The 72089-nt window shown below is 34.9% G+C and overlaps 1 protein-coding gene across 2 annotated transcripts; it reads right to left on the bottom strand.

Moving 5' to 3' along the window:
• Positions 1-19243: 19243 nt before the first annotated feature.
• Positions 19244-67412, bottom strand: LOC145662119 (uncharacterized). Of its 2 annotated transcripts, XM_081727453.1 has the most exons (5): positions 66526-67412; positions 64657-65129; positions 48340-48445; positions 37417-37523; positions 19244-19475 (listed from the first exon to the last, which is right to left on the bottom strand). In XM_081727453.1, exons 3-5 carry the CDS (start codon positions 48441-48443, stop codon positions 19330-19332), a joined length of 357 nt encoding a protein of 118 aa, XP_081583579.1. In that variant the 5' UTR covers positions 48444-48445; positions 64657-65129; positions 66526-67412; the 3' UTR covers positions 19244-19329. The 2 variants fall into 2 exon arrangements, with proteins under 2 accessions (XP_081583579.1, XP_081583580.1); XM_081727454.1 differs by lacking the exon at positions 66526-67412 and having other exon boundaries at positions 64657-65965.
• Positions 67413-72089: the final 4677 nt, after the last annotated feature.

The following is a 72089-nucleotide window of genomic DNA, read 5'->3' as shown; positions in this document are numbered from 1 at the left end:
TATGTTTATTGTCAAAAGATGCTTGGAACTTCCCGACATTCAAAGAAACAGGATATGATAAACAAACAAACAAACAAACAAAAAGAAAAGCAGTATAATCCCGTTCTTCTTTAAGGGCAGTTTTGAGAGCCTGTAGAGTCCGGATTGGTGAATTGCTCTGACCAACTCCTTCTCTGAGAGCATCCTAGGCATGGAATTAAAATATAAGAAATATGTGGCCAATCGATATTGTTGGTGTTCTCATTCTCCAGTGTTTGTGTAACTTGGACAGTTCTGTTTAGGCCCGGGTTGACGTCCATGTAAACAAAGTCAGGACCCACTGCGACCAACATATCCTTTCAGGATCTCAGTAGAATATTGTTCTCCAAGAACTAATTCTGTATCGAAATAGTGTTCTTCCATCTTTCATTATGTTTATCCGTTCTTAGACGACCTTCTTGTAGGAAACCGTTTCCCACATTAAACTTTCTGACAGTCTGCTACGTTGACATTCACGAAGTATTACGGTTAACTAGGTAGAAAACGTTAATATTTGATAAATAGTGATATACACTATTATGTTTAATTTACTAGACAAAATGGAAATTTTCATATAGTAAGACACTGAACTCAAATGTATGAAAGAGCATCAATAAACAAGGCTATACTATTTTATAATAAGCTAATTTTAACATAGGCGAATATTAAATGTGAGGAAAACTTTGCGAGCTACTAGCGGCAAATGCTTTCGGTACTATTTGAGAATTTTTATGGGCTAGAATATAAAAGCAGCTCTCAAAGTTTTCCAGCAAACACTTTTATAATATACTTTAAATCTTAATTATTATTATTATTATTGTAATAGCAATCTGTGATTGCTAAGGTAAGAATTGTGTAACTGTTTTAATTATGCAATGTTTTAAATACTACTATTGTATTGTTTTTGTATCATGTAGTAATATTCTTAAGTGCGTTCTTGTATTCCTTTGTGAATTACTATTTATGTATTTTGTACTTTATTGTATTAGTACATGTTCTCTTACTTATGTATATTACTCTTGTATTATCTAGTTTGTTATATTCCCATAGTTAGTAATAAGTTGTATATCTATTAATACATATTGATGTTCAGTAGATCAAACTCCCATACCTGTCACATTCATGGCTGTGCTGTGGATGATATGCTCCTCGTTCTGTCTATACTATGTGTTTAGAATCACTTGTCATACAGAACAACAATTCATCTAAAACATCACATTGGGGACCAGTCACAATGTTCCCTACACCAGTGTAATCTTCCACGACGATAGGAGATAATGAAACACCTTCATAATGGAACTGTTACGGGCATACAACTCAACACTATTCAGTAGTCATAAAATAGTTCTTGGAGAAACATAACAGTTAGCAGCACCGGCGATCACCTCAGCGATTTGATCAGTTGCACATCAATTCCTTGTTACCAATTGACCTATGTATGGTCCTGTCAAGCTCTTGTACAGCCTCTTCGATCTCCATCATACAATGCAGAGCTATTCCTCGTGTAACAAAGACTTGCCGAAATTGGAAATGACATCCTTTAATACTCCCATTACACGTGCAACCTATGGCCTGTCTCAATTTGACCAACAGTTCTGCCACGATTATAATCACTTAGATGAACATTTCCCGCCATTTTTCAACAGACTATTCACTTTGCGCAACAGCAATGCACTGACAACAGCCTCTACCATATTCGCCTTATTTCATGGGTTCCACCTTCTCACTGAGTGCCACAGTGTTTTCCTGAGAACGACGCTCATAAAGCAGGCTTGCCTCTACTGATTGAACCAACAGTTCACAAGTGCTTTCTTCTTATAACTATTTGTAACAATATACAAATACGGAGCAGTGTGAACAAATATTATGAGTCAATATGTGTTTATATCCTAGCAGTTGTCGAGGATTCTGTAGAAAAGTTTACCACTAAGTCGCTAAGACACGGGAAAGTGGTGGGTATAGTTGTAATTATTCGTAGAAATTTTCGCTTTTATTTATTATTTTTTCCTTTCGGAATAAGAATTATTTATCGCCGTTAAACAACAAGATGCTGTAACAAATAACAAGATTTAAATTTTCACACTTGTCCAAGATTATTACAGTTACAATTAATCCATGTCACTTATAATAAATTAAGCTTGGTTTGCATTATTTAATTGAGAAACAAAAACTACCCTTAATTCAATTGAAATTTCGTAATCTGATCCCAACTCGATACTCAGTTTTGTCCAACATGATACAATCTCCTGAACCTCATGGTTCAACTTCATTCAATCGTCACTGTAATGTAAATTGTAATGATTACTGGTGATGTTCCAAATCACAATGTGTCAAATTTCAAGAGTCCAAATTCATTTATATCACGGTGAGCGGAGAAACTTTTCGTATATCAAGGAATATCTACTATTTTACCCACACATTTCACCAGCGTTTTCATATGTTTTGGGAGTTTTAGGGAGAAAAATCGCGTTTACCAGTAAATTCTTTTTGGCTCTTATATGCTTTTCCGCTTTCAACATTCTTTTATACAATATTTTAACGGAAGATAAACTCAGGACCCACCAGAACATCTTTATTTATGTGGAAATTTAATTAGTTATCAATGTTAGAATTAGGGTGAAACTGTTCAAAATTAGTTGCTATTCCTTTAGTCTACTATCTAATCCTTTAACGCCCTTATTTACTGTTTACTATCATCAAAAAATGTGTTTTATTTCAGATTTCTCATTGTTATCCCGCACCTCTTAGGTGCCTCTCATCGCAAACATATGTGCTTGCACCCTTTCTCAAAACGTTTCAGTATATAATAAATACTTGTTTCGTTACATTTCGTAAGAATTTCACACTATTCACTTCAACTACCTGTCAAATGGCTTTGTTACAACGTACGCACACATACGCACACAATAGATAATTTAAAGATTCAAGTTCTTATTCTTATTTTCAGTACGTGGGTTTACAAGTCAATACGTTTATAAGTTCCCCTGTTTATATTTGGACTACTGTATAAAAGACGAAATAATAATAATAATAATAATAATAATAATAATAATAATAATAATAATAATAATAATAATAATAATAATAATAATAATAATAATAATAATTCGTTATCTTCTGTCTTACTAGATCGTAAAATTTTACGACAATCTGTGTGAAGATTATATATAGTTCACACATGACTCACGCAGCTAAAATAAATAAATAAATAAAATTAAAATAATGACGAGGGTTCTTTAATGCACGACAGAATTTTACACTGAATTTTACACGATTGAATCCTAAAATATTAAATGTAGCTGAGAATTGTAATTTGGGGAGGGAGAGAATGTTAATTGTGCGGTTAGCAGTGGATCATTTGTCCTGCCGTTAGGAGTTCGATTATCCATAAATTTGTTACACTTTTTTTTTTTTTTTAATTCTAATCCTATTACTATTGTCATTCTTAATTTGTTCTTTTTCTTAAATTAATTCGTTATTTAGAACAGTAAAAATTGAAAGAATTGTCACTCCGTGTCACATTTATTATAAAGAAAGGGACAGTCAGATAAACCGTTTATGTAAGAGGGACGTTAAATTCTCAATAATCGGTTCTCTGTAAAAGACCAGGTTTACTTAATATTTATCCCTAAAGAGTTTAGATTGTTTGTATTCCTAGAATACATAAGATGAATTCTCCCATCTGATATTGACTTTGAAAGAAGTATTCAAAAAGACAGTGACAAAGCATCAGGGAGATTATAGGATTAGGGGAGAATAGAATTAGGGAATAATTACGAACAGAAGCGTCTGCCAGTAAGACGCTAAGGCAGCGCAAGGCAGGGGTGAGTGGAGGGCATAGACAGATAGATTAAAAAAAAAAAAATGAATTCTCCCTATGCTAGGTGACATACTTTCTGAGTGAAACTTGTCTGATATCGATCGTAGAAATCCTATATACAGTGGTCGCCCAACTTATGAAACTTTTGAGCTACCGTACAGTTTTTTAATCCTACTGTGAGCTACCAACCAAAAGAACTACCAACTATTAAAAAAATCTTACATTTGTTTATTGCTTATAAACTTACATTTCTAGTAAATTAGCAAATGTCTAATATACACACGAAGAACATAACGTGCACAACCCCACACATATACAATCAACTGTGAGATGAGGCTGCCAATGGCAGTTGCGAGGGAGAAACAAGCAGTAGTCGTCAGCACTCCCTGTCGTTAAGGTCAGCACAGCGGAGGAATCAACGCTAGGCAACCGCAGCGTGAACGCGACCTTCCGAAAATGTCCCCAAGAGCTACTAGTAGCTTGCGACTAGAATATTTCGTAGTTCCACGCACACCTCAGAAACTGGATGTTAAAACAGCTCCTTGACTAACAATATACTTCAAGATAATCAAAGTTTAGACCTGGTCAGAAAAAACATAAATAGAGAGGCTAATGAAATTGGTTGCTCCCTCATTGTACCTTTCTTTGTTTTCGAAAAAAGTAAATGAATTGATTTATAAAATCACTGTACTAGTCATAATAAATATAAATCAAACATAAATTAACATTTTAGACTTGTAGTAATGATGGGAAAACCAGGTTCTAGGAAGATAAACTTTGATTTCTCTGGATTGTGGCTTACAAAATGTAAGTTCATGTCGTGTGCAAAATTAAATAAATCTACTAAATTGTAACAGTATGAAAGAAGAGAATTATTCTTGATTGTGTAAAATGTTACAAAAAAAAAAAAAAAAAAAAAAAAAAAAAAAAAAAAAAAAAAAAAAAACTCGAATCTTTGCTACAATTACAAACTGTAGATCAAATTTCTTTAACTATGAACATAAATTCACAGTAACTATTCCCAAATATGATTATTTAAGGATTTGAACTAATGCGTTTATAATAATTTGTAAATGAATTTTTTATTTACTGCGCCCAATATTTAATGTAATATTCACTGAACTGTTTTTATTTATTGCGTCCAATATTTAATGTAATATTCACTGAACTGTTTTTATTTATTGCGTCCAATATTTAATGTAACATTCACTGAACTGTTTCAGTGTTCTCTGACTCCTTCCTCAGTGGATTTGAGCAACGAATGTGCTCACCTCTTAGAATTTTATCTTACATTATTTCTTGTGCGCAATTGTGGTGAACAAACACCGTGTGCCTGGGTTTTCTCTGGGTTCTCCCGTTTCCTCCCACTTTCTTCATTCCACCATTTCATTCATTTCTAATCATCAGCTTCTCCTTTAGCCTAACTAGCATAATCGTGGGATGTAAAACTCAAAAATTTAATTTCATTTCATTTTCTTGTGCGCGGTAAAGAATGTTGTTATCGAAAAACTTCTTAATATGATAATGTACTTGATATCTTGCGCTTCGATCTTATTCTTCTCGTCATAATGTCGCAAAAATCTTAAACGAAGATTTTTATAAAGACATAATTTTGTTCGAGCTTGTAGAAATTCTGTTTACTGTTAACAGGCACTTTGTGAAGATATTTTTATAATCTTAAATCTACGATTAAACGTTACTTAAATGTAACGTTAATTGTATGTTAAACTTCGATAATTACACATTTCTTTAATTTTGCCGAGGCGAACTTGTTTAGGAGGGGGCTAAAGAAGACAGAAAATACTTTCCGCGGACCATTAAAACTTACTAAAACAAAACAATGACAACCATGCTTTCATTCGTTATATTAGAAATTATTTTACGGGTGGATAGGACTTTCAGAGTTTGCCCATGACTTGTCTAGTAAATACTTCGTCAGCATATTACGGAGTAGCACCGTAACTGTAGTGCTTTGGAATCATAAAAATGTGAATCAATAAATAAAAAGTAAAAAAAAAAAAAAATGTTTACAACGTACTACGTGTCCCGAAATATATTTACTTTCAATTACTTTTGAACAATACTGAGATTTCTGTTGCATTATTTGCTTACTACTGATACTGTGACAGAGGACTTGGAACTAACGTTAGTTCTTTCAGCGAAATGCTGAGTAGTTCCATGTTCTTCCGTAATTTTTGTTTCTTAATGTGGGAAGTTTGCAGTTTTTTTTTTTTTTTTTTTTTAATTTAATTTAATGTAATGATAGTTATTACGAAAAGCCGAATTGATTCTTCTAAACTTAAAGTCTTATGATATCCTTTCGTGAGAATCTCGAAAAGATTTCGTTCTGATCTCACGACAAAACTATCAAAATGACAAAATTACATTACCAAGACGATTAACTAATCTTTCGCTCTCTTTCACTGACTTATAGAGTTGTTTGCTTAAACTTGTATAGTTTATCGATCATAACTCTTCAAATATGAATTGAACTCTTGAAGACATCCATATTTTGAACCCAAACTATGCTTCCGTTGTGTGATATTCTCTCATGAAAACCTTTTAAATTATTTTTAAATAGCACAGTATTATATGTTAAATATTAAAGTATTACTTAGTACGAAGGCTGATCAATAAATAATGATCTTAAATGAATAAAACATAATTACCTGTACTAATCCTCCAAATGTTGATGGTCTTTTTCAAAAGAGTCCCCATTACATGCAATGCACTTGTCCCAACGTTTTTGCCAGTCATCAAAGACATGCTGAAAGTAATTTTTGGACAGATCTTTCAAAATCGCCTTAATACCTTTCACCACTGCACATGTAGATGCGAAACGCCGTCCTCGTAGGTGTTTCTTCAAAGTTGGAAAACGAAAAAAAAAAAAAACACAAGGGGCTAAATCAGGGCTATATGGAGGATGGGGTACACACGGAACTTGATCCTTGCAAGATAGTCAATAACAACATTGGCAATATGGGATCTGGTGATATCATGATGTAGTATCCATCCTGTTTCTTCCAAATGTGGTCGTTTCCGATGAATGTGACCTTGGAAAGTTTTCAATACACCTTTATAATACATTCCCGTGACAGTTGTATGTGGTGAGACATGTTGATACACCATGTCTCGATTATCGAAAAATGAGATGATCATAACTTTGTTAGGAGAAGCAACCACTCTCGTTTTCTTGGGTGCTGGTGGTGAAGGAAACTTTCACACAGAAGTCTGCTGCTTGTACTCAGAGTCATAAAGATGAAACAGAATTTCAATGCACTGTACTGTTCTTCGCGTGTCACTTATATGTTGCCTTATGCGAAACTGAAACTACGTGTGCTTGAACGGCTGCCAAGATCACATTCCTGACGTCATGGCCTTCAAACGTCCTCGATCTATTCGTCACTTCTCCCAATACACAGACGTGTTTCGTTTTCTGTGCCTTGCTGGTGTGTTCACCTTATACACACAGATGATCAGTTTTTATTGATCAGCCTACGTAGATAGTATTTATCTAGTAGGTAGTGTTCTTTAAAAATGTATATGTACTTCAACAGCCATTAACTTTACAACTTTAGGTTATCAAGTTTACACCTTGAAGGAAATAGAACTAACAATGTTTACGAAAAGTAAAGAGCAACAGTTGCTTTAAAAGTATAATTAATTAATTAATTCAACGTTTAATGATATTATTATCAATAAACTAACAAATTATAAAAGACAAAAATGTACACTTCATTATTTGCAGACCAATAAATTAAAAGTTCAAAAATCTCAAAATCCCAAATCATGTTACGTCAGCTTGTAAGTTCACTTGTATGAAAAGTGGCTTCATCGCTGAATTCTATTACATTTAAAATGTCTTCCTGGATATTATGCATTTCAGCTAAAATCTATCATTTCACTCTAAGAAGTTTTTACGTCATCGTTAAAGCTTGGACGACTTTGATGTGATGTGGTTAACTCAACACAAAATTAAATGACTCGTGTTTACCTATTTTATAAAAAATAAATAAATAAATAAATAAATAAATAAATAAATAAATAAATAAATAAATAAATAAATAAATAAATAAATAAATAAAATAAAAATAAAAATAAACTAAAATAAAATAAAAAATAAAATAAATACCTTCTCTTTATATATTTTGCATATTGTTTTTCGTTAAGACAATATCAATCTGCTTTAAACTTCAACAACACATATATACGAAATCTGACGTAAGGATGAACTTCCAAATATGTAAAGAATATGAAATGGCATATTTTCTCTGTCAGGAAACTTGTTTCATCTTGGTCATTTTCTTAACAGTTCTAAATCTAGTATCAGAGAACATGTAATTTAATGAGGTTAACAAATGAAATGCTAAACTTGTAGTGGAATCTAGTTTGAACATAGACATTCAGTTTACGCAAATATTTAATCACTCATCAAGCGAAAGAATTAGTCCATTAATTATTTAATTACAGACTAAGAACTAATCACGTCCCTTCCTTTATAAGCTTCTCGTTTATATTTATACTGCTGCATAAAATACCAAATAATAATAATAATAATAATAATAATAATAATAATAATAATAATAATAATAATAATAATAATAATAATAATAATAATAATAATAATAATTCGTTATCTTCTGTTCTACTAGATCGTAAAATTTTACGACAATCTGTGTGAAGGTTATATATAGTTCACTCATGACTCACGCAGCTAAAAAAAATAAAAATAAAAAATAAAATGAAAATAATGAAGAGGGTGTTTTTAATGGACGACAGAATTTTACACTGAATTTTACACGATCGAACCCTAAAATATTAAATGTACCTGAGAAATATAATTTGGGGAGGGGGAGGAAGTTGATTAGCAGTTAGCAGTGGATCACTTCCTTAGAAGTTTGATTATCTATAAATCTGTTACATTTTTTAAAATTATAATCCTATTGCTATTGTCATTCTTAATTTTTTCTTTACCTTAAGTAACTTTGCTATGTAAAACAGCAAAAAGAGAAAGAATTATCACTCTGTCTAACATTTATTATGAAGAAAGGGACCGTCAGATAAGCCGTTTGTGTAAGAGGGACGTAAAATTCTCAACAATCAATTCTTTGTGAAAGACCAGTTCAGTTTAATACCTATCCCTAAAGAGTTTAGATTCTTTATATTCCTAGGATACATAAGATGAATCTCCCATCCGATATTGACTGGGGAAAAAGTGCAAAAAGGCAGCGACAAAGCATCAGAGAGATTATAAGAGTAAATTAAGGAAGAATTACGAATAGAAGCGTCTGCCAGTAAGACGCTAAGGCAGCGCAAGGCAGGGGGAAGTGGAGGGCATAGATAGATTAAAAAAAAAATCGCAAATAGAGAGTGTGATGAAGTTATTTGCTCCCTCATTGTACCTTTTTTAGAAAAAAGTAAATAAATGGATTCATAAATGAAGCATACATTAACGCTTTAGTCTTGTAGCAATGATTTGAAAACCAGGTTCTATGAAGATAAAATTATCTATATGAGAAGTAAAAAGCAACAGTTGCTTCAAAAGTATAATTAATTAGTTAATTCAAGAATTTTTAATGATATTATTATCAATTAACTAACAAATCATAAAAGACAAAAAATATACACTTCAATATTTGCAGATTAATACAAGAAAAGTTGAAATATCTCAAGAACTTGATAATTATGTGACAAAAAGCAATTTTAAATTCATCGTTTTATACCAGTTAGAACATTCATGCTGTACGTGTAACATGAGCTTCATGTCTCTGTTGATAAAATTATTTGTTGAAAGTAATGTTTCTGCCTTCATTAAATTCTGGGCTTAGTTAAAAAAAAAAAAAAAAAAGTCAGAAAATTATTCATAAAATATAATTGCTGTTACTTTGAATTTATTCTTTTCCCTGAATGACCTTAATATTTAACATAACAAAGTGAAGAAGAATCTGCCTTATACTTTTGGCCAGAATAATGAGTAAATAAAACTACAATATAGAAAAAAACTCGATCGACAAATTGGAGCCGTGGTGGCTCAGTGGTAAAGCGTTTATGTCTGGTGCATGGGGTCCTCGGTTCGATCACAGTTCGCGCCAATTGAGCTTTGTGATGAACAAATACCATGCGCGTGGTTTTTCTCTTATTTCAATTTCTTTGGACGTGGGGAAGGAAGGTGACATCATTCATTTAATTGCCACTTCAAGTTTCTGGGATCTAACTCGTACTTCATCATTGCAGTCAGACGACAAATGAATGTTTCATATATCTTTGTATAGCTTTCCTGGGGAATACGTGTACATTCCAATCTGTGCCACTTTCTGCACGTTGGTAAGTTGATATTACATCCATTTCGCTAATATTTCACACATGTTAACATCTGATATATGGTTGATGGTGAAATGTTTCTAATTTTTAAACCTCAATCAGTGGCCATTTTCCAGCAAAGTGCGTCCATTTGATATGGGTATGTTGTATTAGGAGGGTACCATCCGCAGCGTTGTTTAGCTGCTGGTTTTTTTTTTCACTTTAAAATGCTTTTGTCGATCTAGTGTGGTACGGTGAAACTGGATCATTGCAAGCGTCCAGTAACCCCTTGCGAATTGCATTGTGTACCTTGTAAAAACATAATTTAGGCGATCACACAAACACTATATTTTAATTCATTAATGCAAAGTAATAAACTGCCATCAATATGTAAGCATTATCACATAACTCGTTCGTAACTTGTCACGGAACCACTATACAAGCGCATTCCAACAGTTTTACCACAGAAAGAAGAGCGACCTCATAATTACAGATAGAAACCGAAGAAAGGAGTGAAAAAATAACTTGTGCTTTCGCAGTTATTGTGATGAAAAATTCAGACTTCGAGTCTAGTAGTTAATCCTACTATTTACTCTCTTTGTGATATAGGCGAATGCCGTGCAGGTACCTTTAAATATAATCTCTGCCTAATCTCCTCTCAAAAACTTCTCCCCCATTCCATTGTTAATTTTTCTAGCACATGATGACCTAATACCGATTCTGTTCGCAATTTGTTTAATAATCAAATAACATTTTCATTAAAATTGCAAATTAATTCGTAGCAAATCAATAATATACTGAAATTAAAAGTATTTTTACATATTCAATCATAAATCAGTCAAACATAAAACATTTAATGATAATTTTTGATCTTTAATATTTTACCTTTATTATTATAAATATTATTAACTGATAAATTAATGTGTATACATTTCTTTTAGGAATACTGCAGGAGTGGCCGCAGTACATTTTTAACTTCGCCGTAGCCGGTCCCCAGCCCGGTTGAGAAAGAAGGAGGGAAGATGTACTGCCAAGTAAGGATGTTTCTCGAGGAGGAGGGGAGATGTGCTGCCAAGTAATGATGGTTCTCAAGGAGGAGGGGAGATGTGCTGCCAAGTAAGGATGGTTCTCAAGGAGGAGGGAAGATGTGCTGCCAAGTAAGGATGGTTCTCAAGGAGGGGGGAGATGTACTGCCAAGTAAGGATGGTTCTCAAGGAGGAGGGAAGATGTGCTGCCAAGTAAGGATGGTTCTCGAGGAGGAGGGGAGATGTGCTGCCAAGTAAGGATGGTTCTCAAGGAGGGGGGAGATGTACTGCCAAGTAAGGATGGTTCTCAAGGAGGAGGGAAGATGTGCTGCCAAGTAAGGATGGTTCTCGAGGAGGAGGGGAGATGTGCTGCCAAGTAATGATGTTCTCGAGGAGGAGGGGAGATGTGCTGCCAAGTAGTGATGGTTCTCGAGGAAGTTATCGCTACAGGTTAGACATGAAATCTATTTCAGTATCATATATTTGTACGATCATTAGGTAACATGTCTTGTAATGATAAATTTATTTATTGTCTTTTTTCCGAGGTGATTTCCTTTTCGTCAGGTATTTGAAGTACATGTGACTAGACAGCTATAAGAGAGAATAAGCAATTTTCTTTTCGGAAGGTCTGCATAAACTGAATTTCGTTGATTAGATGAAAAAATATAATAAATAATAAGGATTATACAAAAATATAGCCATCATCTGTTCGATACATCGAAAGTTTGTCCCCCTCTCTCTCTTTTTTTTTTTTTCATTATAAATAAATATCCATGAATAAATTGTGAGAAGAAACTTTCTTAAATTTTCGCCCAGTACTATTAAACTTCATCAGGCAGGGAAAATAGGTACAAAGATAAGAACAAAATGTTTATAAACAAGGATCATACATCATTGTAAAGTGATAAAAACGGGTACCTGAAGAAAAATTGAACAATGTTTCATATCATGGAAAGTATCTGAGTGTGATTCGCAAGGTGCTGTATAAAATAAATAAATAAATAAATAAAATCATATTTGCTATAACACTTCAATGGAGATTGTCTTGAATTTGACATATTCGTTAAAAGTTAAATCCTGACTTCTAGAAATCCGTTCTTTCGACAGATAAATGGAAAACTACATTGTGTTACTATAACTGTGATTATTTAGGTAACTGTAATAATTTTTTTGGAGAGGATGTGAATACGGGTCGAGTTTCTAAGCTGGATTTGAAAGAAAGTTACATAGGAGAAGCAGTCAAAAAATTCTCGGTACGTTGTTGTAGCTCTTTATCACCACAATATAAGTACATACAGGGTGTTTACTAAAATTCCAAAATGAAATTTCGTAACCTTTTCTTTCCCAAACCATAAAATTTAGTAACATTCTCAAGAGCGAATTTGGGTGCGAATAGGGCCGAATTTTCATGCATGGGATACAAGCGTGCTCTGCTTGCGATTTGGTAGCGTCTAAAGCCCGACCATAGACATTTTTGGTGGTGAATTTTGACGTTTTATAGAAAAAAAATCCAGTCTCAGGGTGTCTGCTAAAATTCCAAAATGAAATTTCGTGACTTTTTCGTGACTTTTTTTTATTAACCAAACCATACAATTTTGTAACATTCTCAAGAGTGAATTTAGGTGCGAATTAGGCCGAATTTTCATGCACGCGATAGAAGCGTGCTTTGTTTGCAATTTGGTAGCGTCTAAAGCCCGACCACAGACATTTTTGGTGGTGAATTTTGACGTTTTACACAAAATTTTTCAGTCTGCACTTATATTTGTACAGATTTTGTAAAAAAAAATCGTGATCCAAAAGCTAAATTTCGTGACTTTTTCTTGACTTTCATGACCGTTTTCTGATTTCATGACTTTTTCATGACTCGTGACCGATAGACACCTTGAGTCTATACTTATATTTGTACAGATAAAAAAAATCGTGACTCCAAAGCTAAATTTCGTGACTTTTTCATGACTTTCATGACCGTTTTCTGATTTCGTGTTTTTTTCATGACTTTCGTGACCGATAGACACCCTGAGTCTATACTTATATTTGTACAGATAAAAAAATCGTGACCCAAAAGCTAAATTTCGTGACTTTTTCTTGACTTTCATGACCATTTTCTGATTTCGTGACTTTTTCATGACTTTCGTGACCGATAGACACCCTGAGTCTATACTTATATTTGTACAGATAAAAAAAAATCGGACCCAAAAGCTAAATTTCGTGACTTTTTCTTGACTTTCATGACCATTTTCTGATTTCGTGACTTTTTCATGACTTTCGTGACTTTCGTGACCGGTAGACATCCTGACATATTTACTTAATCGCCTTCAAAATAAGGACCTTCGGAACATACACACTTCTTTCAACTATCCTGCGATTGATGGAAACGCCAGTGAAGTCTTCTTTTTGTGTCTTCCGAAGTTCATCCGTCGCGTTCGTTTTGATCTCTTATTCGACAGGTACCTTCGAGGCCCATTTTTAGTATTTTTAGGCCAAACATCCCTTGGTGCTACACTATTTTTAAGGTTATCAGAGTCTCTGGATCAGATTTTCCCCCATTTGCACATGAACTTGATGGTTGAGCGGTGGTCTGTGGCGATCTGTGAAATTGTTATAGGACCAAAGCTGTATAATAAACTAACATCCTCCATACAGCAGCTATATTTAAGGTCTATAAGAAAGCGTTATATGATTGGTTAATAACGAATCCATTTTACTCGATTCAAGAGTTCAATGAATGTCAAGATATTGTGTCCTAATCTGCAGTGTTACTTTATTTCAAATATTATTAGGTTGTTCATTATAATATTAACCAATAACTGATTGTCTGTATGTAATGGTTATTTTTTTTATATATCCGTATCTATATGTATATCTCATTCAGACGTTGTCTATTGCTTGTAAAGGTCAATGACAATATTCTATTCTATTCTATTATTGCGCCTACTGATCACTACACACTTCAGTTCAGCTGCACCGTATTCGTAGACTGCCTGCTAAAGACGCGTTGACACTTGTTAGATTCGTCATTAGGCAACTTAAAGACTGTACTGTATAAGATTTCATGGCGATTGCATCACAAACGATAAAACTACAACATTCCGGGGGCTTTTCCCCCCCTCGTACTTCTTTAAAGAATAGTTTTAAGAGTGAACTACCTTAAAATATTGAAAAACTGTGCCTCCCGAGATAAAACCATAGACGTACATGTTACATATCTTGTCGTATTAGATTTTCATATCTCTCTTCAACACCGAGAGCATATATAACTTGAACCCACAGTTTAACTGAAGATTCAAACTACATTTGTTCACTACCAGAATCGAACCTAGGACAACTTTCACAGAAAGACTAAGCTAAAGGTTACTTAGAGTACGCAGAAAGTGTTTCATCAATGCGTAACGAGTGTGTTTAAGTGGTGTGGTGAACTTAAAAACGTCATAGTGATGTGCACGATAACCAAAGGAGTGGAAGACCGTCGATATTATACGCACTTCAGATTATCATTCGTTCACCTCCCTGAAGATACACATGGGTTGGCAAAAAATTTGAACTGACGAGGAAGTGAATGTAGAGATAAAGAATTGGACAAAAGAGGTTTCGGGAGACTTCTTCGACTAAGGCATAAACAAAATTGATCCCTCGTATCACTAAATGCATCGAGAAGGATGGCGACTACATGGAAAAATAGTTCACATATGTACTGATGGAAGCATGTAAAAGTTTTATTTTAAATATTTTTTTGAAACCTACAAAAATCTAGTACACTTATTTTCTGAACGTGCCTCATATGTGATTAATATTAATTTTAATTGTAGTAGTCAAGAAAATTGAAAATTGAAATGAAAATGTGCCCGCAATTATCATCCCGTGTCATTATGTAAGTTATATGTACTGTGGAATATGTGAATACAGCTAAAATGGATATATCTTGTCTATATCAATATATGCATAATATTGATCGTTTTTACTGAGTACAAAGTTACACTTTCGCTTAAAAATGCTTTAATTGCTTTATATATATTATAATTTCAACAGTTTTTGAATCAATGCTCTTGTAAAAGATTAATCTGTAAAATGGTGAAGACGAACAATAAGTGCATGTAAAATGAAAAGCACAAGTAACCAAATTAAAAGATACTTAATAATACAATTTCTTGTAGTGAATGATCTGGATTGAGGGATATCAGAAATTCAACACGAAAATTATTAGTCGCGCTTTAACGTCGTATGAAAAGACACAAACAGTCGTATGGTCAGTATTCTGTGATTTGAACCACAAACAATAACAATTAGAAGAGAAAAACAATAGAAAGCCCAGCCATATCAACTCGACGAACCGCTCATCGAATGAAGATCAATCTATCAGGTAGAGTCAAACTGAAACGAAAAACTAAAATTGTGCCAGGGGTAGAGAGGTTGTGGCTCCATGATATAAACTAAAAGAACATACACGGGCTAGAAGATGATGCGTTAATCGTTAATAAAAGCTTTTGTGGATGAAAATTTAAACGTATAAATGGTGAGGATCTTAGTTCATTTTTTAAGGATTTCTCTGTGATCCTAACTATGTTCCATGAGACAGTTCTGAGCTGCTCTATTTACGAGGGGAAGTCAAAAAGTAAAGGAACTCTCGAGAAAAGGTACATTTCGTCGTTTTAGATTCAATACCGCGTAAGCAACATTTCACCAGTTTTACAGGAGACAAAAAAAAAAAATATTAAATAAATAAATAAATAAAATAAAATAAAAATAAAAAAATAATAAAAAAATAATTAAAAACTAGCTTCAGCCTCAATATAGGCGATATTACTTTGAAGGAATAACAGAGCCATTTGTCATGATATAGGTGCACTACTTAACCAGATTATGCGCCATCCTATACTGATTCTAATGTGATATTTTCCATAAGTAGAAGCTTTGCTTTGTTATAATCAAATATAAACTAATTATTTGCTGAGCAAAACTATATATTTTTGTTAAAATACAACACGTGTTACAGTTTCGCCAACTAACTTTGGCTTCATCAGACACTATGTGATACCTATACTGATCAGACACTGATGAAGCCAAAGAGTTAGTTGGCAAAACTGTAACACGTGTTGTATTTTAATAAAAATTCAACACGTGTTACAGTTTCGCCAACTAACTTTGGCTTCATCAGACACTATGTGATACCTATACTGATCAGACACTGATGAAGCCAAAGAGTTAGTTGGCAAAACTGTAACACGTGTTGAATTTTAACGAAAATATATAGTTTTGCTCAGCAAATAATTAGTTTATATTTGATTCTGATGGTATCAAAAACTTGAATTCGCCAAAATTGGAGATACGCGGTGTTGAATCTGACGACGACGATTTATTCTAATGATAGAAAACTGAAATATACATTATTTTTCTACATAATCTCCCTGCACTTCAACGTACTTTTCCCAACATTTCACAAATTTTCTGATTCCATCGAAAAAAAAAAAAAAAAAAAGAAAAAAAAATTTTCGGTTGCACCTGTAATCAACTTTGCACCGCATCAATGACTTCTGCATCGGTTGGATCTGATTGCAGGTTTCAGTTTAGTTCGAAACACATCACAATAGTTTTCAATGTTCACAGTTTCTCCTCTTGGGGTGAAATGAACGGCTACCACACCTTCCATGTCCCAGAATAGTGTTAGCATAATCTTACCAGCTGATACACGTGACGTTTAAATTTCTTAACTTCTATTCGTAAATTTGCTTCGCGATAAACAGCCGTCTCCATACTGCGCTTGCATTCGACGAATGATTTCCAAAGGTTTAAAACCTTCCGCAAATGAAAAGCGAATCACTGCCCTCATTTCCATCTTGGTGCAGATCGATAACGGCCCCATGTGTAACGGTCTGCTGCACTCCGATGACTAATGCGGGAATAAGAATAACACGTTGCATAGAAGTGTTGCAGACGACACTAAATTCAGCGCTGGATACTAGCAGTGTTACCAAACTCTAGTGCGAGAAATTGTAAGTCCCTTTACTTTTTCACTTCTTCTCGTACTGTTTTCGACAAGCGATTCATCAAGATAGCGCTATTATTAAATTACTTAGAAAACAGTTCAGTTTGAAGGGAAGATATACTGAAATGATGTTGTAGAAGGTTTATGTAATGGATATATATTTATCAACAATAAGTAAAAATTAAGTTAAAAAAAAAACAAAAACTGCAAATGGTTTCGAAGCACTCCCCAGCTCTTCTTCGGCATATCTAAATAATAACTTGTAACTACGTAAAGTATTCTACTTGTCTATTTGTAGAACAAAAGAGAGAGGGGATAAATTTGTAGTTTAGTTGTATAATTTCCTTCTCTTCCTAAATGATGGGCAATGAAAAGTTCGTGCTACATGCTTCTACTTAAGATCACAAATAACAAACACCCGAGTAATTGTCGATCTTGAACTAACCTTCAATTAACAGCCTTGAACTGGAAATCATTTTGCAATCTGATGATATTGTAATATACGTTGACAGATTTTTTTTTTTTTTTTTTAATTTCAAACTTTTACGCGAACTCTAGACGTACTTGCTGTGTAGTAAATTTTGTGAAGAAAAAACGCAACTATAAAATTTATTTAGATACATTGAGGAAAAGGTAACGAGTGCCTCAAAACCGTTCGAAGATTTTGCCTTTTTTATGTATTAAAGCATGAGGCTTGTATTTGAAATTTGCAATTTAACTTTCTTATTACAGACCATTGCAGCGAACTAATACTATCATTCCTGCCAGAGGATAACATCACTTTCAACCCAAGCGAAGACAATTCTCCGTGTACCTAAGTGAGGATATTCAACAAATTTTTGGGCACTCGTGTGATGAAATATTTTAAAATAAACAAAAATCTTATGGATGTGACCACATTTAAGCATCCATGAACTTGTACCTAAGATAGTCATTCATAAATATGATGTGATCAAAATTTTCTCTACAAAATTTTTGGCTGGTTTGTAATCATAGTAACGATGAAATAAATTTAAATGTTATAATGGATTCTATATATTCTGTTTAAAATATCAGTATAAGTGTGATTGAAAAATCATTCTGAATAAGAAAACTAAGTTTTTTTTTTTTTTTTTTTTAAATCTTATTGCATCTTATGTGTATTTCATGATAGATCCAAATATAAATGAAAGCTTTAATGCCTTACATCAGGGTTCCTACTGATCTGGAAAAATCTATTTCCCTGACTTCCCTAACCTTTGGCAGGAAATTCCCTGACTTTCTTGACAGGTGTCAGATGATGTTGACATATAAATAAAGAATAAATAACGGTGAATATTTATATATGAGAACATTTATTCTATAGAGACAAATACTAATTAATTGTTCATACGTATATTCCACTTACCTCCCATAAAAATCTGAGCAACGTCCCATACTGTGATCATTAATATCTACCCACAAACGTTTGACAATCAATTACTCTGAACATACGATACTTCTTCTACATTCATTTAATAATGACAAGGCCCTTTTAAAATATCCTTATCCAGTTTCAATAAAGTTATGTTACTTATCCAATACTGCAATTATTATATTACCTACAAACATTAGACACTGAAACATACACTAAATATGATGACATCAATAAAGTGACAAGGCTACACTAAAATATTCACATTTTGTTTCAATTAAGATCTGTTACTTTTGAAATATCGCTTACTTCGTTTTTAATGTCATCAAAAATTTTAGTTCTAATCTCTCTTTGCTTTCCGTCTGTTTCTACTATCATACGCCATTTTCTCATTCTCTAACTTCTTCTTCTTCTTCTTCTTCTTTTTTTTGTAGAAGTTGCTGCTTCTCTCTTTTCCTCTTCTCAGCACTGTTTAAGAGGCGAAATTAAAATACCACTAATTTTACATTAATTATGTGATATCTTCAAGTAGATAAAAGGTAATCGAAAAGTGGAACAAGAGCACGCTAGACAATATTATTTTACATGACATACCGTTATTACGACTCACTTATCTGCTTTTGATTTCCCGTCATTTAGAAAATCGGCACTTATTTTCGCGTTTCTAAAACGGAACGCTACTAGGTGACTCGTGATAACGGTACCTCATGCAAAATAATGGAAAATAATATTGTCTAGCGAGCTCTTGTTCCACATTTCAATTATCTTTTCTCTATTTGAAGATATCACATAATTACAGTAAAATTAGCGGTATTTTAATTTCGCTGTGATTAGGCCTCTTTAATTCTTCTTTTCTCCTTTCCGGTCTTTTTTCCTTGAGCTTCTCTGATCTACACCATTTTCCATTAGTTTTCCCTGACCAGTAGTAACCCTGTACATCTGTAACACAAATGGATGTAGTCATCTTTCCCCAATTATTAACAAGTGGATATAATTTTGACTCCTTCAATTACGACACAGCGAAATTTGTGAATTATTTCATTAATTACATGTGATGCATAATTATTCGTTTTTGTTTTAATTTTTTCTTTATCTTCAAAGTCTGGGAAATAAATTCTTGCTGTTTATATCATTTAGTAACAAGATTAAATTTTCAAGTTAAGAAAAAGTGAGAATTCTTTATCTTCAGGAAGTGAACAGTTAGCATGGTATTGGCATGTGATCCAACATCGTCTGTACAGAAATGACCAAAGAAGTATATGAAAAAATATCAAGAGAGTCTCCTACCATATCTTTAACAAGAAGGGAAGTTAGTATTACGAAGAACAAAGACTGGAAAGAGTACACAAGCGATAAAAGTGGATTAGGACTGTAAGTCAAAACAGAATTAGGCAAGAAACTATCCGGAAATAAAATACTATAACTGAAGCTACATTATCCAAATGATAAGGTACGAAATCTATTTATTAAATATATATTCATTTCCATATACAGGGTGGATCATTTCTTTTGAAACCCCCTTGTAATTTTTAAACTAATAGATAAAACTCGATGAAATTTTGTAACGTGTTAATATCGACAGGAGGACGTTGTTTGACTACTCTGCAATACTACAAGGTTAATAGTGTTACTAATACAACATAAACGTTTTTTTGGGAGGGGGTTACAAACACCATTTCAGGTCATTGCACGAGGGCTATCCAGAAAGTATCAGACGTTTTCGCTTATCGTGGCAGTGGGCGGACCTAGAGTCGCCGTCTTGGTGTCAGAACGTTGTCCCACACAGTGCGCATTCAACTGTGGTAGCGTGAGGATAGTGACGCTCTTACTGTGCTTTCTTTGATGTGTTGCAATGTGCGCTGAAACAGAAAACCCCGCCTCTTGTGAGGTGCGTTCTGTGATTGGGTTTTTGTTGGCAAAAAAACTACAAGCCAATTGAAATCCATCGCAAACTGTGAAGTGTACAGACATGGAATAATGAGTGATGGCCGAAGTGTGGATGTGACAACGCACGTTCACAACACGGCCAAGCGCACCCGAGAGCTCTTGGATGGTTTTGGATGAAAGGTCTTCGATCGCCCACCATACAGCCCGAATTTAGCGCCGAGCGACATTCACTCTTTCCCAGCGATGAAGACATGGCTCGCTACACAACGCTTTGATACTAACGCCGAACTGCATGGCGGTTATGTGGAGAAATAGTTTAAGAGTGTGCCTTTCAAATGTATATAATATAATTTGGTATGTTCATTCTGTTACTTTTTTATTTCAAAACGTCTGCTACTTTTTGGATATTCCTCGTATATTTCAAGTCTACACCTTAAACTAAACCCTACAACACCATATTTGTGATCCATTATTACAGTTCTCCATACTAAGGATGCTACAGTATCACAAACATTCATAATCATCTAAATTTCGGAGGTCTCTGCAACAGTAATAACGCAAGGTAGATGGACGTGTCAATGCACATCGAAAGCACTCTAGTGTCGAATATTATTATCACGACATGACGTATTTTTAACAAGTAGGAACAAAGATACGAGGAATTGAAAATTTGACTCTTTTCAAAAGGTTTGTAAATGTGATGTCCCTGATGATCATCTGTATGAGTTATTTTTGTAAGTGTGAGCGTTTTAGGGAAAATCCCTTCGCCAGGCACTAGGTATTAGGGTAAATTTTGTATGAACGGATTTTTTTCCATCACTTCCCGCACTAAATTTATAGAGAACATTGATAAAAACGGGTTTTACAGGGACGGACACCAATTTCTGGCACCGCTTAGAAATGAGAACGTAGAAACTTTGTATACATGTATTCTACTTATATGGGAAAATGTGAATGTAAATCAAAATCACGACAATTTATACTTAACACAAATCTCTTTAATATGACTATTCTATCATTGTAATACTACACTTACACGTGAATACTAATCATATAATTGGGGACAGCGGTGGCTCAGTGGTAGAGTGTTCACCTCTGGTGCTTGGGGTCCCGGGTTCGATCCCAGCCCCCGCCAAGTGAACTTTGTGGTGGACAAACACCGTGTGCGTGGGTTTTCTCGGGGTTCTCCCGTTTCCTCCCACGTTCTTCATTCCACCATTTCATTCATTACTTATCATCACCGTCTCCTTTAGCCTAACCGGCATAATCGTGGGACGTAAAACTCACAGATTTCATTTCTCACAGATAATCATATAATTTAACTATCGGAGCACCAAAATAAACTGTATTACGCAGACAAAATTTTATAAACAGTCGTCGTGAAATAAAATGGACGCTTTAATACGTGATGTTGTTTGAATAATCATTGGTTGCATAGTGAATTAATTCTTTCCTTCATCCTGTATGTATCGTTCAGTCACGAACCCAGGGCGTTTTTTGCTAGAATTCGCACTCACAACAATCTCAGTTATAATTTTTCACTCGCGCCATCTGCAAGAGCCCTCTCATTGGCTATTACTTTCTATTACTTTCAGTTTACTTCATGGGATATTCACTATCAAGCCTTTCTTACTGGTTGAGAGATAACCATGAACATATCGCTATTAATAGTATTTGAGTAAAGAAATTAGGAAAAAAACTTTCAGTTGTATAGTAAACTGTCTCAATAATTCCACTTCACCAAATAATAAAGAGTAAAATAAAGAGTAATACATATTTTCATTGAAAAAGTACTTAGATTAAGTATAACGTCCAATCACTTTGATGATTTTCAATAATCGTAAAGATCATAGTGCTGTTTATATGAACTTAATGTCTCAACCATTCCGGAGATAGTTGGAATCCTTGTTTATTATTGTGTAATTGTGAGAACTTGTAATTTCAACTACAGGGTGTCTACCAGTCAGGGAAAGTCAGAGTATTTCATTGAGTGTCAGGAAAAGTCAGAGAATTTGTAGGGTCAGGGAAAATGTCAGGGAAAGTCAGAGAATTTGTAGGGTCAGGGAAAATGTCAGGGAAAGTCAGGGAATTTCATTGTGTGTCAGGGAAATGTCTTTCCCTGGATCTCTATAATGGGAACTAGCCTAAGGCTAGCTCGGGCTACGGTATCGCACCTCATAAACCTGGAAGCATGCCAAATTTCGTCATTATGGCTCTACCGGAAATACCAACATTTTGGGGTGCAGAATAGGTGCCACTTAAATAACATGGGAAAGATTTTTCAATTTCCCATAAAATCCACCTAAAATTGATTTTTTTGTTACTTAGATAACGCTATCAGAAACCCAGACCTCCCAGCTGTCCTTTTTTGCTATATTTTGGAAATATGTGTATATTTGTCCTAGTCCCACATTTTAATCTTGTCCTTTATTTCCTGTATTTTTGAATCATTGAATTATTAAAAATACAAGCCAAGGGCAATTCCGGTGATGATTTAAATTGTTACATATTAGCAATATGCTAAATGTGTCTTAGCATTTTATTTCTGAGAACTAGTCACTAATTCTCACTACTTTTTTTAATTGCTTTTTCCTATCCTCCCATGTCCACTCTTTTTTTCCTTTGTTTCCTATGTGCTTGTTCTTCCCCAGCGAAGCTTAACTGAGAAACCTTGCCATGCTCCAGTTTCTTATAACTCAAGCTGTATCAGCGTTTTCTTTCAGCAGTGTTTGCAGCAATATTGGCTGACCATTGATTTGTGTTGGTATCCACCAACTTTCCTAGTGCCTTCCAATATTGCTGTACATTATATGCAGGGTTCCCACGCATCTTGGAAAACATGAAAATAAAAGTGTGCTGTGAAAACTCCCGGGAAAACTTCCTGGAGCTACTGCAGGAAGATATGAAGGATGATGAAAATGGTCCTGCTGTGGTACTAATTGGAAGCTGAGTTCTGCATGTTATACATGGAGCATTTCGTTTTGCGTTCAAGAAAGTGAAATGGGAAATAGAAGAGTTCTTATTTGCACTGTACAACCTCTTCAAGGATTCACCTGCAAGAAGAGGAGACTATGTTGATTGTTCTGGTTTAAATATTTTTCCTAAGAAGTTTTGCAGAACACGCTGACTGGAAAGTGTATCTGCAGCCAGTCGGGCACTTGAAATATTACCTAACATTAGAAAGTACTGCAGCCAATACAAGCCAACATGTAACAGCTACAAAATTGTAACACTTGCCTTGGAATTACAATTTCTTGAAGCAAGTTTGGGCTTCTTTATTTCTGTGGCTGCACAATTGGAACCTTTGTTGGTTGCTCTTCAGACAGACAAACCAGTAGTACCTTTTTTATATATAGACCTGACGTGTGTGATGAAGAATTTAATGATGAGGTTCCTGAAGTCATCTGTTATCAGTGAACCAGTGGTAAAAATATATGTTGAAAAAAGAAAAAAAGCTTCTTTACCGTGTGATATTGGATTTGCTGCCCTGAAGAAAGCGAAAGTAAATGGACGGGAACATTTAGAATTCCGTAAGGAATGGGGCACCATTTTGGCAGCTCTGGTTGGCAAGATTAAAGATCGTAGTCCCCTGAAATATCTGTTAACCAAAGGACTCACTGCTTTGAATCCTGAAATTATCGTTACCCAACCAACATTGTCAGTACAAACATTGTCTGTTGCTCTTGAAGTTTTAGTTTCAAAAAAGCAAATTACAGTAATTACAGCAGATGAAGTAAAGAGACAATACATATCTTTCGTAGAGTCCCCAACCTTGAAAGTTAATTTGGAGTCCTTTTCGAGAAAAGCAGACAGGTTAGATCAATCATACTCAAACTACTCAAAGGCAAAGAGGAATATAAACAACTGTATCGTTTTGTGAAGAAATGCTTTATTATATCTCACGGAAACGCCTCTATTGAATCTGGCTGGTGGAAGTAATGTCTAGGATTAACTGAATCTCACAGCATGTCACATGACGACCTTGCAGTAGTAGGTTTGCATAACGTCAATGTTTTCTTGAACAACAACTGATTTTGGACGATCTTCGCGAAGTTTGTCAGTGAGTGAATGGCGGCCACGAGAAAAATCGTTATACCAGCGTTTCACAGTGGCAAAGGATGGGGCTTCATCGTCAAATATGGAAGTAAGTTGATCGATGCACTCTTGTCTTGATAATCCAGGTCGAAAATCGTAATAAATCATCGTACGAAAATTTTCATTTTAATTCCATTTTAATTTCAGTTAATTCCATTTTTCTGTTGTCACGCAATCTTCAAGTCAACGTGAACAACACAAATAAAGGTATTGACAAAACATTTGAAGTATGTTATGGTCAACAATGTAAACGTTTGTTTGCAACCAAAAAATAGCGCCTGACTACAATCAGTGTTACCAAGGCTCAAAATATAAATAGTGGCCCTTGTAGAACATCTCTACATACCTGTATATGTATACATTTTCTATTGTATAAAAATGAAAACACAATTTACTACAAATATAAACGTGAATAAAGTTATAAAATAGACACATTTTTCTAATATTAAGCAATTAAATTAAAAGTTCAATGCGACATGTTTGGTTACCTTCCCTACAATACGCACGTCTTAAATGATAAATTGTTAATCATTTAATAATAGCTTAATTATTTAAGGTGGTTGAGTAATTGTTAGTTAATTTAATATTCATGCTTGTACTAGTTAAAGAAAGTAGCAAATTCTTTATTATATTTATATTTTGGAAAGTATACAAAAATTATATTATTAATTTAACAAGAAATGAAAATATACATTTACGATAATTATACCTTAAGTGTTACTAAGAAAAATGATCAGTGCACACTGAAGCAAATATATACATATACACGGTATATATATTAGGGTGTTCAAAAATTAAGGAAATTATTTTTTTTTTTCACAATTTCACTTGTGGTATCCCTAACATTTATTATGCCACTGAATATAGATATACTGGTAAAATTTAAAATTTTCACAACAATTTTTAATGGTTGCTCAAACCGATTAAAATTTTGAATGCTATTGCAATATTAAAACCTTGTAAAGTTTATTTGTTCATTCTATTTTTGCAGTTCACTTTCGCATATTGCGTTTACTTAGGTAGGGTATTCTTTGAACAGTTTAGATATTGCTTTCTGTGTTCTGCAACAACTTGAAGTGTGTACTGTTTCTGTTCCTCGTCACTTGTGGTACATTATACTCTTGTATGACGGCAACACCGCGTTCTGCGTGATCATGAATTACTTGTAACTACTTCATAAGCAGGTAAGTAGTCAGTGTTGGATTTTCATGTCTCCATATTTTGTGCAAGAAATGTTGTTGTAATACTCAGACGTTCAAAAAACTGCGTCGCGTCTTCGTTATCAAATTCTCGATCTTGGCATCCTGTAGTGAAACAAGCGCATCTCAAGATATGTGCAGGCGTTTTGGAGGCTCATCATTACTGGTATTTGTGTTTTTCCCATTTCCCATTTCTTGCTTTATTTCTGCGGAGAATTCGTTGTCGAAGATTGCCATCCAATAAGTTCTTTGCTCAAGTGCCAGAGATGACCACGACTTTTTTCCTAGGTTTTCTAAACGGCTAGATTGTCTGTTTTATATTTAAGAAGGTTTTCCAGGAATTTGAAATCATTTCTTGGAGCAGATGTAGCAACTAGTGATAAGAATCACGCTTTCGCATAAACGTTAACAAGAACGTACGCAAAGTAATCAACTCTTTTTCTTCTTGATGAGTAAGGTTCAATTGGTCTCTAAAAACACATTTTGAATGTATACAATTCCTTTGCCATCTACTTGGACAAGTTCGTTATTGCAGTGAATATTGTTTAAAATTTGTAAAGTTAACCTTGTTTATAATGCCATGATAAATACAAAATGTAATGGATGCACCAAAGGGAATGATAAGATACCCTTTCTTGATAGTTGTTGGAATAATTTCTCCTACAATGGCGTCGTTGATTTGTAATAAATAATTACATGAACTGGATATAGTAGAATAAATGCACAAGACCAAAGTATATCCCATTGTCAACATAGCGACAATAAAGCACTAATTTTGTTAAAACTTAAGTCGGTTGCGCAACCTCTAAATATTGAACCATTGATTTGAAATTTTGCATGTGTTTGCATGTAAGGGAAAACAAATTTAGCGGGTGCCACGGTAAAATTTCAAACTTTCGAAATTTTGGACCACCCTAATATATATATATGTATATGATAGGCACATGGTAAGTAATATTTTATAACTATTACGTAAACTGGAAGGGAACATTCAACATTCCCAAGCAATGCAGTGCAATAGCGCATACCGACGGAGCTTTTCTGCCACTGCAAGTGCATTTACTAAACTTCATGCATGTTGTTCTCTGGGCTAATCCAAACCCGTTCCTCCTAATAGCTCAATTTCACCGGCAGAGGCGCTTACCATTACTTACTGTAAAATTGCGTTATTATCAAATGACAGTTTCATAAGATAAATAAAATTATTACATTATTCAAAGTTATATATTAGAATAACTTACAACACTACACTAATTTCAGTGCTACATAACAAACAACGACACAATATCACACAAATTCATATTTTGAAGGTGTCTATAACATTATTAATACAAGTGACAAGGAAGTGGCAATATATATTCATTATATCTTAGTGTCGCATACTATTTTAACGGATCATTTTCTGAACTTTTACAATTCAATTAAACTCCAGTTAGTTACACTGCATTCGTTTAAAATCCTGCATTCTCCTGCCTATACACTTTCTCAGAAGACTCTTATATAAAATAAATTTTAACGATTATTTAGAATAGAAAGGAAAATGTGAATTCTATGTTCAACTTAAGAATGTGAATACTTATTACAGTTTTTACTTCGGATCACATTTTGAAAATAGATTGCTATTTCTTTATGAATTTTGTATATTTTAAAATTAAGTTCAGCATAGAACATTAAATTTAGCCAGTCCACAACTGAATTAGATGCAAAGAATGGTGTACTATGTGTAAAACAAATAAATGCATGTTTCTCGCGGGGAAGTATCGTCTGCCTCTTGCTGCTACTGATATGAAAATAAAATACCACACATTAACCCATATCACTTCACCTTCAGATTCTCCTTGTCTGATCAGTTAAACAGTAGTCTTGGCCACCGTAGCAAAAATATATTGGTATTTTATGCATTGTACGAAAAACAAAAAGCGAAACAAGGAAAACGATTTGATATAAAGTGCTTTGCCTCTTACGAACAATCACTCAATCTAATACTACTATTCCCAGCAGTGTCTCCATAGTGTAGGGGATAAAATGTGGAATGGAAATCATGTGGTCTTCTGATGGAATCCCGCTGAAATCAAATGATTTCTTTTTATTAGAGTAAAAGTATTTATACGTTATTTGATCGTACGAGAAAGGCAAATTGTGTAGAGACAGAACATTTCATTTTGTCAGGTACATTAACAAAAGAAATACTTTCATTTCCTGAAGTCCACATCGTTGACAAAGAAGTAGCGAATAGAATTTACCTGCCGTTTTATGAACAATGTCCATTGCGTTGTTATCGTCAAAGCTCTATACTATAGATTTTAAAGTCACAAGTTCAATTGCCGACAAAAAACAGTCTATTTTATTTTCAAAACGATAAAAGAAGGAAAGAAAATATCACATAGTGGAAGTTGTAGGAATAGAAGAGATGTATGTAAGATACCTCTTTGGTATACATACGAGTGTGATAATGTTATTACGCTTATAGTTTTACAAATAGAAGTATAATTTTATGACAACAGGAAATGGAATATAAATGTTTGTTTGCTGGAAGCAGGAATGAATTTTGTTTCATCCTTCTTCTAGGAAGGAAAATGAGATTCCATCTGGAATTGAGCAGTTCTTGTGACGACGACAAGTGTTGTAAGTTTGATCATTATTTGTAATTTACGTCATTCGTTTGATGCTTTAGAAACTGTGTATGAAGCGTTAGAGTTCATAATAAACAACTAAGTTCAAAATAGTTTATCCCTTCACTCAAATGTGCCTGATAAAGTGAAATGTTCTGTTTCTACACAATTTGCTTTTCTCGTATGACTTGGTAATTAAAAACTTTTATTCTGATAGAAAAGATATGACTTCAGTAAGCATCAAACAGAGGACCCCATGATCTTCATTCCAGATCTTTATCCACTACACTACGGAGCCACTCCTGGAAGTGGGAACGTGGCATTGAGTGAATTGATCGAGAGAGGCAACATACTTTACAACGAATTTTTTTCATCGTTTTGTTTTTATTCTGTTCACTCTTTGATTTTGATTAAATGCGTGAAAAAATAAATTTTTCTCTACAATGTCCATAAATACTGTTTTAACTGATCAGAGAATGAGCATCTGCAGGCGAAGAGATATCGGGTAATGTGTGGTATTTTATTTTCATACCATAAATAGCATCAAGGGGCAGATACTATCGCGCGCAAAATATTTATTAACTCTTTGACACATATTAAACCTAGGAAAAATAAATGGTTTACGTTTTTCAATTTGTCTTCCTAAAAGTATTATAAAACTAAGTTGGGTTGCTTATATTTTAAGAAATTTTGAGTTTTTAAACTAGGAAATAAGCTCGAAAACTTGTGAATATTAAACCTTAAGAGTTAAAACACTATTTCAAATGTAGTGTTTTGCACAACAGAAACTACAACGATACACTGAATAGTGCAAAGGTGCATAGTGACCTGCTACTATCACAGCAAATGCTTGAAGGGCTTTTGGCGGAACGTCGAATTAATGTTTGGCATACTTGTCGGAATTTTTAAAGTCTGTTATAGATTAATTGTTCACGAGCTCAAAACGCCATGGTAAGGTGCTTCTTATAATGAATAAGTTCGGTGTACACAATCAAATTCTAATAAATATATGGTCATACCATTTTTACATTCAATTAACTCCTTCGATCGCGCCCGTCGTTAGCCAACACTATCCTTACCTATGAATCATCCAGAGTATGCTCGCTCCAACTCTCGTTGAATAAATATTCCAAAGTTTGCAAGAGCCACACCCTTCTTTAGCCACATACGTAAGTTTTCCTAGCCCAATAACAACAACTGCTCCCCCCCAAAAATTCTTGTAACTCATATCATTCAGGTATTGCGGTAACACGAATCATAAAAAGAAGAGCGTAATTTAACATGTCAGTAAACATTAATACGAAATTATTATTGGTGGTAGCTTAGGACATGTGTATGCTGATTGTCGTCTCCATGCATGGGCATTGTGAAATGTATCAATCGCGATTAAGGTTCACTTAATCAGTATACATGTACGGATGACGGAAATTGATTTTGTAGATAAACAGCTGTTGAAACCAGCAACATAATGCTATGCGTACAACATAATTAGTCGGCAATAGACATTGAAAACTTTGACCCCTTTTTTCGTGATACGAAGAACACACTACACAAACACAATACTCAGGTTTGAATCCTGATCCAAACATATAGAGTTTGCAATAAGATATATGTCAACGTCTAGGAGTTTACATTCCTCGATTGAATTCGTTATTTCTATGCATCATCAACATTGGTCCAGAATTATGACTTCTAATATTTCCATTCAACGCTGGTGACGATGTAGCACCAAATGTATATTAGGAGACCTTAGTCACTAAATTTGTCCAACTTTTGTTCCACTTCCACATACAATAAATCATACTAATTACTGTTATGTTAACTCTTAATAACCGGTTATGAATGCACTGAGTCAATCTAATGATTGTACCTTCTGTGTCAGAGAGAACATTCCAATGAGGTGTCGCTGAGCAGCATTGGATCCCATGCCACAATGTCTTTTTCACGATTAATTTTCGAGATGTCCTCATATTTCTAGTAACACCATTTACGTGCATGTGCTATTCTACACTTGTCAGGTATTTCGTATTTACACTGTGTAGTTTGCAACTCTGGTTACACTTTGTTCATAGGTATATTAATATTCTATTAGCACAATTGTGTTTATCGGTTATTCAGGGTTGATATATATCATATCTTAGTGACATCGCTGACTCACTTCCTACCTTTGTGGTATTTTTTGATGATCTCCGCGTCTGTTGGGAGCTATTGTCCATATATTGTCGCTTTTTGCGCATATCAATAGAATTTTTCCCATATATCCGTCATTTGTGTCTGGTACCAACTTTGTTTGGCCTCATCACCTGTTGTAGGAATTTCTACTACACGTTAAATGTTTATTTCTTATCATTACAAAATGTCATTCGTCATGTACTACTTTTTGTGCAAACTGTTGAAGCAGCAACGTTGTGTTTCCCCCTTTAAGACATAATCAGTATATATCATCTTCTACGCCGTTTTCGCAATACTTCGTACAAGACAACCGTACTACTTTTGACCCACATTCGTTAGACATTTTTGATCAATTTAATGGCAATTACTAGAGGTTTAAGTTTCTTGATGTATTATGTTACTTTCTGTATAAACGAAATAATGAGCTATTTTGGCATATAATTCTTGAATCTATCTTTCTATAATTAATTTAATTTAAACTATAAGTACTATTAGTATTTATGATATACAGGTTGCAAGTTTTATTTTCGTTATTGATTAAAAAAAATTAGAAATCCTACTTTAAAAATATTATTAAGCCCCTAACTCATTATTCTAAATATCTCGCAATAATTGGTTAAGGTATTATATCGAGATAATCATAGATATTATGGAAAACATGACCTTCATAATGTTTATAATAATTTTGTTAGTACATCAACGAACGCTTTACGTAGCTCTAGTATATCAGAGGTAAAATATCTTACAAAGTAATTGTTATATTCTGCAAGCAATAATTCTGAAAATACATACAATGTTGAGACCAGTTCTCACAGTTTTGTGTTTTATTTTTATGAGAGAATTTGTTCTTTAGAATATCAGCTTTTTTGACACTGCAACTATTTGTATGCAAATATTTGTATGACGAATAATTCTAAGAAACGAAAAATCTGTTGTTAGCTGAATATCTATCATCGTTTTATTTGTTCAGGTTATGGATTCTTTAGTGTTCTAGTGAGGAATTTAAGACAAGAACATAATTTACCTCTCTTGCAAATATGAATTTCTTTATGAAAAACTATCATCTCTATATTTTCCTGAGGAAGAGAGTTACAAATTGCACAAAAAGAAAGTAAATGACTTCAATTATGGTCATAAAACTTGCTCCCACAAATAGTCCAAAAATCTCAGCAATCGATACTGTAAAGAAATGAATAAATAATTGACATGGATGTAAATATTTCGTTTCAGATATAACAATTAGCGTACTTCTTATTATTATAATAGCTCAGAGTGCTGATGCTAAATGTACTCAGTTGTTCCATGGTTTAAAATATATTAAGTGAAAAATATAACTGGCTCATGTGAATATCTTAATAACATCTAGCAATCACACTGTGCAAACTGCTAAGGAGTATTTGTGTCATTGTTAGGTTTCTGGGTGTAAAGGTAGGATTGCAGTAACAAATATATATGTACAATCTGGCTGTTAAAAGGTATTTTACATATATTGTACATAAATGATCACGTCATGTTTTCTACCATAATAAAATTTGTAAATTACTATTGGCAACCAATGATCTTCCGTTCATTTTCAAAAAATAGTTTATTTCAGTTTTCTCGAAAAGTACACTAATTATTTTATCATCAAATATGTCGTTTTGTACAGCTTGATTTAATAGTTGATCAACTTCGGACATTATTTTAGTTAGACGAAGATTAAAATTTAAGAGTAATCATGATTTGACTAATGTGAGGAGTGTACTTCCAAAACATTCTAATCCGTTTGGTAGAATTATTCAGAAACGCCAAAAAAATATAGCCTTTTAGATTAAAACTCTATTGCAAGTGATATTTGAAACAGAAATAACCTCCTTTGACAAAAATAATAATTACAAAATTTAACAAAATAGGTTCCATAGTATACTTTTCCATATTCAATTCAAAATCGTACATTTCTTTTGTATTTAGCATGTCCAAACAATATACTCTCATGGTTCTAGTGTCGCATGGAAGGACTTGGTCAGGTACTACTGCAACAATTTTCCCTTAATAGGTGGTTTCGTTCTTTGTAAATTATGTTTTAGGTTTACAAATAAATTTGTTTCCTTCTATGATAGAGCCATTATACTTACGCATATAACTTTAATAAGCATAATTAGATCTATTGATTGGGATGTTTCACCTCAGCACTGACAATTTTCCATTAAACGTTAATAACATTGTTAAATTTATAGTTTTGTGCTTACCTTAGTGATGAAAGAAGTTGTCAGTAACTACTAATAAAAGAAATAGTTAAGCAACTAAAATTGAAATTTTGTAATATTTAATTTCCCTTTTACTTAAACAATGTTAATATTTTTTATTATAAAACTTGTGAGGTATTCAGTTTTAGCAAACATTCCATTCGAGTGGAAACCCTTATTATCATTTGGAAACAGGAATACAAAAGGAAGGTTCAAATCTTATATACATGTAAAGTTTAGATTTTACACTCAATAGTATATTGTATGAGCGTTTACTAATAAGAGAACACAGTGTCCAAACGGGGGTACCTATTTTGATGAAAACATATATATTTAATCAGTTCACTTCCAGCTTGAAAAACAAGTAACATCCCGAAAAATAAGGCTTTCGAAGTGTTATGAGTCTACTATACATAACTACTTCCTTTGGAATAATGATAAATGTTGAATGTGCAAAGGGACTTGGCACTTTTCATATTTTACCTTATTTTTTTTTTTTTTACATTGAACGCATTAATAATGACTGTCATTTCATATAATAGTGTGATTCAAACTGTCGTAATTAAAGTTTTAATAACCTGACTGTCAACTACCTTCAGATTTCGTTGCGTCATTAAAATTTACGATCATTGTAAATACTTATCCCGGTATATGTCATTATCAATTTAATGGAAAATGGAGGATGGAAACACGTGAGTTGTCTGAGTTGCCATCGGTCAGGTTTGATGTGGATCAAAACAATAAATAACTGGCTTTAGTGATATTCTCGTTTGGAACAGTGGCCTAAATGTAAAACTTTAAGTAATTTAATTAAGCTGTTATTATAAAAATATATTAAAAATATACACAGAATGCCAAAGGAATATAGTCATGAGAAGCTAGATGAAAGGTTTAATTTCCAATGTGTTAAACACTGTATTGTCTAACAAGACGTGTACTCCAGTTCGTAAGGCTAAAGCAGGAAATGTATAGATATGCTCACTTTAATTCGTAGCAGAGTCATTCATCTGTAGAATGACATGTTTTTCTGTTAACGACAGCTGAAAGTTGATGTCCTAGATTTTCTGCTCAAAGCTGCACATACAGCGAAGAGTAGAATCGATAAAAAATCTTTAACCCTTTAATGGGCAAGCATTGGTAGCATTACCATTAAAATATTTAGTTGAACCATGTCTTCCTGATCATAATTTCGTAATTTTTAAAATATTTTTATACTTTGGTTACAAAATACAGAGTGATTATTTCAAAGCAACATTGCCATAAAATAGGTCTTACGTGTAGCTACTGAGCAACATTGCCCTATTATGCTAAAATATCATAAGGATACTCTCAGTAATTACCAACAGTTTGGTTGAAATATTTTCGTACAGAGCAAGGAACCACAAATATAAAAAAGACAACTTCCGCAGAACGTAGGAGATAAAACTTCTACAATACTAAATTTGACTGTCCCCTGTTGACGAAGATTAGAAGTATCTAAAGACGCGACCTGCAAATCATGTATATGAATATTGTATAAAAGCAATAATGCCAATTAAATGATCGCTGAATTTATGATTCGGCGGATAACGCAATAGAATGCGAAGTTGCTTGAGAACAACACTGCCCAATAAAGGGTTAAATGATACAGGTATGTTCCTTCTCTAACCCGCATGATTATTCGTGTATAAAATACCCCCTATTTTATTAAAATATGTGGATGAGAACAAACTGAATTACTTTAAGACGAACGATTGTGGAAAAACAATACTGTGTAGGAGTCATTTTTGTCAAGCACAGTAATTGAAATCATAACATTTGGAAAAGTGAATGTGTGTACAATAAATTAACAGGTAAAATATATACCTATATTAACACTTGCAGTACCTATAAATACTAGATTTCTGAATCGGGTGCTGAGTTATATCACATTGTATCTTCATTGGTTACAATTATACAATAAATCTATAGGTGTATAGAGGTAGTATTAAACAGCTAAACAAAATAGTGGCTCAAAGCATAGCAATATGTTGACACAACACATCTTCTCTAGTATCTACACTATCATAGATACATATCAAAAATAAAAGTTGCCATACTATCAAATGGTGATAAAGGAGTATGAACTTTGTAACACAATTTTGACAAACACAGTTTGTATCTATGTGCAGAATATTGGCTACATTTTAGAGCGAAAACTGTTGAAGAAATTTGCATCATACAACGCTGTGGTGTCTAGTAGCAAGCAAGAAAAGTCTACATGTAGATTTTGTATTTCGACATAAGAATCAGTGAGTTGGCACTCACAGTATTTTGTGGTAATCTCTTTAATTTTATGAAAGCAGCTTTTTTAAAAATGCAGTCCTTGTGTTCTGAACGAGTATTACGTATCAATTAGTCACTCAATAAAATGTTTAGCAGGGATTTATTGTAAACCATTCTTAGTTCTGTTCGGCCATTTTACTACTTTTAGCTTTCATACTAATGCTCCTTTGAAACATTCCTTCTATTACGTGAAACATGTGAATTATAGAGATGGTTATCAAGGTAATACGAACTGCTTAAAAATTAAATGATTAGTATTATTATATACCACCTTTCGCACTCAGAATAGATTCTGCTGTGACGTGGAATGATCTCATGAAGGTCTCAAATAATAGAAAATTTAATATTATACTATTACGCATACAGTGCATTATAAAATGCTTTCACCTGAATCATCAATGCACAACGGACCACATATATTTAATTATGTTCATATCTGGAGGTTGAGCAAATAATGAAAGTTGTGGAATTTAATCTCACTCTTTGTCAAACCACATCGCAACATATCTTCATTTACTAATGCACGCTTTATCGTTATGTAATATGATACAATTCCCGAAAAGTTTCGACTATAGGATGTACACCGTCAATTAATTCTTTATGTGGCCCTGTTGATTACAATAAATAGTTTTAGTTGCGTTGTACGCACAAATGAAAATTTCAGGATCATTTAATTGACATAATTGCCTTTATGCAGCATTCAAGTACATGCTTTTCGGATCAATTGTTTAGATATTTGGTCAACATGAGACAGCTAAGCTAATATCAATTTACTATTGCAGATACTTTATATTCGGAATTCCAGTAAAATTAGTTTTCTTCATGATTTTTTTTATTCTGTAGGGAGATATTTAACGAAAATTCCTTGTAAATACTCCTTCCGAGAAATATTAAGAATTATAATTTATCACATTACAAGCATTGACTTGCAATACGTGGTTAGCTATTTAATGGCAATTTTCCTTCGGAATAAATAGGAAAATACTTACATCAAAATAACACTTGTTTCTTTAAAAATACGAAATCATGTTAAGGATGACGATATTTAATAACACAAATTTAAAAGATTCTAACGGGAATTTGTCAACGATTCAACCTGTGAAATGATCACGGGGACTGATGGAACTTGTATGCTTCAACACAGGACCTACTGAAAAGAATAATTGTCCCTCTGCGATATAGAGACGCAGTAGATAACTTTCGGATGGATAATTTTTTAATCATTCGCTTCTTTGTAATCCACCGCACATAGGCACAACACGAGGATTGGATTAAAGTGAAATAATTACTCATTCGATGAATTGAGAAGCTTCCAATCATCAGTGTTCCATGTTTCGTACTTGTGATACCGTTATCGTCCTGCGCCAAGTGAACTTTGTGGCGGACAAACGCCGTGTGCGTGGGTTTCCTCGGGGTTCTCCCGTTTCCACCCACTTTCTTCATTCCACCATTTCATTCATTACTCATCATCACCGTCTCCTTTAGCCTAACCGGTATAACCGTGGGACGTAAAACTCAAAGATTTCATTTCATTTTTTATCATCCTGCATTATTGTTGATAAATATAATGGCTTTTCAAGTGCAATGGAACCCCTATATAAACGTCATGCTGATAGCGCCGGACTGTGACTGTCATCCGAGATTGTAGGAGGTACTACTTGAGACACTCTATCACCTGCTACGCACTCCTAAAATCATTTAGTGAAAATCGTCACTGTAATAATCAGCGAGACTTATTACCAAGGGGTTTCTTCCAAGGGGATTCTATTCCCCAATGTGTTTTCCATAGTTTTTATATGCAATCATCACCTTGGACATTGTCCCACGCTACGCACTTACATACTATTTGTACTTGCCAGATTCTGCACGCTTGTATCTATATAACAGAAAGCCAATACTCGGTCAACTATTAAGTTCAGAGGTCCTCATTTACAATATCACCGTCTGCTTAGTTCACTGTATGCTACCGTTCTACTATTCTTTACGTAGCGCAGAAAACGTACTCACAAGCTAGAAGCCAGAGCCTGGAGCTTAAATTTCTGCCTTACCTTATTCAACCCAGATGTCTGATTGCTTTCAATACTCAGGAATTCTTATTATTGTCATAACCATTTATACATGTCCTAAATTTCACGAAAATGTATGTCTAGGTCTTATGCTGATCTACCATTCTGCAATACTTCCACTAATAATTATACATGTCTGTGCTATACAAACATAATTTTATAATAGAATTTTCTTTCTTCAGTATTATACACATGTTCCTTAGTAACGTTATCGACTTACATGCAAAAAGACGTTTGAAAGGGACTCTATTACACAACATCAAATAAACTTTATCCAATATTTGAAATTAGGTAGTGAAAATTTATTAAAGTTAACTTACCTACAAGAGACAATGTTCCTCGTACAACTTTCAGTTTGCGTCGAGTTTTTGCGAGTCTTATGGTCATTTGAACTTTAGAATACTCGCCTAAGTTTGTAATTCCATATCTATGGGGAAAAGCGATACGTAAATTGTTTATATCGTATACACAACATAAGAACATATTCTTTCCACATTTGGAAATATTTAGTAGCTCATGGAGTTAATTCATTTAGATCTTTAGTACTGAAGAAAATCCCATGGGAATCTTATCTCACTTTTCAGTCAAAAATATTTAAAATTGTAATGTTTAAAAAACAATAATAAGACTTATAAAATAAACTTACAAACATACGCATAAATGTAAAATAGTAAAATAAATTATTCACTAAACCACTCTTTTAAGTCTACAATACTACATTGAGCTAAAAGTAGTACTCGGTGACGGTGTGTAATTCAGGGACAATTTAAAAATACTATAGAAAATAAAGTGTATCATTAAACTAATATATTAACTTGACATTTTTAGTGAAAGAAAACTTAATCATCTTCTGAAAATTAATCATAATAACGAGTGGCATTCCCAAAGTTATTTTCGTCATTTTTCATAAAGAAGCTTCATTACAAACAGATAAAATAGAATTTTATAAAAATAATAACTGTTTGGTTAAATTGCACATATTCGCTACTGATATTAATACGTATTCGTACCGCAAAATCAACTTCAAGAAACCTTTTTGGTTAGTTCAACAGATTCCATCTCAAACATGATCTCGTCTCTAAAATGGTAGTTGCAGATCTGTTTCAATACTGAATTCGTATAGTTTGAATGTCTGCTGTAGTTTTACAAGTGTGATATGAAAATAATCTTCTATAAAGGACGGTTATCTGAATAAGAATTATGTCATCTTTGTTTTTGCTATAACTCACAGAATTAAACAGACAAACAAGTTAACCATATTATCTAGTCTGTAGCGCTTGTGATATACATTCGCTACTAAACTACCAAACGCTTAACTTATCCATGGCATTTGACTTAACTTTCGGTACCTTGTGTATGTATGTATACTGATGAACAGATAGCTAACTGAAGCTTTCTATATGATTTTGTTAAACATGCTTTCGTCCAGGACAACTCTCTTAGTTTCCTCTAATACCTTAAGAGAACTGTCAATGTTGACTGTTTGAAGTATGTCTAGATATTTCTGCATTTGGAGAAATAAGGAAACCAACAGCAACTAAAAACAGCGTGTTACCATATATTGCATTACTTTCCCTGTACAAGCATTATTTTATCCGTTCCACTGTTTGTAGCTCATTTCCTCAACGAATGCACTCTTGCTTGCTAGTGGATCGAAACCAGAGAACGATAATATTCTTCCCGTCCGAATTGGTTAAGGATTCGGTAATTGGAAGACTCTTACTAGCCGTCGACTAAGGTTACATTAGCGTGCTTTCGTATCGGAATTATCCAACCTGCACTATATTAAGCGAGTGAATGCAACAGTCCGAATTGTGAAGAAAATGTTCTTAACTGATTAGTGATGCAAAATTTCAGCTACTTTTGGAATGGAATATTTTACCATAAAATATTAAATTTGCGTGGGAGAACATACAAACATACATTTCCATTTCTTAAACTGTTTATGGCTTTGTTGGTGAAACACCACTTGTCTTTTCTTGTAGTGAATTCTGCAAAAAGAAAAGTACGTTTACCAAATCCAAAGCTTTTAAGCTCTATGTTCAGTTTTGTTTTACCATAGTTTAAAACAAGATTTCTGTCTTGACTTCTTTTTAAAATCACATTTCATGCTTTTTTCGGCAAGTGTACATTATGCAACTCACCATAGCCCAATCGACACTTTGGCTGCTTAGCTATCTTATAAAGTACATGGGAGTTGTGTTACAGCTTGCCAAAATTCTATTTGAGAGGCAAGAAAATATACTATATCCCAAGAAACAGATAGCAAACAATTAATGTTTTCGTTTAAGGAAAGCTTCGCTACTTCTCCTTTTGCGTCAGGGATAAATTTTATCTTAACCTTAAAAGAGTTTAATTTATAAAAGTAAACCAATACACGGCTATTTTGAGTATGATGTTAGTTTGACACATTTATTCAAAGAATTGAAGCTGCGCGTTCCATAACAGCACACGTTCACTTTTTTTTTGGAACTATTTGAGTTAAGAATCGTGGCGGATATAAGTCCTTGAGCAAGTAATAGCGACAGCTTTGGAACTAAATGCAGAGTATGAGAATTAAATCTGTCATATTGGTTGACTGGTGTGGAGAAGAAACAAATTTGTGAACCAAAAGGTTTAAGAACATCTCAAGTTATTAATATATACTATGCCAAAGATTATTGACATATATCATCATAAAGGATATGAAAAAGACGTTCCAAAACGAAGAAAAATATGATAGAACTTGGTACATGGAGGCACAGACACCTAAAGTGCACACACTAATCATTTACTGCGTAGTGGTCGTGGTTCAATGGTCAAGGCGCTCAACCCGTAGTCTAAAGGTCCTCAGATTGGATCCACGGAGAGCATATATTATTTTTTTACTTTAGAATTTTGTTGGTGATTGTTCGGCAATGACACAACTATCTTACTACCTTCAGATCTTCAGATATTGAATACTCGGGTCTTACAATACTTGAACTATCAAACATTCAGGAATAATAATGATAATAACAAAGTAATGATAATAATAAGTATCTCGTAGAGGATGAAAAGTTAGGATTATCGCTCAGGTCCTACCAATACAAGCAGAAACGTGACATTTGACAAGAATATTTCCGTTATGTTTAATGTTGCCCACGAGAAGAGGTATTTCTCATCTCATTTCTCAAACAAAACAAAGAAAATCGACACATAAATTAACAGTTTATATTCGAGACGGAATAAGACATTACTCAAATTATCATCTCGCTTTGGAGATAAAAATAGAGACGAGACGAAAAGTATCGTAAACATTTCTCGTCTTATCTCGATTCTCGAAGTAGTATATATCCATTCTTTTAGTAAGAATTACTTTGTAGACCGACTCTTATACGCTATTTTGTTACTTTGCATTTGGGAGCTCATTGAATGATGGTCTGTGTAGGTATTTTGATAGCAAAGCTTTTATAATTACTTCTGCATATCCTAAAAGTTAGTTTATTATATACCTTACTGTTCAGTGATATTCGGTTACTTCTATTAGTTATTTTCCTTAAAGGGTAATGTAGAATAATTTCCACATGAAACTTTAGTGGAACACTTTCGACCAAAATTCGGGTAGTTGGAAAAGTGTGTCCTGGAGGTCCAGACAACCTCCCAGAAATCCCGACTTTTGTGTAAGTTTTGCCTAGTTTTAGGGAAAATTTAAAACGTAATTACCATTATTACTATTTTATTATTATTACTAGCAGCGTTCACCCCGCTTCGCTGCGGTCACCCCGGAACGCAATAAACTTTGTTACTTAGATAATTTTTACTTTTTCGCTTTCAAGTGATATGATAAAAACCATAGAAGATTGCAGTAAATGTTAACATTATATCGCCTGTCATTTATGTTAACCCGCCGAGTGACACGGTCATGCGGGTTGCATATAAATACGTTTATTTTTACCTATGATGAACTAACAAAGGATTTGTACGTTATGGACACTTGAATGGTCAATTATCTCAAGACACTGGTAATTAAAAATTAAAGTGATATGATAAAAACCATCTAGGGTCCAAATCCTAATAACCCCCCAAAAATGAAAGAAATTGGTTCAGCCGTATTAGCGTGATGAGGGAACAAAGGATTTGTGCGTTCTCTTTTATATATAAGATTATTGAATTTTCATGTATTTAACTGTTTACCCTGTTGTAAAAATCTTAAGCGCTTTCTTTATGGTTGTTTTCGTCATACCCCGCTCAGTTCTAGAGTTGTGTCCCTGGATCTATACCAGCTATCGTCCAGTGGACATTGTGCTGGAAAAACGCTGTGTGTGTGTGTGTGTGTGTAGGTTTTCTCGCGGTTCTAATTCCTCCCACTTTCTTTAATCCACTATTTCTTTTATTCTCATCATCGACGTCTCCTTTAGCTAACTCGGCATAACCATAGAACGTAAAACATAAAAACATAATTTGTGTTAGGGCTGTTGTGAATTCATTAGCCCTACTTTCTACATGAAATTTTATTAGAAATCTTTCGTTTAACTCTTATCTAGTTATAGGGATGTACGGAGTGGATATATCCTGGTGGTCCAGATACTTCTCTCGAACCAAGACTATTTTGTAACTTTTTCCTAATATTAGGGGTGACTTTACAGATTTGAAAACAATCTGTTCCCATAACAAATTTTCCAACTCTATTATTATTATTATTATTATTATTATTATTATTATTATTATTATTATTATTAGTAGTAGTAGTAGTAGTAGTAGTAGTAGTAGTAATATTAGTGGTAGTAGTAATAGAAGTAGTAGTATTAAAGGTTTGGGACCTCAATGTTACGTCCTATTCCAATGCAAATAAGCGTACTGAAGTTGGTAGGAAATAAGAAAAAAAATGGTTTGGTCCTTGTGTAAGAATGAATTCCCTTATAAGGAATACTTTGGAAGGATTAGTGCCCGGAAGGAAATGAGGGAAAAAAAGGAGGTGTCATTGGACAATATCATAATCGAAACTTCGAATTACTTAATGGAAACTAAGTAGAATTTTTGTTCATAACGAAACATAGTAAAGGCCTTCTTTTAGGTAGAAGACTTGATAATGTATGTACTATATCGATATTCTAAGAAAATCTCGAAACGAATATAAAAAAGAATATTTCTTATTTGCAAATTTTGGTTGAACGGATATATGAAACCTGTTGGAAATGGTAAACGAAAATTCTATTATCATTTCTAGCAGTAGAAGTGATAAAGGAAGAAATTCGGAACAATTGCTAGGAAACAATAATATTTCATACATATTTATGTCTCATACTAGTCCCTAAAAGTGACCCTTATGTATTCATGAATTTTTTGCTAAACAGGCTACGTTTTCAATCATGGTTGTAGATGTGGATGTCATGTTGTTAGTATTTTCCCATAGAAAACATTGTTTCAAGTCTAACTTGTAAGGCCGAAAGATATTGAGAATTTTTCATATTATTATACATTATAAGTATCAATATTGTAAATGATAAAAAGTTCCTTAAGTACCTAGGCGGGAATTGGATCTACAACACCTAAAATTACAAAACGAATGCTCACGACACTACCCTAAGATGGCTATGTTAAATAAGAATCAAAAGATACTCATTTGTCTAGCAAAGTGCACCCGTTTACGTTAACTACGAAACATACTGATTTCGATCAAGATAAAATACTAGAGTCCAAAGAATTGAAAAATTAAATTAGAAAACAAAAATACATAAAAAACGCACGTATATGAGGGACACTGTTTTTTTAAGAGTAATTCGAGCCCTTAAGTATAACCTCGTTGCTGAGAACACATTTTTCTGATTCGCCAAAAGTATCTCCGTAATTTGTCTCTATTATACTCAGTTATACTTGTTTCAAAGGAGAGGATTGGACTACCAGGACATATCCACTGCGTACATTTCCCTAAACTAGATAAATGTTAAAGGAAGGGTTTCTAGTAAAATTTCATGTAGAAAGTAGGGCTAATGAACTCACAAGAGCCCTAAGAAAAATTATGTTTTTATGTTTTACGTTCCATGGTTATGCCGGGTAATTTAAAAGAGACGTCGATGATGAGAATGAAAGAAATAGTGGAATGAAGAAAGTGGGCGGAATGGAATGGAATTAGAACGGCGAGAAAACTTACACACACACACACAGCGTTTGTCCAGCACAATGTCCACTGGGCGATAGCTGGTATAGATCCAGGGACACAAGCTCCAGAGGTGAGCGGGCGGGTTATGACTAAAACAACCATAAAGAAAGTGCGTAAGATCTTTACAACAGGGTGAACAATTAAATACATGAACATTCAATAATAATAATAAAATAGTAATAATGGTAATTACGTTTTAAATTTTCCCTAAAATAGGCCAAACTTACAGAAAAGTTGGGATTTCTGGGAGGGTGTCTGGACCTCCAGGACACACTTTTCCAACTACCCGAATTTTGGTCGAAAGTGTTCTACTAAAGTTTCATGTGGAAATTATTCTACTGTACCCTTTAAGGAAAATAACTAATAGAAATAACCGAATATCACTGAACAGTAAGGTATAAAATAAACTAACTTTTAGGATATGCAGAAGTAATTATAAAAGCTTTGCTATCAAAATACCTACACAGACCATAATTCAATGAGGTCCCAAATACAAAGTAACAAAATAGCGTATAAGAGTCGGTCTACAAAGTAATTCTTACTAAAAGAATGCACATATACTATTTCGAGAATTGAGATAAGACGAGAAATGTTTACGATACTTTTTACCTTGTCTCGATTTTTATCTCCAAAGCGAGATGATAATTTGAGTAATGGCTTATCCCGTCTCGAATATAAACTGTTAATTTACGTGTCGATTTTCTTTGTTTTGTTTGAGAAATGAGAAGAGAAATACCTCTTCTCGTGGGCAACATTAAACAAAACCGAAATATTTTTGCCAAATGTCTCGCTTTTGTTTGTATTGGTATGTCCTGAACGATAATAAAATCCTAACTTTTAATCTTCTACGAGATAATTATTATTATCATTCCATTATTATTATTATTATTATTATTATTATTATTATTATTATTATTATTATTATTATTATTATTATTATTATTATTATCCTGAAGATTTGATAGTTGAAGTATTGTAACACCCGAGTATTCAAATAACTGAAGATAAGACTTCATACATCAGTGTGTTATGGGCGTTCATTCGCCACCAGGAATTCTAAATTTAAATAAATACTAGTCCTCCGTGGTTCGGATCCGAGGACCTTCAAACTACTGAGCGAGCGCCTTGACTATTGAACCACGAACACTAAGCGGTAAATGATTTGTCTTTAGTATAGTCACATTAGGTTTCTTTACCTCCGCTTACAAAGTTCTGCGTTTTTTTTTTTTTTAATTTTGAAACGTCTTTCGTATATCTTTTATGATGATATAAGTCAATAATGTTTGGCAAAGTTTATATTAATAGCTTGAGTTGTTCTTTACGTTTTGGTTCACAATTTTGCTTCTTCTCCAGACCAAACAACCAATATGACAGATTTAATTCTCATACTCTGCTTTTAGTTCCAAAGTAATCGTCATTACCTGCTCAAGGACTTACGTCCGCCACTCTACGTCGTCGCTATCGTCTAACTGAACTGTATCATTTGACATTCAAAACAAGACAGCTTCTAGTATCTTCCGCATGTTACTGATGTGCGAGTTTCATTAGTACGTATTGAGTCCACAGATGTATGTTATTCGCAAAAGAAACATCCGACACGAGTTTAGCGTGTGGTGCAATGCCAACAACACATTATTTAACTGTCGCCGCATGGAATAATTTAATAATTGAATACAAATCAAAAACCATATCTGCAAAGAAGATAATAAGCGACTTAGAGAAATATTCATGGTGACAGGAAAAGCCAAAGTTGATGAAAAAACTTGAAAAGAGAGCATATAGATCTGAAATTCCTCTGAAAGCTGCCTAAATCAGTTATATTGAAAAATACCTCTACTCAATATTACCTGTATAGCAACTTTACTTTCAGAGATTTCTGGAAAGTCTGGTAAAGATCAGACACCCAATACTAAGGAATCGGTGTGGGGTTCTAATAAAAATGAAGGAAAGAGATTAGTAAATTAAATTAGTAGAGCAATGTGTTGTTGTTGTATTACATTATTGTGAAAATAGAGACTGGCTTTAGGCACAGTGATTGCTGTTTCATTTCTAGATATTATTGATCACTAGCGTTGAAGAAAATTTACGTGCAAGCGCCATGTTTTTCTTCTCTCCCGTCTCGCCATAGACACATTCGCTTCCAGCGCCAGCAGTGCTTCTACGGGTAAGTTGGTTGTATGACACCATAGTGAAAGGTGGTTTGCGTTTTGTACATCCTCCTTGTTGTCTTCTAGTTTGCTGTGCGTAAATTTTACGTACCGATAGTAACAAAAGAAAATTTATGTACATCAATGTTACGCGTCGGTAGTAATACTGTCCCATATTTTGTGTAATTTTATTATTTTGTGCAAAGATTATAATGAGTATGATTATAGGGTAAGACTAAAATGAGTGAGAAGAGAAATGTAAAGGAAAATTTGATCATGGATGTATTGGAAGATTACGTTAGTGATGAGGAAACCCGGAATTTGAAGAGGAGGAACCAGAATATGATAATGATAATGATACGGAATATTTTCCATCTGAAAATGAAGTGTCGGAGGATGAAATTGCACTAAGTATAAGAACAAATTAAATTTTGGTAAGAGAGAACGAGCCAATGAAGAAGGGAAGAAAAAAATAGCGAACCCAGCACATCGAAAGAGACAAATAATAAAAAGAAATTGAACAATGAACCAGTAGTACCTTTCAGTGAATATAATCCTGTTATAATATTACCTCCATGTGACGCAATGTTTGAAAAAGATGATTTTGTTTGGCAAATTAATGCCAAACAAGAAACGAAGAATGACGTCAACGTAGTGTCTTGTGGGCAAGCAATTTGTGGAGAACTTCAGCGCAAGAAATGCCCGAACTGTGGATAAACGTCTGAAATTACTCAAGTCCAACTCAATAATTCTGACTAATATTCTGTAGTACAGCCTCTTATGTAGTAACTGTATCTTATAATTTTAATTAGTTATACAGTAAAAACAATAAACAGTTTCATTCATATATTCTCTTATTTGCGGCTAAATTAAGTTATTTATAGTACGAAAATGAATTTTAGGACTCGTAAGTAGGCAAATATGGTAATTATGAATGAGAAGTTTTCCAAAATAGTCATTATGAATATTTGAAAAAAATAAAAAATGAGTGCGTAAAATTGACGTATAAGTAGTAATAACGGTATACGTAAACACGGCAGTAACCTAGGGTTAAAAATCAGATATTCTTTTTCCAAATCTGAGTTACAGTATCTAAAGCTAATGTAAAAGATTGATGAATTCCATAATAACACAAATCCAGTATTTTCATTATTCTATTATAGACAAATTACTTGTTGTATTCATTATTTTAATACTTAGAATCATTTGTTATTCAGCAAAGTGTAAGCATGACAAAAAATCTGATTTCCAAGTTCATTTCCTAGACATATTCAGTTATTATTCATTTTTTCAATATCTATTCAGCTGGACTTGGGTGGTTATGGAACTCACGGCTTCCATTCCTTCTTTCTTTACTGTTATATCGAGTCAAAGCTTTTGAAATAAGAAACTTGTGGATACCGTTCTAAACGTTTTACCCTTACACAATAGCTGTCTCAATAAATTTTATACACAGCTATAATAAACTGTTAGTTTATTGATAGATTTTAAATTATGATTTCTTCTGTGAAATCTACTACATTTTCATAACAGTTATTGCTAACACTATTAAACTCTTTGCTGAACGTTAGCGTCGTTGATCATTAAACTAATAGCTCCATAACTCATGGTTAGAACTAGATAACGTACTGCGTCCACCGACGTGTGTTTTTTCTATTCGTCTATCGAATTCATAATTAGTTTATTATTTTCTATATAGAATTCAGTAATTAATTACTTTTTGGTATTTTAATGGAAAAGCAAATATGGAATATATTGTTATCTGTTCTCTAAAATTGAAATATTTAAGTAAGCCCAAAATATTCAAACAAAAAGGATGAAGAAAAAATCTTTAAAAAAAAAACGACAGGGTATATTCGAACTCTTTCATCTCTACTAAAATCTTGACATGAGTGTGTATAATTGTATGAATATAGACGGGAACTGTTGCCGATCGTTTTGAAACGGAATATGGGAGAACCATAAAATAAAGTAAATAGATGCGATTTGTATTCTTATAAAATTACATGGCGAACGGATTTTATTTGATTCCAAACAGTTTTGTCAAATATACGCGGTTAAAGGAGCATTCTGATTAGCAAATTAAAAGACAACGACGGTTTAAGCCTCTACAAGCGACAGTTTCTTCATTGTTTCCGTGACCAAGGCGGAAGAGCACGCCCCTAGTAATCAAAAAGTTGGTGGTTTGCGCCCACTACGGGGTACTTTTTATAACTTTTTTAAGTGTTTTTGAGACTAACCTTAATGTAAACAAATTACGTATATAAGCGATTTATATTTTATGGGGTAATTTTGTGGTTCGTTGACGTTTCATCGCGTCTCTGCCACTGGTGGGCTGCTGGTTGTATGATTTTCAAAACGGAAGTGTGGCCACCGCGAGTCGTCCCTGCAGGGCCGCGAAGTTTTATCGAGATCTTGCTACTTGCCTATAGGTTGTCCACAGATGCTTATGGCATGGGGTATTCGCACATGCTTGTAAATTATGAGAAATACTTCAACCTCACAGAATGCTTTGGTCTCAGTAATAGTATAAGAGAAATTACTATTGTTTTGGCACGCTCAGGCACATTTTAATTCTGTATTAACATTAATCTGCCATGATATTTTTCCTTTCAGCCTTTACTAGTTATATGTCAACATTAGCATTATCTCTAAATGTTGTTGGTCTTTATTTTCAATGTTTTAATGATAATTACTTTAATCTTTGGTTATTTTTATCTTTATTCGATGGGACTTTTGGGCAGTTTAACTTGTTTTAAGAAACCATTATCTATTATTTCTTACCTTTAATATTACTTATACGAGTGACATGTGTTAATAGGTGGGCTTTTAATAAGAATTGATCATCAATAGTATCGCTGCTGGCGTTACCAATAAATCCTCAACTAATGAATGAGTTATTTTCTAGAATTTCATTGTAGAATCTGAGAAGAAGTTACATTTAGAATATTTGCATTTTCATTTACTGTACTTACCCTTTGTTTCTTACAAGTATAATGCTCTGTTCAATGCAGTCTCTTGGACAATTACAATGAAGTCCTTTGTTTGTCTTAGCAGCCGAATTTATGGGCTCTAGCATATCTAAAAATAAGGAAAATATATAATTAATTTAATTAACTATCTAAAATTTATACAGTCTCCCAAACATTGTTAGGGCCATCAAGTCTTGGAGGATTAAATGGGCAGGTCATGTAGCTTGGATGGAAGAAAGTAGAAACGCTTTCAGTCTTGACTGGAAGAGCAACCGGAAAGCGACCATTAGGAAGACCTAGGCGCAGAGGGGAAGACAATATTAAGATGGATCTCGCAGAGAAAGGAATACAAAGTTGAAATTGGATCTAGTTGGCTAAGGATACAATTCTATGGAAAGCTTTTGTGAACGCGGAATTGAACCTCCGGTTTCCATACGCCATAGAGTTAGTTAGTTAATTATCTAAAATTGAATTTAACCTTAATCATGATTAACCATCTTCAATATGTTGCAAACCTGGCTCATTGGACATTTCACTTTTTATTCACTCTAAAATTAGTTTCAGTATACAAAACAAAAAAACAACTCAACTCTGTCCTTAATCTAGTTAGAGTTGTTAGTTGATTTGTGGTTAACTGATATCGAGTTGGTAAAGAAAAAGGTTTAGCTACGAAATATTCTCATTCTAGCCCTACATTATGTATTCTTCCCTTTCAGTAAATGTAATTTTCAGTTTGATTCCTATTCAACAAAATACTTGAAGGCAGGTTTTTACGTAAGTCTAACAAGAAAGATTCGCGTAGTGTTCCCGCGGTATTCGTGTGAAATTGATTCCAATACAAAGTTCTCTTTGGCCCAAAGTATATTGTACTGATTGTAGCGGCCCATACTGGTAATTTGCATATTTATGGGACTTCATATACAAGGAATTCAATCATACACTGCTATAACACTCGGAGACAAAATTGATTTTAGTTTCTTTAGATGTAATTGGACATGAATGTGGGGATAAGCAAAACCAATTCGATCAAATACTGTTTCTCTGACACATTTTTAGCCACCCCAGGCGCCGTCTTGGATCCGCCATATTGGTTTAAAGATTAGAAGTGGCTGTAGGGATTTAACATGCAATACCTTCCAAACGGTACAACCTATGGGAAAATTCCCAACACCAGTGAATTTTCGAGAAAATTGTACATGGATTTGATGTGTCCCTTCCATCTATTTCCATTTAAAAAATTAGAAGTTGAATCCAGTAATGTAATGTAGAGTATACTCTTGCATACGGCGTCTACCCACCTCTGATTTTTGGAAAGTATCTTATAGCCACCTAAAATTTAAAATGTACGCTGGTATACGCTACCTTCAATCCATAGTATATTCACTTCACTGGGACAAACAAGAAGTGCTTTTCATGTACTGTGTTTTAAAACAAACCATTCTCTCTTAAGAGTGAATGATGTCTAAATTCTTTTAAAATGTTTGCGTTTTCGGGGTTGTGGGAAGAGTTTTACGAGAATACCTTCTATAATAGAAAAAAACACTCTGAACCTGCATTTGTATTCCTCAAGATGTCACATGCGCTGTCCCTACCTTATGTAAGCTGACCTAAGGTGTTATAATAAAACAAAACCAAACTGTTTCCAAATGTTTTTTCTAGGGAATTCTTTTGTTTCTAAAGATCAGTTGGAGATAGAGTCGATTGGTGTGGAGGGAGAAGGTGAAGAGTAGGACCTGTATTCATGTGGTGACAGTGAAGTTGTTCTGTTCCAACATACCAATGACCACAGTTTTCACGTCCTCTTCTATCCAAATTCAAAGTCTGTTATTGTATACAATTTAAGGAAGACAATACGGAATGAAACCAGTTCCTTTTTAATCGCGGAAGAAGGATCCGAAAATATGCTTTCTTTACTGTTGTTCAAGAGGAAATTAACCCCATGCCGTAAACGTTGCCAGTACCTAGTGGTCCGCTTGCCGGTAAATGTCAATCGTCGATGTAGCGACGAGTCGAAGTTTCCACTGCGACAAGTCGAAGTCGAGCCGAAACAGGTATCTCGAGCAGGGGTGTTGAAGTTAACAGCGCGTAGCAGCGACTCCTCATTTTGGTGCACGCTTCTTCGTTTCGTCGCGGAGGATCATAAAGGGACCAACAATAACTGTCGCTAGTCATGTGCATGCCGTTATTATTATATATTATTTTTCTCCTGACGAATTATTCCTAAAGTGAGCTCTGGAGGTCAAGAGTGAAGTGAAAAATCTTGACATGAGTGCGTATAATTGTATGAATTTAAATAGCAACTGTTGCCGATCATTAGAAAGTGAATATGGGAGAACTATGAAATAAAGCAAATAGGCGCGTGACATTTTGTTATAACATTACACAAGGAATGCATTCTATCTGACCTAAGACGGTTGTCGTGGAATATATACGATTAAAGGAGCACTCTGATTAGCAAAATTAAAACGACCCCAACAGTTTATTACTCTACAAGCGATGTTTTCTTCATCGCCTCCGTGGCGAACTCGGAATAACACACTGTTTGAAATTATAAGGTGGGGGTTTGTGCCCACCTCAGGATCAATTTTTTACTTTTTGAAAAGTGTTTTTTTAAAACTAACCTTGCATATAAACCTTGCCTTGTAAACAAATCATGCATATAGGCGATTTAACATATTTTGGTGGAGTAACTTTGTGGTTCATTGGCGTTCCGTCGCATCTCTGCAGCTAGCGGGACCCTGGTAGTAAAATTTTTAAAATGGAAGAGGGGCTACCGCGGATCGTCGATGCGGGGACACCAATTTTTGGCGAGATGTCGCTAGTTGCCCATCGGTGGTCCACCAGCTATTACATCATGAGAAAGTGAATATATTTGCTCCAAGAAATTCTTGACTTCCAGAAAACTAATAAAACACGTGACGTTAGTTAATGAAAGAACAACCATTAGTAAAAAAGAAAACGGTACTTATCATCTATATTCTTGCTTCAATAAACAATGAACTGCCCATATTTATGTTTCTCAAATTACTGGAGTTAGAGGGAAATACTGCGAAATCCATTTCTGATGCGCTCCTATCATGTCTCAAATTTTCAGGCTTTACAGAAGATTCAGAGTAACTAGGCCTCTTCCGTCAGCAACGGAGCCAGTGTAATGCTGGGAAAGAACAGTGGTGTTTCCCAGCATTACTCTAACCGCATATTTTTGCATGGCAGTGCATGAGTCTTAGACTTGAACTAGCTGTAAATGATAGCATTGTCAGACTTTATAGCAACAAATCTTTTCAAGTACTTTTAGACACCATATATAATTTCTATAGTCAATCACCCCAAAACATGATAGAAATGTCAAAACTTTCTAAAGATCTTGATGTTAAAATCCTACATATTGTCCGATCCTTTGGGATGCAAGTACCTTTAGAACAGTTAAGGCTGTAAGGACTTCATTACCCGCTTTGCGTGCTCTTAACCTGGCAGTTAAATTAAACATCACAATATGTATCACTGATAGCTCAGATCGTGCTAGTTTTTAAAATCGTCTCTGTAGCCTACCTATTAGAACATTCATCTTCTAACATGTTGATACATGTTGTAGAGAGAAGAGAAACAAAGAGATACGACATCTGTACGATCTATGTGATTCACTAAGGAATTATAGAAGTGATAATACCCGAGTTAAAACACATGTAAGAGAGTGAAAGGGAAATCTAGAAATCTGAACTTTTAGAAACGGCCTAGACAAGTCAAAATATAGTTAAAAATTTCAAAATTAATCACGTAATGTATTTTCCTTTTCTTACATACTTATTTCGGCATGATCCAAATATCTCTATCCAGGATTACGATATAAATTCTACACTGATATGGCAAAAGTTATGTCCTGTAACCGCGATTTTGAAACGATTATGCCAACCTACGACTCAAATCAAGATGTGCCGTGACAGATAACGTTCAAAGAAAAAGCAACTGGATATATTTCATAAAAATGCATGAAAAAATCGATTTTTAGAGGACACGAAAATATTGAAACGCGTTTTCTGAGAAAGTACAAAAATGGTCATATCAACTTTTGCCATATCAGTCGAGAATTGATGAGAGAAACATTTCAAGAGTTAAGTCAGGGAAAAAATCCTAGCTTCCTGACATAGGTTCGAACTCTCAACCTTTCAGTTACAATTTCAGAGCTTCATGAATATCCTTTGCTGACGTAAAGCAAGGGCCATAACAATAGTAAATAAGATTCTAATTGTTATATAAATCACATAAGTATTTATTCAATCTAAAACACAATATAATACAGTAACTAAACAATATAATGACCAGTAACACAGCAGGAGTTTTTCCAAGAAGAGGGGCAAAAGACCGATATAAAGTTTTTCAATTTATTGTCTGATATGTTAAGTTAAACACCAGAAGATGTATCACTGATAGCGTAGATTGTCTTCCTTTTTAAGATATGCCCGTAGCCTATTTGTCAGAATATTCAGTTCCAGACATGACGTAGATACGAAAGAAAGAAAAAGATAGCCTACATCTTTAAGATCTACGTATGTGATTCATTAAGGAAACATAGGAATTAAAATACCCGGGTTAAAATACACGTAAGAGATCCAAAAGGAGATATAGAAATCTCAACTTTTAGAAACGTCGTAGAGGAGTGAAAATATAATTATAATCACATTTGGCTTCAAGTAATTTATTTTTATTTTCTTACACTGTAGTATACTCATTACAGCATCTAAAACTTACTATCTAGGATTATGAGATAAAGACAAAAGAGAAACATCTTCATTTCAAAAATTAAATAAGACGAAAATCCTCTCCTACCTGCCCTAGACTAGAACTCACAAAATTTGAGTTTGAAAGTGAGAGCTCTAGTGAATGAGTTTCTAACTGCTTTGAAAATATATTAATTTCTACCACTTCGGGTGGATGAATTACAACGAATTCGGCCGAGATAATTGCTCCACTTACTATTGCAATAATAATAATGACAATAGTAACATAATTTGAAAGGTTAAAATTTCGTCGTACGGAGAATATAAATGAAAGTGACTAAGTTAGTGACTTCGAACCGCTTGGATCACTCGACCAATCTCAACCAAATTTTCAACATAGGTGAGCTTCGGGCCTGGAATGGGGAAGGTTTTTACTATTTCACTTTGACGGTGCAACTTACGCTAGGGCAGGAAGATGGGGAGATATAGAAAAATACATAAAAATGAAAGTGACAACGTAGGGAAGGGTCAGAGGGTTATATAAAAATAAGTAAAACTTATCTCTTGAAGCACGAAACCGGTCTCGATCAAATTTACCACGTTTGGGCCTGGGAGTGTTTTTATCATTGTTTCTTTCACGGTGCAACTTATGGGAAGGGAAGGGCGAGATATAAAAATTGCATAAAATTGAAAGTGACTATATTTGTGACTTAGTAAGTCTTGAACAAACTTACCTATCTCGATCAAATTTAAAACATAGATGAGGTTTGGGTCTGGGAGTGATTTTATCATTGTTCTTTCACGGTTCAATTTAGGGGAAATGGAGAGAAAAATATATAAAAATGACCGAAATTGACCGATATTAGTGTTGAATTCATAGTTTTCGAGATCGCTGAGATGAACAATGACACTTCTAGTGCCGTGAAAATCCAACTTCCGCCCCGCAATTTGGGGAAGGAGGAGGGGATATATATAAGTGATCGAAAGAAAGAGGTTGTGATTACTAATGCCAGTGGCATTGATAATCGTGGATTCGACAGTAATATTGGTCGTTCTTGTTTATAATTTACATCTCAACCCCTTCCCAGCACCCAGGGAGTTAAATGTAGACTTAAATGGTGAGGAAATAGGGAGAGTCGAGAATCAACTTAAATGGTAATGAAAAAGACGGATTCTATGCTAATACCGGTCGTTCTTGATTTTTTTTTCATGTCACTATTTCCTTTAGCCGCCCAGATTGGGGTCTAAACTTAAACAACATTGGAAGTATGGCTATTCATCTCAGTAACCCCGAAACTGTGGGCTCTACACTACTATTGATCGTTCTCGACCATTTTATATGTTATTCTCTTCCAATCTCGCGAGGTGTGCTAGGGGTCCTACATCTAGTGGAGATTGAACTTAAAAACAATAAGAACTGCTATCATTCCACTTAAGGACTCTGAAATCGATGGATTCGACAATAATATCATTCATTTTCAAATAGTTATACATGTCGCAGTTTCACACTTCTTCAGGCTGTTAATGGGGCGAACTTGAACTTAAATCTCATCTGCAGTGTCACTCCATACCTAAGCGACCTCGCAAAATAGTGGATTGACACCAATATGTTCCTTTTTTATCGTTTTTATGTCTGTCCCTTTTACTTCCGGCTAAGGGGTCTTCCACAACTAGGGACTAAACTTGGAAATAAACGTCATCAGAACTGCCAACAATTGAAAACCACTAGTTTGTAATATTATCGGTCAATTTCGTTATTTTTACGTCAGTGTATCATACTGTTGAGGATCCGGTCTCTTGGTTCGATCCCCGGAGGATTCATTACAGAAGAAAACATTATTATTTTTTTTTAATTTTTGATTTATGTAGTCTAAAGGCTCGAAGAGCATTTTGTATTACTTTTCTTTTCTGTGTTATTAAACCCAGCATGAAAGGCAAATGTCCTAGAAGTCCCTTACCTCTTCCTCTTCCGCTTATGCAGCCGATTGACAAACAAACGAGACGCTGAATCTTGTTTTCCGTGTCTAGCTTCCGCAGTCAGCATTGAGGAAAACGTTCTCCTGAGGTTTGTGTTTTCTGTATTTACACCTAGAGTCAGAGATTCCTGCCTTCCGCTTTGTCTTCAAGTTTTTGCCGGGTTCGATCCTGATGAGTCTGGGCTTGGAGGACATCGCCTCTGATGAGGTCGGCCTGGACAACGAACTTCGGAGTGACGTCGAAATGATGAGGTTGACGTGGGTGGCGTCTAGAGAGACGCCTTGACCATATTTGGAAGACCACATGACAGGAAGGAGGGACCCGGAAAAATGGAACTGAAACAAAACCATCGGGCAGAGGAGTCTCAGGGAAGAGGTGGTTGGATTGTTGACAAAGGAGCTTCTCCGTAATTCTCTCGCGTTGGCTAGATACGCAATCATGGATTGTTTTCATCAGATTAAGGTAAAGTACCTTTTCTGCCAAGCAGTATTCGAACACCAGGCTGTATAAGCTCGCCCCTAGAAATTCATCACCTTTGCTCTACCTTTCCTATTAATTTGCCATGCTATTTTCTAAAAAGAGTTTGAGTTTCATTTCAAAACTTAACGATAGATGCATATCAGTATAAAACTAGGCCTTATGCCATATGACCAGTGTAAAGTTAGAAAATGCATTTTAGTTGGAACGAATATTAATCTCATTAGATCTCATTGGTTTACTCTTAATGTACCTTCCCGACATTCATTCCGTTACTGGAAAAGTCAGAATTCCAGTCACGTTTCATGGTGGAAGCGCCTACGGTTTGGTCTCTGTGAGTTCTCTCGTTATTTTTAGAAATTTTGCCTCCCACCTATTTGTTTAGCACTAATTTGGAATTTCCCCCACCCAACCACCCTTGATTTAGTAACGATGTCTGGTGTTAGAATCTGACGTGTCTTTAATTTTAAGTGATATTATTTGTGATTTTGCAAGTGTGTGTATTTACGTTTTTTTATGTTACGTCAATTTGCTCAAGAGTGTGATATTAGTGATGATGCATATAACGATTTAGATTTAACAGAATATTTTGAGCCTATTGTTACTTCCTCCCCTGGACGCGTTCATTATACTAGGCAGTGTTTTGATCGCATTCGGCGTAATTTGCGGTTTTCACATTCCATCTCTGATATTGAGGCACCTTCTAGTTCTTCTTCCTCTTTGTCATCCGACATGGCAGTTGGTGGTCAACAAGACAACCTAAGTATGCTTAGTCACATCTTACGACCTGAACCGTTTTATGGACGCATGGGGGATGATGCGGTCCATTATGTTGACCAGTTCGAGGTTTTGGCCCAGGTTAACAATTGGCCGGATCTTAAGAAAAAGTGGATACTTGGTTCTTTATTGAAGGGTCCAGCCGCGTACTGGTTTGATACCATCTCAAAACAACCAGATTTTCCAGCCATGTCGTACGACCAATTTAAAAATAAATTTAAGGATGCCTTCAAAAACGCTTTGTTGCCCCAATTAACTGAACATGAGATGCGCTCCCGGGAACAGGCATCCAACGAGTCTGTATTGTCCTATGTTTACGCAAAGAGGAACCTGATTCTTCGTAACGATAAAGAGGCTCCAGTACAGAAGCAGATTCAGCTCATTATTGATGGGTTGATCCCAGAATATATGCGCATTGCGATCAAAAAGACTTACACCACGGTCGAAGAATTGGTGCAAGATTTATTAGATGAGGAAAAGGCAAGAGTTTTATTGGAAAGGAAAGCGATCGAAAAGCTCGTTAAACAGAATCCTTTTCTCTCGCAAGCGCCAGTTCAGCTGAATCCGCCAGAAAATTATGAAGGTCGTGGGAATGTTGTTCTTCCTAGTCAGCAGATTGATCGCTCTACGCGGACTTTAACCTCTGAAGCTTCCGCTCCGAAGCTGTCAGCGGACGAGTTTAAAGACCAGTTAGCGAATATTCAAAAGCAACTAACTCAGTTGTCGTTGCAGGGTCAACATACGCAAAAGAATGCACGTACGAAAAATAATCCGCGCCGTAATAACAACAACAGAGGAAGACGTAATTTTTCTTCGCAACAGCCTAGTCAGCAGCAGGCTGAACAACAAACACGTTATGCCAGTCAAAATAACAATAGTCAGGGTAGGAATAAGAAGCCCATCATTTGTTTTAAATGTGGGAAGGAAAATCATATTGCAGCCCACTGCCTGAGTAATTTAAACTAGTTCACAGGGTTGATGATGGTGGGCCATCAACTCCTAAGCGTATAAAAGTCCCCCTCCTTCTTGAACGAGCTCTTCCACATATTGTGATTAGATTGAATGGTAAGGATAGCCCTATCCTTCTGGATAGTGGCTCGCAGATATCTTGTATCTCGGCACAGATGGTACCTAGTAAGGCTAAAATTTTTCCAACGTCTAGTGTTTTGAAGGGAGTTACGGGTAAGACTTTACCAGTTAGTAAGATAGCCTTGGTTCGATTCCAAGTGGGGTCGAAATATTTCTGTCATCCTTTTAGGATTATCCCTAGCTACCCGCACCCCCCTTTATTGGGACAAGATTTTTTGCTAGCTCACGAGGCTGATCTGAATCAGAAAGATCGTTCATTAGTCATTTCTAGGTTTGGTAAAATTCCTTCTGCCACCTTGCCTCAGTCTTCACATATTTGCAATGTGTCTGCTGAATTTGCAACCATGATTAAACCAGTGTTTAAAGTTGTGTCGTCCACGTGGCTACCGCCTCGTTCGAAGGTCCGAGTTCCCCTCCGGAAATGTTATGATTTAGTGGGATCTAGAGAGTGGTTACAGCCCCTTAAGTTTGTACCTGGGGTGGTCAGCCTTCTTTTTCAAGAATCTTTTGTGGACAACGTTAACTCGTTTATTTGGGTAACTAACCCTACAGACAAGACATTTTTGTTGTGGAAAAATAAGGTTGTGGGACTTGCTGTAGACAAAAATAGTGAACATTTGTGTACAAACGTAACCGAAGAGACTGACTCTCAATCTCCTGACATACCTGGCTTTGACGTAACCCGTGTTAATGTAAACCCAGAACTGAATAATGATCAGAAACGGCAATTGTATGACCTTATCGCTGAATTCAAGGATGTTTTTAGTTGGTCTCCCGATGACTTTTCGCAGGCTCGTGGGTACGAGCACGATATCCAACTCAAGGATCCTAATCCTGTTTCAGTAAAGCCTTATACGATCCCCTACCATCTTCGCGATGCCGTCAGCGACCAGATCAAGTTACTTTTGAAACAAGATGCTATTAAACCGTGTCACTCGCCGTGGAACTCTCCGATCACTCTAGTACGCAAGAAAAGTGGTTCTTATAGGCTGATTGTGGATCTGAGAGCTGTCAACAGTCACGTGATTCCATCCAGCTATCCTGTACCTTCTATGCAGGACATTTTAGAACGTTCCAGTGGCCATAGATTCATCTGTCTTTCAGATCTCACATCAGGTTTTTATCAGATTAAATTGACAGAAAGGAGTCAACTTATTACAGCCTTTTCAGTCCCGGGTGAAAGGCAATACTGTTTCAAGGTTCTCCCTATGGGTTTAGTGACGAGTCCGAGTGCTCTTAATGACGTAATGAAACTTACACTTGAAGGTCTAGAAGAAGATTCAGTTTATTACTATTTAGATGATGTAGTCTGGGGGGCAGACTCATTTGAACAGGTTCTTGCTACTACAAGGAAGTTATTTCAAAGACTCCGAGAGCGTGGATTGAAACTCTCCCCAGAGAAAACTAAACTAGCGCATTTTTCATTAGAGCTTTTGGGACACGTAGTTTCCCAGCAGGGGATATCAATCTCCGACCGAATTACTGACTCTATTAGAAATTACAAACGACCTAAGACACAGAAGCAGCTCAAGAGTTTTTTAGGATTGTGTTCCTTCGTTCGATCTTACGTGAAGGACTTTTCGACCATCGCGGAACCCCTGTTAAGATTACTTAAGAAAGAGGTTCCCTATAAATGGACTGCTGCGCAACAACAGGCATTTGAGAAGATGAAAGAAGCCATCATCTCCGCCCCAACATTGATGAGGTACCACCCCAACAAGGATGTACATGTGTACTGTGACGCCAGTTTGCACGCGTTGAGCGGAGCGATCCTACAACCAGAAACTGATAAAGAAGATGCGCCGTTGGTGCCCATTGCCTTTTGCAGTCGAGCGTTGAGTCCTCAAGAACGTAAGTACCACCCTTACCATCTGGAACTAGCAGCAATCATCTTTACGCTGCGTCGCTTCAAGTATTTTCTTTTAGGAAGACATTTTTATTTGAAGACTGACTGCCTTTCGTTGACCTTTCTTCGTCAAACTAAGAATGTGGCAAAGTTCGCACGCATCATGGCTGAGTTGGAACAGTACCAATTCACTATTTCGCATGTGCCCGGAAAAATGAACTCTTTATGTGACACCTTGTCAAGAAATGTAGACTGTCAAAGAGACTTAGAAGATGAAGAAAAGAACCTTGAGGACCCGAGAGTTTTCACGATCCAACTCGATGACACGCTGAGAGATGAGCAACGCAAGGACTCCTACTTCAAGGATATTATCTCCTTTTTAGAGGGAAGTAAGGATCAAGACTACAACCTAGAACGCCAGGCTCTGTGTTTTGAAATTAAAGATGGCATTTTATTTCGGAAACATCGCCATCCGTCAGGAATTCAGCTATTGCCAGTCATTCCATCGACTTTAAGGGATAAAGTTTTCCGATCTGCACACGAAAGCACGTTGGGTGCATCTCACGCTGGTTATGGGAAAACGTACCAATTACTGTTACGATCTGTTTACTTCCCTTTCATGAAGAGATTTGTAGCTGACCGTTGCCGCCGATGTCAGGTATGCCAGCGCTTCAAGAAGACGCCTGGGAAACCGCCCGGAGTTCTTCAAACTATGCCTTCTGTCCCACCTTTCTATAGAATAGCCCTGGATTGCGCGGGTCCCTACAGCGATGCAAACGCCCTTCGGCACAAGTATTTAGTGGTTGCTGTCGATTATAATACTAGATATGTTGTAACGGCTACAGTTCCCGATCAAACTGCAGCCACGCTCGCAAGCTTTTTGTACAATCATGTTTTTCTAAGATTTGGTCTTTGTAAAGAAATTTTGGTTGACCGGTCTACGGCTTTTACGGGAATGCTTTTCCAAGAATTATGTAACATCCTTGGAGTTGAAATCAAGTTTGTAAATCCCTATCAGCATGAAACTTCTGGTCTCGTAGAGGTCCAGATTAAACATCTAGAGGCTTTGCTAAAGCGTAAGATTAACCCTTCAGACCATGGAAGTTGGGTTGACCATGTTCCTGCGGTTACCTTTTCCCATAATGTTACAGTAAATTTATCTACATCATTCTCGCCCTTTTCTTTGCTCCATGGCTTTGACCCTTATCTCGAACATCAAGCCATGATTAATGGACCATGTCTATACGTTTCCAACGAAGACCGTCTGGCAACACTGCAAGAAATTAGGGAAAGAGCCCAGGACAAACTGTATGATCGTTTCTGTACGACAGCTAAGTCATACAATCATCGCCATGTAGCTGTCAAATATAATATTGGACAGCGTGTTTGGATCTATGATCCTACTAGGAAACGAGGTCATGCCAAAGCTTTTTCAGGTCACTATTTCGGCCCAGGTCTTGTGGTTAGAGAAGACCATGCTAACGCTTACTTTGTGAAGTATAAAACAGCAAAAGGAAGGGAGAAAATTGAATCGATTGCCGTGACCAGATTGAAACCATACTATCCAGACGACCCTCCACCCGAAGACACCGACCTGTCTGATGATGTTGCTTGTATTCGTCAGGAAGATCTTCACAATAGCAATCAAATAGAAGACATTGAACATCTTACTCTTGTGTCGACTTTAAAGGAGCCGATCGAGTATATACACGTTACTGACGCGGAGGAATTACCTACGGTTTCGTCTTTGCAATTCCCAAAGCCTACTAGAAAACCACTTTATAATATCAATGAAGACATTAACAAGAAAGTTAGTATTTTTTATGGAGATATAGCCAAACTTAAATGCGATGCGGTGGTTAATGCTGCCAATGAAACCCTAACGCCTGGATCTGGTGTTGATGGAGCAATCCATAGAGCCGCCGGAGAACAACTCCTTGAGGTATGTAAAAAGCTTGGTTCACTTCGACCAGGACAAGTAAAAATGTCGCCTGGTTTCAATCTCCCTGCAGCGAATGTATTATTTACTTGTGCTCCTAGAGACAATAACAAACGCATTTTGAGGCAGTGTTACTCAAACTGCATGAAACAGGCTATTGACAACAATTGTCGAACGCTCGCCTTCTGCTGTTTAGGCACTGGAGCGTTCGGATTTGACAAATTGCAAGCAGCAAAGATAGCTTTATCAACTGTTCGTAATATGCTTGAGACAAATTTGTCCGACTTCGAAAAAATTATCTTTTGTCTTTTTGATAAGGAAAACAAGCAAATTTATGATGAGTACGTTCCCTTATACTTCCCTAAATAGTGTAAGGTGTGGTTAGAACAAAAAAAAAAATCTCTTATTCTATGTTAGTATTTTGGATTTCTATGATTCCTGAGAGAAATTTGTTTTTTTTTCTTTCTTTCTCTAAGAAACCATATTTCGAAATATTTTAGTTATAGTTACGTAAAGCTTCAGTGTGGCTACTTTGCTTGCGACGTTGTGCGCTCGATGTTGGATTTTTTTTTCTTTCTCCATTCTTACCTGCAAAGAAAGAAAAGATTATTACGATTTTGACCTTTTTTTTTTCTCTCCTGAGAGATACATTCCATCTTATCTCTATATATTTAAGTTATAATTATTTAGCACGTGCATTTTTTTTTAATGATAAACCTACTGATTTGACCTATATTTAACTGTGAATTTCATTTTCTGTAAGGAAGACTAGCTACCTTCCTGAGGAATCCTGAATGTGACAATTTTAAGTACTATTTTATGACATATACGCATGCATGCAATCTTACCGATATAGTCGATTTTTTTTAAAACCTATTTTTCAACATGTTGAATGTTACCGATTTAGACTGTTTTTTTTCTCAAGAATAGACGATAATTCTACTTGACTAGTTACTTCGAAATGATAATATTTCCTCTGACTTGACATATAAAGCAATTTACTGGTATAAGTGAGATATAGAGATATGTGTTACAAGTACAAGGCGAATTTAGTAAAGTTTAAGTCGTTCATTATCTTAAGATGGTTGTACATATGTTTTTTCAATGTACTTATGGTATTAATACAGTGTTTTTTTTCTAATAGTAATACTATATATATATTCGAATACAGATATATGATAATTATATACATCACTTAATTGTTGTACATACTATGGTATGTTATATGTGACTTATTTTATTATTGTGCATTTGGTCTATGTTATTTTTTTATTTTAATTTGTTCCAGACGCTGCAGGTTCTCCTATTAATTTCAGTTGTATCATCTTCCCTAGATGTATCTATATCTAGCGGATTTTATTTTAACGAACTCCATGGACACATTTTGTATCAGCATGCGGTTCCTCTGCTGTTCAATGTGAGTTTTCAGTTTCCTAGACCTATTCAGGCTTCTTCGTTGTTTAACTCTTTACATTGTAATGGCAGTAACTCTTATTCTGTTCAGACATGCAGTTTAGCTTCCAGTTTGGATGCGTTACATACACACTTAGCCAATAATCTTTTAACGGTTAACGAACCTTATAGAACCAAGGTTCACTCTCGAAATACCCGTTCCATTTTTAATGGAATTGGAACCCTATTTAGCTGGTGCTGCGGACTAGCTACCCATAGTCAGTTATCCGCATATCAACAAAAACAAGATAAAATTCAGTCACTCGTTGTCCAACTTCGTGAACAATTACTTCATAATTCTATTTTTATTCACAATGCATCTGTAACTCTCACCGAGTTTCAATCTCAGATTGGGAAAAACTTTCAGAAAATGGAGACCTTCTCAAAAACACTATTGGATCAGACAAAAGTTTTAGCAAATTCAGTACAAAATTTGGCTGATAGAAGTCAATTAGAAATTTTCTCGTTACTCGGAGAAATTTACCAACTTTCGATGCACATTTTAAAATTAGTGGAAATTCAAAAGTATCAGACGTCCCTGCAGAGTTGTAGAGTGGGTAAGCTAGACCCGGTTCTTATCCCTTATAAAGTATTGGAGGATCAATTACGTATTTTAGAAGAATCAGTAAACCTTAAGAATATGTTATTGGCTATTCCGATATCTAACGTTGATGTTTATTACACATTAAAATTGCTGTCATGCGATATTTTTGATTCATATATTTTTGCACATGTAAAAGTACCATTGAGAGAGAAGGACGCTTTATTTAAATTGTATTCTGTTAAGGCCATTCCTTTTGGCTATCATAATCAGACTTGTTCGATCAGTATATCTCCTAGCTATGTTATTTTTCAATCCCAGCTGTTTGCATTTCCTATTGTTGGCTCTGATTTGCTCTCCTGTAACTTACAAGTCTCGAACTTGTGTAAAATCCCGTCTCACATTACCGTTTCGTCTCAATTGGCTAGATGCTTATATAAAGGTTTTTTTGGTTCTACAGTCCACGATATTGTGTCGTCTTGTTCATATGTTTGCCACGATAATGTGCATAGCCAACTTTTGGAATTGCAGCCCCATACTTTTGTTTTGACCCACCCTCCCCCTACGTTACAATTAGTGTCTGCCACAAATACCTCACTTTTGGACGTCTCTAGCAAAAGTAAATTTGGGTCATTACTTATTTCATTACCGTGTGATATTACACTAAAAGTTTCTGAGCATTTATTCGCTAAACCGATATTCCCCTGTTTTCACAATCAGATTTCATCGCCTACAGTAGTACATTTATTTCCTGCCTTTTTGACAGCCAATAATTTTGTTCATTTAAATCAAAAATTTAAGTCACACGAGATTTTTAATAATTCCAAACTAATTAATCTTGACTGGAGATATACTGTACCTCATTTAAATTTGTCGTCATATACTGTCACGCCCATTAAGCCTTATACGCCTATCTATTATAGACAAAACTTTGTGCCAATATTTCTAATATGCTGGAACATTATTTTAACTTTAGCGATTGGCTATCTACTATACCGGCATGATTTTTTCTTGTGTGCCTTGTGCATTCGCAAGGCTAATGCAGAGTCCTTTGCCTTAGACCAGGATGTGCTGTGGATTTTGGTACATGCTATCGAAATTCTTCTACTGCTGTTAATCTTATTTATACTTTTTAAACTATATAAACGTCGTTCTGTCCTTAAACGTAAAATTAAAGCCCAACGCAGTAATAGTCTACCCTTACCGCCGCCTGTAACTTCTGATAGCCAACGACCTGCAGTATCTACTTCGAATCCTGTCTCATACCTTAACGATTATGTGCCCTACTTTTAAACTAAGTTTTTTTGTTTCGCCTTTGTGTTCAATGATTGTGTGTGCTCAGTGTGCCTTTTGTTTATTTATTATACCATTAGACCTATACATATACATATATATTATAGTATTTTGATTTAGTAATTATAATGTACATGCACTACTTTTTAAGTCTTCTCTTAGTTATTTATGGAGTTATAGAAGAGGATTTCAATTCAAGCTATGAAGCATTTACCTTAAATTCCAGTGCGCACATGGTACCGCTCAGATGTGCTTCTTTCTTCGTTTTCTGCGCACTCCAGTTTTTGAAACTTTTCGACGATGGCCTTTGTTGTTAGTTGCAGAAGAAAGACATTGTGAGTTAAGAAGTAACATTATTAGTACTGCTACTCGAAGTAGAGCAACAATAATCCGTGGGACTTTTGTCCAATTAGTAAGATATTATGTTACTTATTCATGACTACTTTTGTTAAGAGTATTTCTTGCGAATTAATTCTATTTGCGAATTAATTTATTTGATTTGACGATTTAACTTCTTCGTACAGTTAGTGAGATTACAAGTTAGCATTGTGTACAGACACATGCATTAAGTAGCAATTTATTTGCGCTCTGAACATATTGTTAGATATTCATGCAACATGCATTGTAAATTGTGACATGTAAAGGAATTAAGGCCATGTAGTTCCGTCTCGACGATAATTTTAGCACCTGTGAAGAAAGAATTATAAAGAATTACTTAACGTTATTCTCAATGTGTACGATATTTACTAGAAAAATTTGCACACATGCCTGTGCTTATGAACTATGTTCTACATATATCGGATATTGGAATTTTTTTCTATACGTTATATACTAATTATGTAGTACTCGTTAGTTATACATTTATTCATATTACCTATATTTTCGGTGGAAGTTATAGTAAATATATATATATATATCTTGTTTGAAAATTTCATCCGTACTGTGTTTATTCTTACTTCACGTTATTCCGAACCCGTTCATTTGCTTTGTGGATTACTACGTTCTTACACCCAGAGTAAAGCTTGGACACTGCTACTTAGTGGATTATTAACTTCAACTTTGACGCTTGTTACTTCGATTTCCGTAAGTTCACGCATCTCTGTATCATCTCTCAAGTTCAACTGATAATCGTTAACTTCAGCCGATCTCTCTACATTTCCGACGTTAGGCCGCGTTTTAGGTAGTATTAGTTTTGGTTTTGGGCCTATCGTTTCTCAACCTAAGCTTCCAGCAAGTTGCGAGTTCTAGCCGCATTAAGCTAGTATGCCTATTTTTAGGCTTCTTCGGACGTCACAGATCTAAATAATCTTGTGACTTTCCTTTTCCGGAGCGCAGTTTGAGAAACTCTTCTCCCAACGCGTTTTCCCTCCAACATCTGCTATCTCTTTTGGTTAGCTTAGCTAGTCGTTTATGAATTGTGTTTTATTTATTCTTCCCTTTAGAGATTTTTTTTTAATTATTTGGACTTCAAATTTTGTTATAACCTACTGACATCAATTAAACCTTGAACAATGGGGAGCGACTCCTACTCCCACTTCTGTATTCGTAAGTGCAAGGGTCAATTTTCCTTCCATATTCCCCCCCCCTTTTTTTCTTTTCTTTTCTACTCCTATCTCGCCTTTTATCCAAACATTCCAGCACCTTATTCCTTTTACTAAATTTATACCTTATATTCCTTTTAAGAGCGAAAAACTTTGTTATTTTTTCTTCCTTGCATCCCGTACCATTATAGACACGCCTACCTTCTGAACGTACTTGCATTATTTTATGGATTTGTGTGATTCCCTTGCTATAGTAATTAAGTGCATTTTTACCACATATATATTATATGTTATTTTACGTATTTTAATTCACTTTTATTTTATTTATATTTCATTTTTAGTGTTATAGTTTTATGTGACTCGAATTACGCATGCACTGACGCTATGAAATTTTTAGCTTATATTTTGTTCATTTCACTTATTTTTTGTCTTTATATGCACTATCATACTCTTATAACTGTAAGATTCACAAATCTACATTATTGCAATAGAAGTTTACTAATTCAATTACATATTTTATGTGCTAAATGCAAGTTACTTACGTCTTTTTTTTTCTTTTTCTTTTTCTTCTTTGCCACGAAACTAGGTTAGTAGCGTGGCATATTGTGACCTTCAACGATGCGCTCAACGACAACATGCTTCACATTCTCGTCACGAGGGGCAGAACAGGCTTGCTTGCGTCTTATCTTGCTAATTACTTGCTGCCACCTGCACACAAACGAGGAAGTCAAGTCGCCGGATTCATTCTTCAGCAATCATTGCCTTTGTTTTTGTTTTTCTTTCCCCTTTTAAGAGAAATTGAGTTTGTTTCCCTTTTTAAATCATTTTCTTAGTCCTTTTCAGGTTCCAAGGTTCGACCCATTCATTGGAAAAAGTCTTTTCTATGATGGCTCTGCACCTTTTTCTGGAAGGGGGGAATGTTGAGGATCCGGTCTCTTGGTTCGATCCCCGGAGGATTCATTACAGAAGAAAACATTATTATTTTTTTTTAATTTTTGATTTATGTAGTCTAAAGGCTCGAAGAGCATTTTGTATTACTTTTCTTTTCTGTGTTATTAAACCCAGCATGAAAGGCAAATGTCCTAGAAGTCCCTTACCTCTTCCTCTTCCGCTTATGCAGCCGATTGACAAACAAACGAGACGCTGAATCTTGTTTTCCGTGTCTAGCTTCCGCAGTCAGCATTGAGGAAAACGTTCTCCTGAGGTTTGTGTTTTCTGTATTTACACCTAGAGTCAGAGATTCCTGCCTTCCGCTTTGTCTTCAAGTTTTTGCCGGGTTCGATCCTGATGAGTCTGGGCTTGGAGGACATCGCCTCTGATGAGGTCGGCCTGGACAACGAACTTCGGAGTGACGTCGAAATGATGAGGTTGACGTGGGTGGCGTCTAGAGAGACGCCTTGACCATATTTGGAAGACCACATGACAGGAAGGAGGGACCCGGAAAAATGGAACTGAAACAAAACCATCGGGCAGAGGAGTCTCAGGGAAGAGGTGGTTGGATTGTTGACAAAGGAGCTTCTCCGTAATTCTCTCGCGTTGGCTAGATACGCAATCATGGATTGTTTTCATCAGATTAAGGTAAAGTACCTTTTCTGCCAAGCAGTATTCGAACACCAGGCTGTATAAGCTCGCCCCTAGAAATTCATCACCTTTGCTCTACCTTTCCTATTAATTTGCCATGCTATTTTCTAAAAAGAGTTTGAGTTTCATTTCAAAACTTAACGATAGATGCATATCAGTATAAAACTAGGCCTTATGCCATATGACCAGTGTAAAGTTAGAAAATGCATTTTAGTTGGAACGAATATTAATCTCATTAGATCTCATTGGTTTACTCTTAATGTACCTTCCCGACATTCATTCCGTTACTGGAAAAGTCAGAATTCCAGTCACGTTTCAATACTACACACTCTGGTACACATGAGAGCTTAAATCGGAGTGAAACTTCATCTGCTTTGTCACTATTTATCTAAGTGATTTCGAAAACTGTGCATTCGATACATACATGGATCGATTTTATTCATTTTTATTTTCCTCCTCCCACTCCACATAGGTGTGTGAGGGAGTCTTATCTCGACACTACTCTCTGTTAGATTGTAAGTTATATGAGTAAGATGTTTGCTGAAAATTTATCCTGGCGTGGCAGCTACACCGGAACACACACACACACACTATATATATATATTCATAACCAATGCACTTAACTTTTTTGGAATAAGGTGTACATATAAGAAAACAAATTTTTGATAAACTGCACACTCGTCTTTTGTCCCTCCTTAGAAAATTTCCTCTGGGCGTTACTGGCCATCATGTTGCTTAGTTACTGTATTATATTGTGTTTTACTTGGAATAAATATTTGTATACTTTATGGAATACCTAGAACTTTATTTTCATTTATTATTGCTCTTCCTTTACAACAGCAGAGTATATTAATATTCAGTATAATCAGTTTTCATTCTCAAATGAAGACAGTGAGCTGAATGTAATAATGCACAATTATAATTTGGAAGAGTGTCCTGCGAACAGGTCATGGTAAATTCCTGAAGAACGATAAGCACCCTTAGATCCTCTACTGTCACAGTAGTTTTTAGTTCAGTGAGTAGAGCTCGTCTTTCGAATTCAAAGGTGACGAGTTCGAGTTTAGGTCAGGTAGAGATTTTTTCTAATTCAATTCTAGAAATGGAAACGTTTCTCTCTTCAATTTATTTCGTAGTCATGGATAGAGATATTTGGATGCTGAAATAAGTATACTGTAATATTAGAAAATGCAATCTCAAAAAAATATTTTCACACTCTAGGCCGTTTCTAAAAGTTCATATTTCTTGATCTTCCTTTCGCTCTTTTACGTGTTCTAATTCCTATACTTCCTTAGTAAATCATGTATATCTTACAGATGTCGTATCTCTTTCTTTTTCTTCCTTTTCCATCATTCCTGGAGTTAAGTTGAGTTTGGGTTTAACGTCTCGTTCAGCAGCGAGGCTATATGATACGTGGACATACTGATTAACGTGGAATCCGAACCACAAGAGCACCCGCTGGGAATCGAAGTCGGGTCTCCTACTCTAAATACGCGTAAGCTAACCGCTTAGCCTCAAGGGAGCTCTAGATCATGCCTAGAGATGAATATTCTGATATATAGGCTTTTAAGAAGTAAGACGATCTACGTTATCAGTGGTACATGTCTTTTTTGTTTAACTTCATATATAAGACAATAAATCGAAAAACTAAGAAAACGAATCTTTTCAGAGATGATTGTGCATTGATGCTTTAACTCTGTGCCTGTACTCCCTATACCTACGTTAATTCCCTGGTGAAAATTAAAGATCTTCAAAATTAATCACAAATTCTATGCAATCTTTCCTTCCTTGGAGTACTTCGCGATCACATAACTGTCACGGCGATGTAAATGCACTTTTGGCGATGAGGATACGATGATACCTTTGTCCCATTCAACAGAACGAGTACCTAAAATTATTCCTACAACCATATAATGTAATAAAGTTTCATCAACCAGGATAAATCATGTTAATAACGAAACATGTTGAAAGTATTGCTCACGTTTATATTCTTTAAGGAAATGAGTTGGCCCCCCAAAACATGGTGGTATGTACTTGGGTCCTACAAAACATCTAACAAAATTTTAGAAGGAGTGCGTTAATGTACTCATATCTTATGAAAGGAATGGACTACTGTCCTCATCCATATTTCTATATAACGAAATAAAACCTCATCAATTATAATAAAGTAGGTAAAAGTCCTCAGAAATTTACATTTGTAACATTTGAAATCCATAAAATGGATAATCAGTATTTACAGTGATACAAACCCGGTCCTATGTTACCATAGCATTTCCTTTTTAATTTTGGGCAATGTCTAAAATTTAAAAAGGGTAGTGTAGGGTACACTCTTTCCAAATTCTACAATGGTTTATACCTATCAAGTTTTTTTTCCCAAAATCAAGCGAGAGTGATCCTATATACCACTAGATCATTGACCATGTGCTGGACCCATTACCTCTGAGACATCCACATTTATTTGCTGACTTGACTAGGTATACGTACTACTTACTACCGCTACTACTACATCGGAACATATTATCAACTTCAGGGGAGATTGCATAAATCACTTCTTAATTCTGAAAATGTCAAACCAAACATTAGTTGGGCTGTATATCATTATAAAATGAACCTGTAAACATTCGAATGATCCATGTGGTTAACTTGAATAGCTAAAATTTTGCCAAACATTAAAAATTTCTTATGATATCGGTCCTAATTAATTATCTAAGGCGAGGTATCATTACACTACCTCCTATGGGTAGGTTCACGGGTTCGTTCTTTTTCACAGAACATTGGTACCTTGATGTAATCCTTTAAAAGTTTTGTAGGGAATACACTTTACCGCCCTATTTATTTGAAAATTTTCAACAAATACAATTTCGTAATTGTTCTCCTACGACAATGGTTTTACCTATAAGAATTTAGTGCTCCGTCCTCTTACTTCTATGGATAAAAAATTTCAATTATACATATGTAATCAACATTCTTTTTCCACTTGGAGGTTCTTTCCTAATTTACCCTCTAATATGGTTTATTGAATCATGTAAACCTATGATTGGATACAGAGTATATTTTCTTTCATATGCTATTTGTATCTTGGTGCGCCCATTTCAAATTTCAATATAAGTAAATTTAGTCATCTCTAAATTCCGAAATAGTGAAGTTTAAATATAAGTTAGTATTCTATCGGACTAGCTCCCTGCCATCTAATAATTTGGATGACATATTTTGTTCCGTAACATGATTTTAAAAGTAGTGAAAAAGTACGAAACGCTTCCTATTTATGCGGTCTTTGTCCAAATGTTTCCTCTAAGATGTTCTTTCATAGAATATGGTTGTACGGGTGGGGGTACAGATTCATTTCCTTTCATAGGTTATGTGTACAATAGTATGCTCATCTCAAATTCTAGGGTCGTTGTAATGGAACATCACTTTAATTGGGGAATTGGCAATACAAACATATTTAAATGTTCTAGAGGACTGGAATAAATAATTCTGTAAATAATATATTTCACTCATTAATTTAGAATTTTATTGGAGTTTAGGTAGACTGAATCTAATGTTTCTCCAAGATTGAACGAGGACAGAACTTTTTGAATTTGGTTAACCCACCCCGTTCCATTAGATGGGTAAGAAATTGCGAAATAAATATATGAAAGGATATGTTTGATTTATTCATTACATTCGGAAAAATACTTAAGCTTATTGTACAGTGAATTGAGCTATTTGAAAGATAATTGCCCATGTTATCTGTTTGTATCCTCAAATAATTTTGGATATGATGATATGATTAACTAGAACTGTATTGTTACTGATCTGTATTACACGTTTTACATTGAACATTATGAATTTATAGATTATTGACTGTATTTGAACAAGTGAGTGAATATATTTGAACAATTGGAGTCAACTAGTTCAAGATACTCCTCCAAAATTTAGGAAATAGATTTTGTAAATATAACTTTAAAACTGTTATAGTACTTATCGTTTGGAAAACAACGCAAAGATGCATCTCCAAAAGCTTCCACACATACTATCAGTGCATGTTCATAGCATGTAAAATGTACGTTTTACAACAAGTAATAAATACCTAGGTAATATGATTCATAGTAGCTTAAGTGTTGTGAATGTATATGTTCTTAGTTAAATTTGAAATATATATGCCTCTCATATATACATCTTCATGGTATCCTCTAAAAAAGACTTGGAATCATATTTGATGTAACCTATAAATATACGTCACTATAAATCAAGTATCACATTGATAAAGGTGTCTCTACTGAAACAAATGAGGAAATTATAATTGATGGAATCGGTAAGTGTGCGTCATCAATATTCACACTTCTTCCAAACATAATGTGAAAGTGAATTTAGTAAATCTCTTAAAATTATAGTTTGGCAACAACTCAGTAAAGTAATAAGAGAGAAAGTGGTAAGAAAAAATGACGAGATTCTGAACATAACTCACAGTTTGCTGCCTTTCAACTCATCTTTTGTTACTTAATGTATTTTTATCTTTAGAGCAAATAGCGCATGTACAAATGCA

Source organism: Thermobia domestica, chromosome 10 (genome assembly GCF_964235325.1).
Source record: "Thermobia domestica chromosome 10, izTheDome1.hap1.1, whole genome shotgun sequence".
NCBI lineage: Eukaryota > Metazoa > Arthropoda > Insecta > Zygentoma > Lepismatidae > Thermobia > Thermobia domestica.
This window is presented reverse-complemented; position numbering and strand designations above follow the sequence as displayed.

Coding starts and splice junctions, on each gene's coding strand:
- LOC145662119 (XM_081727453.1), bottom strand. CDS start 48,443: ATGCTAGAGCCCATAAATTCGGCTGCTAAGACAAACAAAGGACTTCAT. Junction 37,524..48,339: donor ATACTTGTAAGAAACAAAGG/GTAAGTACAGTA, acceptor TTTTCCCCATAG/ATATGGAATTACAAACTTAG. Junction 19,476..37,416: donor AGGAACATTGTCTCTTGTAG/GTAAGTTAACTT, acceptor TTTGTGTTACAG/ATGTACAGGGTTACTACTGG.